Genomic DNA, 72,089 nt, shown 5'->3' with positions numbered 1-72,089 from the left:
TGCATAATCTGATAAAGTTGGGCTGCATATTCTGATAATAATACACACATGAAATTGCTCACTTTTGGAGAAGAAACTCAGGTTAAATTTTCAAAATAAACTGTCTTTTTCCAACAGTTGTTTCATTTATTTCCTCTGTATTTGACATATACTCTACCACAACAAATATTTCTACTAGATTAGATCTCCAAAGTATTTTGCTGCTTCTCATCCTAATACCCTCACTTTCCATATTTCTCCCATTTTCTCTACTCCATTTTTATGTACACAATAATTATCTAGTGAAATGTTTCCCTGATAACATACTATTATATCAATAAAGCTGGTCAGTCATTTATCTTTAATTGATGTAAAGGGATGCCCAGGGAAAGGATGAGGAAGCCATGAACCTTAGTTTTCTAAACTTTTTTCCCTCCACTCAAGATAAGTATCACAACAATAGTTAATCTTCAGGGTATGCTTTCTACATAATAATGCATCACGATTAATCTCAATCTTCACAATAACCATATTAATGTCTTGGAAATTAGAAGGAAGAGGTGGAAGGAAACCAAAAGTGAAGTTCCCTTACCTGCTCTCAATTTTTTTGTGAAACTTGAGTAAAAAGGGTCAAGAAAAGACTTTCCTTTCATAGTGCTGGAGATAGTTTTCTTTTAAGCGGATAATTCAGAAACAGAGCAATGCAAGATGCAAACAAGGATAATGGACATAATGGGACATCAGATATGAATCCTCTCTCCAATTCTTATTCAAAGAATACAATTAATTGGTAAACACTTTCATCCTCAGGTATCACTCTTAAAATGCTATAAATACAATTAAATAATCTAAAAAAATAAAAGTTTCAAACATTTCTCAGAAATAAAGACCTTAGCCAGGCGCGGTGGCTCAAGCCTGTAATCCCAGCACTTTGGGAGGCTGAGGCAGGTGGATCACAAGGTCAGGAAATCGAGACCACCCTGACTAACACGGTAAAACTCCGTCTCTACTAAAAATACAAAAAATTAGCCGGGCAAGGTGGCGGGCGCCTGTAGTCCCAGTTACTTGGGAGGCTGAGGCAGGAGAATGGTGTGAAACTGGGAGGCAGAGCTTGCAGTGAGCCGAGATCGCGCCACTGCACTCTGGCCTGGGCGACAGAGCAAGACTCCGTCAAATAAAGACCTTATTCTTGAAGTAAAAAGAAGATGCTGAGAAACTTTCTGCATTGGGGAACTTGATATCCAGTCAGCAAATGACCAGACCTGTATATCTAAGAGTTAAAGCCTAAAGAGTGATTCATCTCCTTCCAAGTTGAGTTTTCCATTGCTTTCTCTCCTTGCAAAAGTCAAATAAATAATTGCAGTTAGTAAAACCTAAACGATCAAATATATTTTGCCATCTCTTTAAATTAGTTTCAGAAATTAATTTCCAGCTATGATCCATGAATTCTCTATGAATTTTTTTAGCTTAGGTCCTTCGGTTAATATTTTTTCAAATTTATTTGTCTTACAGTTGAGATTCCAAGTAAGATTCACACATAAAAGCAATTCTTAATTTCTCAAATTAGCCTACAAGTTCAGCGCATTTCTGAATAAAACCCCACCAAGATTTTCCATAGGATTTTAAAAGACATTACAAATTTTAGAACAGAAATTCTAAAATTCATGTGAAAGAGCAAATATAAAAGGACAGCCAAAGACTTAACGAGAAAAGAACAAATAAACATTTACACATGTATAGATCATAAACAGGTGATACATATGCCACTTTAAATAAGTGAGGAAGGATGGTCTATTCAATACATCATGTAGACAATATTCGGTGAACTACTTGGAAAAATTAAAATTGGAAAGATACCCAATTTATACTGTCATGTAAAATGAAAAAAGGTTTCATTATTGCCAAAACAGAAGCACTATAATAGAGGAGGATTTGTCTAGGAGGTTAGAGTTGGAAAGATCTTTTCAAAATAAATTTCCAAAAGAAACATGGGTGTATGGATGGATAGAAAGACAGATTTACCTACATTAATATTTATGACTTTTGTACAATAAAAACTACATTAAGGGAAGTTAAAATATAAGTAAACAATAGGAGAATATATTGCAATGTATGTGATAGGCAATAATTTAGTAACTAGAATTTATTTATGAAAGATATTTTAAAAATAAAATTCCAGACTAACTGGGCAAAAGTTTTGAAGAAGAAATTAACAGAAGAGAAAGTGCAAACACCCAACATAAACATGAAAAATATTTAAATTTACTATTAATCAAGTTAAATCAACAGCAAGTCACAATATTTCATCTATCTGGTAGTATATTAGGCATGCATCAAATTCCTTCTACTATTTTATTCTTATTGTCTGATAAACCAATGGCTATTGAGAATTTACACAAAGAAGCTTTCACCATTCAACCACTGGGATCCACAACTACAGACATGCCTGTTGTTTTCTTTCTTCATTGCTTAGCTACAGGTCTTTCCTCTTCCAGATCCACATTAAATGCTCCACTCTATGGCATAGGATGCTGCTTTCTCAGTGGCCACAAAAGAGCCAGATGACCGACCTCTAAGTACAAGAGAATTGCATTGCTGTGGGGTGAATCTTGATGAGTTAAAAATAAAAGGAATTAAGAGAGAAACTTGTAGGTAAATTTTCCCTCCTTTGTCGCATTTGATATGCTATTTAAATCCACATGATATTTAAAAGAGTACGCCTAGATTAGAGTAAGGAAATACCACAATACCTAAAGAGCTGAAACCAACAGCCCTAGGTTTTCACAGTAAGCACAGGCATACATCTCATCCAAAAAATAAATTGTCAAAACTCAAGCTGATTAGACCTTGAGAGACTCTAATTGTAATAGCGTAATAGCGGAGGATAGTGTTCAAATTATTTCCAGAGCATCCTCATAAAAGACCCAGGCCGGGGATTGTAAACACAAACACAAACATACAAAACTGAACATCAATTGCTTTGCTTCATTGCCATGCTTTTCTTCTAAACTTCTCTCACAATGTTACTGAAAGTACTCTTTGATGTTTTAAGTGATCGATTTCAGTGATTTCAACATTTTGTGACACATCTCAGCAGGATTAATAAATAATCCTAATGAAGGCAGAAGTTCTTTTCTTATAACAATCTGCATTGGAAATAAAATACAATGTTTGTTCATCCAAAGTTATTCTTCTTCCTATGAACAATTTCTAGCTATGGCTCAGATTATTTTAATTTATACCAAGAGTGGTGCACCTATGCATTATCTGATAGTTTTACCCATCTTTCTGTTAAATACACATTTTTTTCAACAGGAATTATCTCAAGATCTTTTCTAATTTTTCAGCAGTCAAAAAGCTATAAAAATTCATAATTATATATAAGATACATAATTATATATGTGTATGTACACACATATCAAATATATATAATTATATGTATATATAAGTATATACACACATATATAAATCAGTTTATCATATATATAAACTTGTGATTGTTTGATTTTGGTTCTCACCCTATGACAAATTCCTGGTTAAAAATAAAATGTTCAGAGTTGTAAGCATTTGAAAGGTTTTCTGTTACTGCAAGTCAAGTTCGTGTTTATCGTAAAGCTGTTAATTGGAATAAAGATTTCATCCCTATATCCCTTAGCAAACATTTTCATTTACTAACACTTTCATTAAATTCTGAATAAATACTCTTAAGAACAGAAGTTATTATTAGAATATGGCCAATTTACTTGGCTATTATGGATATAACACTAATTTGTACTTTCATCCCCAAAAAGTTTATGAAAGATTCTTGTAATTGCATTGTTGCAACAGGGATTAAAGGAATTTGCAGCTTATCTGGGGACCAGGGCACTGGAGTACAGGGAGCACAGCAAAGCAATAAGAGATAATGATTGACTCAGGTAAGGAGTGTGTGTGTGTGTCCTTATCCAATGACTAAGATGCTTTCATGAATATTTGCTAGACTACTTTTATATAAAATTTAATGTAAACTAAATCTACTTGGCAAACAGTATCAAGGTTTTTATTTCCACATGTATCTTACCACTCATGGTAGTCTAATGCTCCTTCATGGAAGAAATGGTCAAAATAAGATCATTTTATCAAGTGTAAAATGCTCAAATTTCTTTAGAATTTCCTTAGAACAAATGCAACCACATTTCCAGATAAAGACATAGATGATGATTTTCTCTTTGCATTACATTTTTCTCAGAAAGTTTTTTTCAGGATTTAGGGGCATGCAAATTAGGGAAAAAAACAACTTCATGTTGTAATCATATACTAAAACAATCCATCTCTAGCTCTAATCCAGATGTAAGTTTCAGTAATTATTAAATATTTAGTCTCCTAGCATTTGTATGTATATAATGTTGTAATATGTGAGACAGTTATGCATAACTAAAGTCACCTGTTGAATATCATTAAATTCATTTTCATATAATTATTATTCCAATTTTATCACTGAATTTAGCTAGAGAGTGAATACTATGAATTAATAGTAATTAGATCATTTTAATTTATATGTTAATATTAATATTTCTATTGTTGCTATTAAGAATGAAAACAAATTAAACCACCTAACACTGCCATAACATTTGTTAGCCTGCAAGCCTGCAGAGTTTGCTGATTACATTTTGCTTTTATAAAAATGTCATAAATATAATTAATAACAAGAGCACTCCATTGATACATTTCATTATCAAGTGATATTGCTACAATGAAAATTCCATGCTAGATGTCTACATGGTGTTGAGTTATATAAATTGCCCCTACTTACCATCTTCACTGTTAAACTAGTTATTGACATAAGAGGGAGACATTGAGTGATTTCACACTGAGTGAATGAAGCTTTTATTTGTTATCTTAAAACAGCTCAACTACCTTGGACATAATTGGAGGTTTATGACTTGATGACAAAATTATCAAATCCATTACAAAAACTGCCAAGGAAATGCACAATTTATACTGTTTTCCTTAGGTTTTTTTTTCTTTCATGTAAGAATTCATTTTTATAACACTATTAGATACCTCAGGCAAAGCATTTGAAGACAGTCATTGGGCCTCTCTGGCTGCTATATAAGTACTTAACCTTTGGTCTTCTAATTTACTTTACCTCTAGAGGTATATTGGAAGTCCAAAAAGTGAGACAATTTGAAATATCTGAATGTTAATGTGAGCAGATTTGTAAAATGAGAAAGAGAATAAAATATTGCCTATGTAGAGAGATTAGGATGCATGAAATCACCATTATAAATGCAGAACAACTTAAATATCTTCTCACATGTGTCAGCATGGAGACCCACAAGTTTTAAATAATACATGTCTAATATCCAGAGGGATTTGTAAGACATTTTATGTACTCATCTGTGAGCAAGTTTGCAAGCAGACTTTGTTTACAAACAAACTTTTCATTTCACTGTCTCGCTGAGAATATAAAGTTCCCAAGGAAAAAGTAAAAGCCCCCAGGCCAGGTATTTCAGTGTCTAGTAAGAATAAAACAAAATATACAATTCAATTTTAAACCGTCAAACAAAATACATATTATATTTATGTATCACAGTGTCTTACAAATAAAAACTGGAAATAGTAGTTCGGTAAGACTAGAGTTCAGGTTACGTGTGTATGCATTGGGGAGGAAGGAGGGAGGTGGCAGAATAAGCAGAGAGATGCGAAACTTAGGTTCTGGACTTAACACTTTTTACACTGACATTTGAAAAACAGATTAAGAAATGATAAGTGATTCCTAACGGGTCACTAAGTTAACTGGTATCAGGTCTCTGTTGTTTTCATCAATTTCTCTTTATATTTTCCTACATGTAAATTTAAAGTTTTAATAATTGGCATGGATTTGTTTTGCTTTTTGGTAACGATTAATAATGTTATTATTTAGTGGATTTTATTTCAATAGCCATTGATAAGTAGATAATATAATTTGGGATGAAATACAGAAATGCTAATATGCTATTATTTTCCTTAAGTTAAAATAAGGATTTAGAACGTCACAAGAGAATATCATTCATATGCTGACATCAAAATAATCTACAAAACTATAACTTTTCTTGAGCCCATCAAGGATATGAGGTCTGGGGTCAACCAGATGAAATGAATTCCAAAGGCAGTAAACCCCTCCAAGGAGTGAGTAGGCACATGAACTATTTCACCTTTGGCATTGCACAAGAAGAGGTGAGAGACATAAAAGCAGGTAAGAGGAAAACAGATAAAATTAAAATATATTCTTTAAAAACAAGTGTGGGCTAATGTGACTGTTTAGAATCACTGAGAGCTCTAGGCACATGGGGAGTTCAAATGTGGCTTGGAAACTGTTTTCAGACAACAGAAGAACCATAGATGACTTAATTACTGGGCATATCACAGTTGACCTTTAGAATACCTGTGATTTCTATATTCAAATAAATAGACAGCAAGATGGAGAATTTTATTAGAGAATTGAAACCTCTTTGAAAGGAATCAAAAGGAATATCTAGAATTCAAAATTGCAAATTGCAAATATTGAAATTAAGATGTCAATAGGTTGATTTAATGGGCAGAATAGGCAGAGCAAAAAAGATTAGAGAATTAGAAGGCAGATAAATAGAAAATGCCCAATCAGAATCATGGAAAGCTAAGAGAATGAAATATGCAGAAAAGATTGTAAAATATAGTTGATATATGTGATAAAATCATGTGTGTGCGTGCGCACACGCACATGTACCTCAGAGGGGTTAGGGACAGAATGAAAAAGTTTGGGCAACTATCAGGCTGTAATTTTCAACACTGAAATAAGATATGGACCACAGATAAAACAGATTTATCTTGCTTGGAACTAAGGCAGAAAAAATGTACTCTCTTCCTTTTGCACTTCAGAGTAAAACTAAGGCATATAAACAACAGAGAAAACACAAGCAGCCAAAGAAAGCATATTATCCTTAAGGGAATAACAGAGTTGTGACTGATTTTATATTATAAGATATAGAAGCCTCAGGAAAATGGAATAACATCTTCAAAATATTGAAAGAAAACACTGTTGACATACATCCCTATTTGTTTCAAAATATTCTTCCAGTTTAAGATGAAATAAAAAAAAAATTTCAGGCAATCAACAATGAAATAATGCATTAGTTTTTTTTTTTTTTTCCTGAAGTAAACTAATACTAAAGAGCGTTCTTCAGGTTAAAATAAAAGTACTATAGATAAATTATGGCAATGTAGAAAGAAAAGAAGAAAGGACAATAGGAAAGTCATCTATGTAGGTAAGTATAAGTAAACGTTGACTACACAAAAGCCATAATATTAAATCTAGTAGAGTTTAAATATAAGTAAATCTAATATGCAAGGCAATAATAATACAAAATTTGGGAAAGTAGGAAAAAGCATTAAAAAGGCTCTGACACAGTGACTTTCTTTTTTGAGACAGAGTCTCACCCTGTCACCCAGGCTGGAGTGCAGTGGTGCAATCTCGGCTCACTGCAACCTCCGCCTCCTGGGTTCAAGCGATTCTCCTGCCTTAGCCTCCTGAGTAGCTGAGAATACAGGCACACACCACCACGACCAGCTAATTTTCTTATCTTTAGTAGAGACGGGGTTTCACTATGTTGGTCAGGCTGTTCTCGAACTCCTGACCTCATGATCCACCCGCCTTGGCCTCCCAAAGTGCTGGGATTACAGACGTGAGCCACTGCACCCGACACAGTGACTTTCAATAGAATTGTCAGCATTATGTAAATATTCTATTGTGTCTTGTCCAATACGGTAGACATTAGCCATTTGTGCCTAATGAGCACTAGGATAATGACTAAAAATAGAAAAGAATTAATAACTAACAAACTAATAGAAGATAAGTAAATACCAAAAGGTATTTAGTCCAAAGATGCAATAAATGATAGAAAAGGAAACAGCAAACTTAATAATATATAAAATAAATTGCAATAGTCATAAACCTTAATAGGTCAATAATTATGTTAAATTTAAAATCACTAATTCCTCCCTTTAGGAGATCAAATTGTAGACTCTCTTATTTGGCCTAATACTAAAATGGCTTATATACATGTAATTTTTCTGAATTTTGTTTAACTTACAAAACCAGCCTTGGGATTTCAATAATATTGACAATCACAGTAATTATCTTTTCCTTTAAACACAAATGCTGTATTTTCTGCCATATTTTTTATCACTTTATTATTTATATTTCACTCTCTTTATATATACATATATACTATATATATACACGTGTTTTTTGCATATCCATAGACACATATATGCATCTATATATATGCTTTTATTCTCGATTATGAAGCAGTGTTTCTATGACCAGATTTTGACTTTTTGCATGTTGCTTTACTACTACTTTACACATAATATTTGTAGAATGACTAAATAGATTCCAAAAATGCAACTGGCATCAATGTTTACAGATAATAATAAAGCAAAATACAGCTATTTACACAATTCAGAATATTAGAAGTCACAAGCAATTTTGTTGCTGTTATTTAGAGACATTATAACATTAGTCACATACTTTTCAATTTAATAGATCTAGATAAAACTGGTTTCTGATTTTTTTAAGTACATAAAACTCATTATACTGTATTTTTTCTTAATATAATTTCTGGCATTATTAAAGTGCTTTACAAGCTTCAAAGAGCCTACAAGTATAATGTCTTATGTATTTGCCACCCAGCCTCTGTAAGTAAAGAGATACAAATCTCTCCATTTGCTCAACGTCAAAGAGACAATGACATGAAGGCCTAAAATTCTGATCACCTAATTATTAATATATTTATTCCTCCCTTTCTCTAATCAAATTCAGAGCTAGAAAATGGTAATTAAAAATTAAATAAGCAGGGATGGGTGCAGTGGCTCACGCCGTAATCCCAGCACATTGGAGGGCAGAAGCAGTCAGATTGATTGAGCCCAGGAGTTCGAGACCAGCCTGGATCTACATGATGAAATCCCATCTCTACAAAAAACACAAAAGTTATCTGGGCTTGGTGGCAGGTGCCTGTAGTCCCAGTACTCGAGAGGCTGAGGTGGGGGGATTACCTGAGCCCTGGAGGTCGAGGTTGCAGTGAGCCATGATTACACCACTGTACTCCAGTCCAGGTGACAGAGTGAGACTTTATCTCAAATAAGTAAATAAGAAGAAGCAGAAAATGGTTCTACTGGAAAATCAAATAATCTGTTGAATTTTCAGTTAGAATATTCGCTTTCGAGCTGGAGATTTATATGAAAGAGCTGAATGACTGGGTGATGATTCTCTGTCAAAGAAAATTTCTAAATTCAAAGAGTACATTTTACTGATTTAATTTGTTGCATTTTAAAAAATAAAGTTGTCAAGATTTATATCTGATTAAGTCTGTAAGGAATCCATTGGAATAATTCTCTGGCCCCCAGTAGTTTTAGCATTTGGTTCATCTTTCCTCGTGACTATACTAGTCAAGATTAACATTTGTGATTAACATTTCTATAAATTGATATCCAGGTGGTATAGATATAATAAATAAATGAATACATTTCTATATAATAAACAAAAATACAAAGTAAATTATAATGGTCTGTGGTCAGCCACCACAAAGATATCTTTTAATTTATTCACAATCCAATAAACCACAAGGTATTTTAAGAACACAACTGTGAACAAAGTTTTTACAGTTTACTAATTAAGTTATTAATAAACAGTAGTGTATATCTAACAAATCCATAATTTCCAACTCATCAAAATAAATTATTATACAATATACAATTGGGAAGCTGAGGCAGGAGAATCGCTTGAACCCAGGAGGCAGAGGTTGCAGTGAGCTGAGATCAGGCAACTGCACTCCAGCCTGGGCAACAGAGCGACAAGAGCTACAGAGTGAGACTTTGTCACCACAAAAATAAAAATAAAAAAAAAAAAAAGACAAAACAAACAAACATATATATATATATACACAATCCTTAGGATCTTTTTGGTCATTGAAGGGAAGAAAGAAGAAAGATGAAGGAAAAAGGAAGGGAGGGAGGGAGGAAATTATGGTAGCCCGCATAAAATAAGAATGCTTCTAAATTCACTGTTATTCCTGGTACTTGAATTAACTGTTCGTGCTCGCTAAATCTCCAGGCCCAGGTGCAGACCCAGACTTATTTTGATGACCAACATATTGTTCCTGGAACTTTTTAAAATAGAGGCTTTGCCACTACAGCAGGGCCAAGCAAATCACACCTATTGAGTTCACAGAAAGGAAGGAAAAATGGAGCTTTGCCCCTTCATGTCCCAGATGAAGCTGGTTTTTACAGTCACATTCCCTCTGATGCTTCACATTAAGGATAACTACTTTTGCCATTATTACTTTTAAAATAATTTTTAATCACACCTCTGTTCCTTTTGTTCTCTCAAAGAAATAAGCCCAAGATTTTAAAATTTTAACTTCTAAAGTTCTAAAGTGGTTAAAGTTAATTAATTTAATGGGAACATAGTAGTGATTATATTTTCTATTCCATATTGAAGCCAGATAGTTAATAGGTCAAGCCTTTTAAAGTTCTAAAAAGGCCAGTTTTTGTTAAAGGTAAGATGATATAATTACCATTTTAACGCTACAGAAATATAGGAAAAGATTCCTCCACCATCATCAAATTTATATCTCCATTAAAGATGCTAACTTTTCATTTTGTCTTCACATTTGCAAAATAATTAGGCTTCGCCTTGAGGAGTCAGCAATCCAAAGTCTTTAAGAATGGTTCAGACTTCTGTTTATGTACGTCTTCTGAGCACTTGTCTGATGGAAAGATACAATACTGTGAAGAACTTAAAAAGATAAATGTAAATAATTTATAACAAGGAAATTTTAACAATTAATTTAAACCTAAACAATCTAAGTTTTGAATCCTGACTGGAGGATTGTATGCACGCAAAGACAAACTGTCACTGGTTTAGTATACTCATCTTTAAAATTAAGGAAGATTGCATAAGAAGTGTAACTTTATTTTGTAACCTTTTAAAATTATTAGAGCAACCTAAATTCCTACAAATCACCACTTCATGATGCATTTGATTTCATGTTGATCCCTCCCTGCCCCCACTATTTAAGTAGATTTAAACACATATAAAACACATACACACACACACACACACACTCTCACACACACGGACTTGAAAAAATTAGTTGAACTGTTGCATGTCACATAATTAACATGGTGGCCAAGTCTAATCTCGAATCAATATCACCATGTCTTCTAATTTCCTTATATTTCCATCATTCCATAATTTCTTCTCAAAATAATTTTCTCTTAGTGAAAACTTATAAGAAAAAATACAGTAATTTCTACTTTCTTTTGATTCAGTAATTCACAAACCATGTCCCCACTTAACTTGTATATATAAAGGAGAGTCATATACTTTCTGAGAATAAGTTGGTGTTTTCAAAGATATTGACTCAGATCTAATGTTTTCTCTTCAATTTGTGTGTTTTATCCACAATACTATACCATACACTTTTAATAGTAATGAATAATAAATTAGCAAATAAGCTAAAGAACTTTATGAGGCAAAAACATATTTTTCCTTTGTCAATTATTTGAGAAGTTGTCCAAATTTCTGGTATTAGAGTATCACAAGAAAGAGCAATAAATAAGAAAAAAAAAGTATATATCATCAATTAGCCAATCTTTTGAAATAGGTGCAAAGCCTTTTCTTTTTTTCTTTTTCCTTTTTTTTTTTTTTTTTCTTTTTCTTTTTTAATTGAAATAGGTACAGGGTCTTGCTCTGTTACCCAGGCTGGAGTACAATGGTGTGATCATAGTCTCTGCAGCCTCAACCTCCAGGGCTTAAGCAAGCGATCCTCCCACCTCAGCCCCCACAGTAGCTGGGACTACAGGCGCACGCCACCATGCCAAGCTAATATTTTTCTATTTTTTGTAGAGACGAGGTTTTGCCATATTGCCTAGGCTGGTCTCAAACTCCTGGACTCAAGTGATCCGCCCACCTCCACCTCTCAAAGTGCTGGGATTACAGGCGTGAACCACCACATCCGGCTTCAAGTGCATTTTTGATGCATTATAATTATCTTATAATCGATATTGAAACTGATAATTTCTAAATGTGTATTTGATTTATTTGATAATAGCAACAATGAATATACTGCATGTTAAAAATATCCTAGTAATATAATAAAATTAGTTCTGATGTAGCCAACTTCCTGCAACCTGTCCAAAAGTAAAATGTAAGTTTGTTCCAGAAGATAGGACAATAAAACCCAAAACATAGGAGGAATTTCATTTGCTTTGGTTACAATATCTGAATATGAATTTATGAAATGTTGTAAGACAATAGCAAATTTTACTCAGTTTTCATGGACTTATTTTCTTGTTCTCATAGGCTAAAAAATGATCCCCCAAAATATATCCAGATCTGAATCCCCAGACCCTGCAAATGTTACCTTCTACGGCCTTCTAGGGCAAAGAGGACTTGCAGGTGTGATGAATTATCAGTCAAAAAGCAGAAGGGTTCATGAGCATGCTAACCAGAGATCTAGTGGAAAAAGAATAAACTACACAGGACCTCATGAACTACTAACAACCACAGTTGTGTTTGGAATGTTATTGGTATTATTGTAACAATCTATTTTCTAGATATATAAGAAAGCCCTTTCTCTTCAGTCTTACGCTGTCTATAACTCACAACAATTTGGAATACTTTGATTTTTGTAAACTGAAAGTAAGTATTTGCAAATGATATCTTATTCTGCCTACCTGACCACACTGATTCTTCTGCTTCCCAGAATTCAGATATTAAAATTTAGTATTTTTTTCCTTTTCATCGCAATTTACAAATATTCAATAAAAACATTTTTTTTTCTTTTTTGTGGTAATATAATTGGAAAAATTAGTGAAGCAATAAAAGCCTTGCATGGATGGTGTATTTGAGAATGGTGCTCAGTTTATCAGACATCATCAACCACTCTTAAGGAACTAAGATTAACTTTATGAAGTGAAAGTGCAAAACACTGTCCCTGGAAAACTGGCCTGGCACCTGTCTTACAAGATCTGACCTTACAGATAGCAAAGGAAGGTCACTTTCTAGCAGGTCAGAGCCTTTGGGCTATTTCAGCAACCTCAAGAAGACAGAAATTTGCATAAATTGATAGGTACTGCAGGTGAAATCTGGTCAAGCAAGTTTGTTTCTTTTTTTAAACTTTGTGGATGGATAGTTGATATACAAAAATTTACACATATTTAATGTATACATTTTGTTGCATTTATATTCATGCATACATCCACCACCACAATCAAGGCTCTAAACATATCCATAATCTCCAAGATTTTCTTTATATTCATTTGTGTTTTGTTTTGCTTGTGATGGGAAAACTTAACATGAAATCTACCCTCAACATATTTTAAAGTACTAAATACAATACAGCCATCCCACAGTATCCTGATGGGATTGGTTCCAGGACCACCATAGACACCAAAATACAAGAATGTTTAAGCCCCTTATATAAATAAGCATCATATTTGCATATAACCTATGTACATTCTCCTGTACACAGTCATATGTCGCATAATGACATTTCTACTGACCACATATATAACAGTGGTCCCATAAGATTATAATACTGTATTTTTATTATAACTTTTCTATGTTTAAATATGTTTAGATACACAAATACCATTGTGCCTACAGTATTCACTACATTAACATGCTGCACAGGTTTATAGCCTAGTAGCAACAGGCTATACTATCTAGTCTAGGAATGTAGTACACTGTGCCATCTAGGTTTGTGTAACTACACTGTGTTTTCACAGTGATGAAATCACCTAACAACGCAGTTCTCAGAATGTATCCTTATCATTAAGTAATGCATGGCTGTATTTCAAATCACCTCTAGATTACTTACAATACCTGATGCAGTGTAAATTCTATGTAAATAGTTGTTGTACTGTAATGTTCAGGGAATAATAACAAGAAAAATGTTTGCACATGCACAGTATAGATGCAATTTTTAAAAAATATTTTCTGTCAGAGGTTGGTTCAAACAATGGATGTAGAACACATGGATACAGGGGCTGACTGTACTTAAATCACGTCTAGATTCCTTACAATACCTAACACAATATAAACACTGTGTAAATTATTGTTATACTGTATTATTTTTATTACATTATTTTTAATTGTTGTATTATTTTAATTTTAAAAATATTTTAAATCCATAGTTGATTGAATCTGTGGATACAGGACCCACAGATGGGGAGGGCTGACTGTATTGTTAATTATAGGTACTATGTTGTACAACAGATATCTAGATTTTATTCGTTTTGTATAACTAAAACTTTATATCCATTAAGCAATGATTCCCCATTTCCCCTTGATATGGTTTGGCTATGTCCCTACCCAAATCTCCTTTTGAATCATAGCTCCCATAATCTCCACATGTCTTGGGAGAGACCCAGTGGGAGGTAATCACACCATGAAGGTGGGTTTTCCCATGCTGTTCTCATGATAGTGAATAAGTCTCACCAGATCTGATGGTTTTATAAAGGGCAGTTCCCCTGCACACACTCTATTCCCTCTTGCCATGTGAGACGTGCCTTTACTTCTCCTTCATCGTCCATCACAATTGTGAGGCCTCCCCAGCCGTGTGGAACTGTGAGTCCATTAATCCTCTTTTTCTTTATAAATTGTCCAGTCTCGAGAGAATGTCTTTATTAGCAGCGTGAAAATGGACCAATACATTCCTTCCCCACAGCCCCTGACCACCATTCTATTCTCTGCTTCTATGAATTTGATACTTTAGAAACTTCAGCAAGTGGAATAACTGGTTCTGTCACAAGTTACATAAAATCTTTAACTTTGTATCTGTATAGAAGTCATGATTTTATCTTTTTCTGAAAACAATTTATAGCAAATGCATTAATACCCCTGTTGTGCTCAGACATGGAATGAGAGCAGCTCACAGAGTGCTTGGCTTCAGCAGGAGCACAGTGAAGGAACCAGAGTGACAGCAGCGGAGACCATCAATCCATTATGCCTCTAGCAGTAAGAGATCTGAGTAGCATATTTTCATGGCCACTAAGCTATATAAATACATTTATGTAAATGAGTTTCTTCCATTATAAAATGCATAAAATGTGTTATATTTCAGAAACCAAGTTAAAATCCTAATAGCCTGTTATTAACCTAAAATAAATGAGAAGTATAACAGAATTTGTAAGTATTATATACAAAATATCTATTGAGGTATTACTAAACATATGTTATACAAACTGAATAAATGTTATTTCCTTTTAAATAAGCTAGGAGAATGTAAAAACAATGTACATTTTCTGTCTATATCCAGCTTTAAAGTAATTAACTGTATTTCCTCAAAAATATAGAGATTACAATTATTTCTACAATGGCGGTGTTCCTGTTGACTGTACTATAGACAGTCTGTAACACTATTTTCACAGTTATTATCAGCATGACAATTAATTTTATACAATATTTTGCCTATTGCTGCCCCACATAACCAATTTCTTACAGCTGAAATCCAAAATGAATTTTTTCTTTACTGATAAAGTGGCTGAAACTTTTTAAGAAAAATTAGAGTATGTTTTTACTTTTTAGAAGTGTAGGAGAATGTATTGCCTCTCCTGAGATTCAGTTTTAATTCATGGACCAAGATAATATTAACATAATAATGTTAACATAGAAATATCATTTTCATTTTAAGTCCTTTGTATATATCCGAAATGTGCCTCTGAAACAGACATTTTATCAGTAAAATATCAACTTTTAAAGGAACTATTGTATTTTTTGGAGATTGAGAAAAGTAACGATATAGAAATATACAAAATGGTACATAGCTAGACAAATCATTTTGTTTTAATAGTGGATTCAGCCTGATCATTACATCATTTAAACAGAGAGAAATATAAGCAGTTTACAATGGGAATTCCACTTAAGCCTATGTCATGCCTTAAGCCTATGGCGTGGCTTCCAGATATTTTCTCCCATTAGGAATAAGTATGAAAGCCAAATAAAACAGCAGAAAAAAAACTTTCTGTAAGCATTAAAAATTGTACTTAGCTATGCTGAAAACAATAACCTAAATCCCTACCATATAGTATATACAAAAATCTATTCCAAATAAATTATAGAACTCAATGGAAAAGACTTAAAAAGCTTCTGGAAACTTTCATAGTTGAATATCCTCATGAGTTTGTGGTATGCAAAGATTTCCTAGTATATAAAAAGCAATAATTATAAAATAAATAACCCATAAATTGGATTTTGCTAAAATTAAAGACTTCTGTTTATTATAACCATTGAAAGAGTAAAAGGCAAGTCACAAGCAGAAGAAGAATTTGCTTTAACCATATCTGACTAAGGATTCATATCCTATATATGTAAAGGATTTTTACAAATCAGTAAGAAAAAGACAAAAAATACAATTTTTAATCCAATAAATAATCTATAAATTGGATTTTGCTAAAATTAAAGACTTCTGTTTCTTACAACTATTGAAAGAGTAAAAGGCAAGCCACAAGTGGAAGAATAAATTTGCTTTAACTGTATCTAAGGATTCATATCCTATATATGTAAAGGATTCTTAAAATTAGAAAAAGACAAAGAATACAATTTTTTTAAGTGATCAAAGGACTGGAATGGGCACTTTATAAAAGAGGATGCTCTATGCATAATAGACATAGGAAGGAAAACGTGCAAATCTTCAGTAGTCTTTAGCAAAATGCAAGTTAAAATTATGTATAACCTTCAATTACAAATTCAGAAAAACACCTATATTTAAAACACTGGTAAAACCAAGCATTGTCAAGGATGTGCAACTATCATGTATTGTTGGTGGGAGTGTAAATTTCTGCAGCTTTGGAAAATTCTTTTGATGTCTACTATGTACTAAATATGTGAACAGAATTGTTCTTAGCAGTACCTTTTTGGAATAGTTACCAACTGGAGAGCCCAAATATTCATCAGCTATAGAATGTTGTCATATTTTGCATACAATGAATACTGCAATGAGAGGGAATTAATTATTGCTACAGTCAAAAAACATGGATAAGTCTCTAAGACATAATTTAGAAAAATAGATATAAAAATCAAAACAATTGAACTCACGGAGATATAGAGTAGAAGAATGGTTACCAGAGGCTGGAAGGGTAATAGGAAGGTGGGGAGGAGGTGGGCATGGTTAATGGGTACAAAAAAACATACAAAGAATGAGTAAGACCTAGTATTTGATATCACAACAAGGTGACTATAGTCACAATTAAATTGTACATTTTATAGTCCCAATTTAATTATACATTTTAAATTAACTAAAATAGCATGATTGGATTGTTTGTAACACAAAGGATAAATAGCATGGTTGGATTGTTTGTAACACAAAGGATAAATAGTTGAGGGGATGGATACCCCATTTTACATGATGTGATTATTATGTACCCTGTAAATAGATACACCTACTATGTACCCACAAAAATTAAAATTAAAAAAAAGTGAAGATATACACAAAAGGTTGTCTGGAATATGATTCCAATTCATATAATTTTCCAACAGGCAAAGCTAAGTTATGATGGTAGAAGTCAGAATAGTGGCTACAACTGGAGAAGTAATGACTAGAGAAAGGTATAAAAGAGACTTTGTGGGTGTTATAATTTTTATGTCTTGAACTGGGTTTTAGCTATTCTGCTGATTTCATAGGACTTTATACTTAACATGTATGTGCTTTAATGTACATATATTTACATTTTTAAAGATTTCAAAAATAAGATTGTAAGTATGAATTTAGTGTTTCTATTGGTGAAGTAAATGAGTCTTTACTGTAAAAGCTGAAAGTATTTTTTTCTTTAGTAGTCATCCCATTAACATAAACATACAAATTAACAGATTGCCTTATCTTGAATCTACTTCCTTAAAATAATGGTTAATATTTTAATTTAAGACATTAAGATTCAAAAAAATCTGTAGAAAAATGAGCTAAGTAGAATCTAGACTAAATCTAGAAACTAATAAATATGCAGCTCTTTTTATTTCAATTTAAAGAATAACTGCTTATGACTCTTTTAATATTTAATAATAATTTCACATTTCTTCAATAAAAATAAACAGATTTCAATATATCCTATAATTGAAGGAATATAATATCTCTGAGTTCCTGTTACAAAAGCGTATATAAACTACAGATTTCAAGACTATTTTCTTTTATTTTCATCCCATAGATCTTTTAGTAAGGCAATTGCCTATGATATGCATATTTACCAGTTAGAAAGCACATTAAATAAGAGTAGGTCCAGTCTCTCGATTGTTTACCTTAGATAAAAGATATTGTCACAAGAACAGTCTGTATTTACTCACTGTAATGGTTAATTTTATGAGTCAAATTGACTGGAACTTGCAGTGCCCAAATATTTGGTTCAATGTTATTCTGAATGTGTCTGAGAGGATGATTTTGCATGAGGTTAACATTTGAGTACTAGACTGAGTAGCAGATTGCCCTTCCTAATAAAAGTGTCCTCATCCAATCGATTGAAGACCTAAATAGAAGAAAAAAAACCTGAGGAAGAGGGACCTCCTGTCTGACTACTTGATTTGAGACATTGGTCTTTTTCTGCTTTCTCAAATTGAAAAATTGGCTCTTCTTGGATCTCCAGAGAAACATTGTTGTCAGGATCCTTTAAGATAAATAGACAAACTTTTATAATTTTATATATTCTCATGTAATAAAAGGCTACCTGGTTTTATCATTCATATATATATATATATATATATATATAGAGAGAGAGAGAGAGAGAGAGAGAGAGAGAGAGAGAGAGTTATGTACTTTGACTTGAATACCATTCTAATAATTGAAGACTTGTTAGGTAATAACTATTATCTATGCAATTCTCCTAGTGTTTTGTCATTGGTCTAAAATGGGATTTATTCCTAAAATATTAACAATCTCATTGCTTCTCTCCTTATCAAATAACACTGTATTTAATAGTTTGATTTCTACTAGTGAATGTCGCCGTAAAGTCTCTCCAAAATTTTTCAAAACTCTTTGGAAAATCACCAATACTTTTTCCATGTTTCTCATACATTATGTGTGGTAAATTCTTACCTAACGTCATTAATAAGTCCTGAAAAGTATAACTTGGAGTGAAACAACATGTAACAAATCTAATTTTATGTACAGTAAATTCTTACCTAACATCATTAATAAGTCCTGAAAAGTATAACTTGGAGTGAAACAACATGTAACAAATCTAATTTTAGCCTAGGCTAATTGATATAAACAAGAGTTAAGTTCCCATAGTGTATTTCACAAACTATCACCAAAATTATAAATAAAGATTGAAAACACTTATAATATTAAACACTGAAATAAATGTATGCTATACATAGATTTAAGAAAGATTAATGAAAACATGTAAGATAACTTTTAGCCAATTTTTGGTGAATGAGTGTGTGACGGTAGTCATAGCAGTGGCAGGTTAAATTAAGGAATGAATGTCTGCAGACTGAAAATTGTAATGAGCACCTCTTACCATCAAGCAGCTCAAAAACAAACAGTAACAAATATAGTGGGCTCACTGAGTACTTCAATACTGCAACACTTATTGTCATGCATTTGTATGATTACTGTAGACCTTACAAATTTTTATTTGATAATCATTTGTATCCATTTATTCACTTGATTTCAACCCACTTATTCCAATTCAGGGTTGCTGGTCGCAAAAGACTATCCTGGCAGCTCCGTGTGTCCATCTGAGGACACACTCACACATACACTCACACGCACTCAGACTGGGACAATATAGATACACCAATTAACATGCATAGCTTTGGGAACTGGGAGGAAACTGAAGTATCCAGAGAAAGCCCACTCAGACATGGGAGAATGTGAAAACCACACAAACAGTGGTCATGGCCACTGTATTAATCCATTTTCACATTGCTATGAAGAAATACCCAGCCGAGTGCGGTGGCTCGTGTCTGTAATTTCAGCTCTTTGGGAGGCTGAGGCGGGTGGATCAGCGGAGGTCAGGAGTTCGAGAACAGCCTGGCCAACATGGTGAAATCCCATCTCTACTAAAAATACATTTAAAAAAAAAAAAAAAAAAGCCCAGCATAGTGGTGGATGACTGTAATCCCAGCTACTCAGAAGGGATTAGCTGGGGCAGGAAGATTGAGGCAGGAGAATCACTTGAACCCGGGAGGTGGAGGTTGCAATGAGTCGAGATTGTGCCATGGCACTCCAACCTGGGCAACAAGAGTGAAACTCTGTCTAAAAAAAATGAACGAAAGAAATACCCAAGACTGGGTAACTTATAAAGGAAAGGGTTTAATTGAGTCATCATTCCATATAGCTGGGGAGGCCTCAGGAAACTTACAATCATGGCAGAAAGCAAAGGCGAAGCAGGCACCTTCTTCACAAGGTGCCAGGATGGAAATGAGAAGAGGGTAGGAGAAACTGCCATTTATAAAACCATCAGATCTTGTGAGAATTCACTTACTATCACCAGAACAGCATGGGGGAAACCACTCCCCATGATCCAATCACTTCTCTCTCTCGACACGTGAGGATTACAATTCAAGGTGAGATTTGGCTGGGGATACAGAGTCAAACCATATTAGCCACTGTTGATTTTTTTCTCACCAATATTGTAACAAAACAAATGAAAGTATGTTATTTGAGGACATGCTGTAACTTATTAATGCAACTTATAATGTTTCAGACTGTTTTCATTTTCTTGAGAAAGGACCATATACAAAGAAGGACTTTAAAATTTTGTTTAAAAAAAGCTTTGTGTTACCAGTTTGAAATAAGACCCAAAATGTGGCTGTCAGCAATGTAGATATTTTCTTCTACGAGAAAAACTCATAAGCCATTATTTTTTACTAGTACCCCATCCACAAATGGGCACTATATTAGTTACTATCACCTTTAATAGTAAGGTGCGATAAAAGGGCATGACAGCATAGGACCAAAGTACGAAACTCCACATGGCAAAAAGTCACGGGATACCTAATGGTCTAATGGAAAAGAAGATGGAAAACAACCAAAATCAAACTTCCACTGCTTTACATCTGTCTTACGAGTAGAAGGACGTGGTATTTAGTATATCATATCCTTGACACGTACTAAACAATTATAATAAGAATAACAATGACATACTGGATAAAGGCATGATTATCAATGGTTTCTAATGTTCAGAGATGATGTTATAACACTACTGATAAAGTATTACTGAAAAAAATTAATCAACCCTGAAACTAAATTTTAAATTTAACCACCAATTTGCAGGAAATACAAACAACATTATGTGACATAAAAGGGATCCAATCAAGCAAATTCAAAAAACACTCCAACATTCAATGCAGCATTCATTATTCACAATAGCCAAGACATGAGATCAACCTAAGTGCCCATCAAAACATAAATGGGTAAAGAAAACATAGTATATATGCACGATGGAATACTATTCAGCCATGAAAAGAATGAAACCCTGTCATTTGTGCAACATGCATGACACGGAGAACATTATATTAAGTGAAATAAGGCAGGCAAATACTGCATGATCTCACTCATATGTGGAAACAAAACAAAATAAAGTTGATCTCATAGAAGTAGAGAGTAGAATGGTAGTTACCAAAGGCTTGTTCTGGGGAGAGGTTGGACAAAGGATACAAAAATTCAGTTAGACAGGAAGAATAAGTTCAAGAGACCTATTGAACAACATGGCAACTGTAGTATATAATGTATTGTATTCTTAAAAAATGCTAAGAAAGTGGATGTAAAGTGTTCTCACCATAAAATTATATATGAGGTAATGCATATGTGAATAAGCTAGATTTAGTTATTTCACAATGTATACGTACTTCAAAACATCATGTTGTACACCGTAAATATACACAATTTATGTCAATACAAAAATTAAATGTATTTAAAAAAAAACAGTGGCACAAGAGATTTTCTGGGAAATAGCCTCTGAAATGGTATTTAGTGGGCTGAATGTATATTACAGAATTCCCTTGAGATCCATACCTATGGAAGAGAGGGAAGGGAAGCAAGGTTGGTCATAATGGTAAGTTATGTGCTATGAGGCATGCCAGATAACCCTAAAGAGAGCTCCTAAGCTGAAGCTGCTTGGCAGAGTAGTCCTTGTTGAGCCAAAGTTGCTTGTCAGAGTAGTCCTTGTTAAGCCAAAATGGTAGGCCACTCTAACCTCCCTTCACTCACTGGAGGTGGGTTGCTCTGAGAAGGTGATCTTGGCTGAAACAGCTCTCGACAGTGGAGCAATCCCTGCAGAACAAGACAGTTAAAGGCTGTCTACTGACAGCACTCCCAGCAGCTGGGGCAAGTCTTTCCTGGAGGGTGAACCTGGAAGACACATGACAATGTCCACAAGGAAAAAAAAATAGGCTCAAACAAGATACTATTTATAATATTGGTTATATGTCCCAAGAAATTATGATACTTTGTTCTAAATAAATATTTTTAAAATTATTTTTATTGTCAATATATCAGGTTGTGGTAAGTATCGGAGTTGTTTTGGGGTTTTTACATGTTTGGTCCTGAAAGAGGAAGATTTGCTTTTGTTTGTTTTTGTTTTTCCCCTAATACAAACCCCTTTCCTATACATACCAAGGTGAGGTTAATATAATTGCATTCTGGGACCATAAAATTTTCACATCAAAGCAATTAAATACTCTTAAAATATTCTGGCATTATTTTTAACTGAATTTTAATGATTTAGGAATGAATACATATAAATGAATTGTCTCGAATGTGCTATATTATTTCACCATCTTATTAAAATCTGTCTGCAAATTTTATATTGGAAATACACTTTTATGTTGTCAATGAATGCTGTAAATTGGCCTAAGGCAATTTGATCATTCACAAGTAAGACTATTTTTTGGCAAATATCTTTTTCTTCCAATAGAGAAGATTGGGACTATCTGCCTTTAGAATCAGCCAAACAGAAAAACAAACACTGCACGCTCTCATTTACAAGTGGGAGCAAAATGATGAGAATACATGAACACATAGAGGGGAACAACACACCCTGGGGCCTATAGGAGGGTGGAGGGTGGGAGGGAGAGAATCAGGATAAATAATGGGCACTAGGCTTAATACCTAGGTGATGAAATACTCTGTACAACAAACCCCCATGACACATTTACCTATGTAACAAACCTATACATATACCCTTGAACTTAAAATAAAAGTTAAAAAATAAATCAGTAACCAAAATCTGTGGCCATCCCAGATTTGGAGTTGTTACCAGGTAAACTGTTTCAACAGCTGCAAGTCCCAGATGGATTTTTAACACAACTGTAATTCTGTTTGCAGAATTTATTAGGTTGGTGCAAAAGTAATTGTGGTTTTATGGCAAACCTGCAATGACTTTCGCACCAACATAACACCTTTAACTATGACCAGAAACAGTGATTTTTAGGTCAATTAATGTCTTTGAAAGTAATTTAAAAATTTATAATATTTAACGGCAGTGAAATACTAATTTTTCTTACAAAATTCAATATTCTAAAAATACTAGTATAAAAGCAGTAGTAATGTGAGAAAATCTAGAAGATTCTATTGAAGATACATTTATTGCAAAGAATGGAATTCTACGTTATAATTGGATCCCAGGTACATCAAAGTGTGTATAATTAATGAGTAGACTATTTGTTAAGAAATCTGAAAAGATTAATGTGAAAAAGTGACGATAATTGATATTCACAACATAACACACTGTAAATGCTGAATTCCAGATAACATGAATAAAAAGAGAAAAATATTTTTAAATGATGAGAAAGCTATTATGAGGAAAGACAACTCTTTATATGGCAACATCAGAAATGTCAACAAGATGAAATAGAATGTTGCGTCAAGCCATTCAGAAAATAGACATAGGCCAGGGATAATGAAGTACGGGGTACATATTGTTAGGAAGAGTTTTCTAAATGGTGATTTCCCTGCCACCATTTTAACTCAAAAAATGCCACTTAGCATCCTCCTTGTGTTGGCCTCCTATTTAGGGGTCTCAAACAGGACTCACTCAAATATGTATAACCACATACAAGACTTTTCAAGGCTTCTACTTGAACAAACAACTAAACCATCATTTACAAGGCAGGAGAATTCCTCTCCCATTTTCTTTGATCCCTGATTGTTTAGAGATGCAGCTTCAGTTAGGTTTCAGCACTAGAAAAATATTTTGCCTTCATCTGGGACTTTGATTCTACTTAAAAACAGGCAGTTGCCCTCATGTTGTCACCCCTGCCCTACATGCACAGTCTACCCCTTCAAGTGTGAAGAATGATCTATTTAAGAGAGAGCGAGAAAAGAAAAATAGATGTTGTGCAGTTCTGCCTGCAATTTTAATCTAAAGTAGACTCAAGAAATCTAAGGAACAAACTGGTAATTTTGAAAAATGCTAAAAGCAACAAAATGTGCTTTGCAGATATAGAAGTAATAAGATGAAAAAAAAGGAAGAACGGGGCAAATGGTTGGGGAACATATTGGATATTATATTTTTCGGAATCTACTATTTGTTTCTGAGACTTCCCGAGGCTATCGTTGGAGATACACAAAATTATAAAATATTTATCAACATTTATATATCCCTCTTTGTAAAATTTGAACATTTTCTTTCACCGTTTGAGTTTTAACAAAATTGATGTCTAGACTAGCACAATATCTTATGACTCTCTTTTACTCTATCTCTTTTAATTTTTCACAAGTACAGTTTGTATTATACTTTATAAACTCTTTATTCTCTAAAAAAAAAAAAAAAGCCCAACATAATCTTTATCCCTGTCACTTTATAGGTAAGCTGTTTTCCCTACCCCCTCTGCTTTCTTTCAAAATTTTCTGCCTTGTTTTGTTTTGTTTTTGTTTTTTGTTTTTTGTTTTTTTGGCGGGAGGGAGGTTTTTTTGTTTTTGAGACGGAGTCTCGCTCTGTCGCCCAGGCTGGTGTGCAGTAGCGCGATCTTGGCTCACTGCAAGCTCCGCCTCCCAGGTTCACGCCATTCTCCTGCCTCAGCCTCCCGAGTAGCTGGGACTACAGGCGTCCACCACCACGCCCGGCTAATTTTTCGTATTTTTAGTAGAAACGGGGTTTCACCGTGTTAGCCAGGATGGTCTCGATCTTCTAACCTCGTGATCCGACTGCCTCAGCCTCCCAAAGTGCTGGAATTACAGGCATGAGCCACCACGCCTGGCTTAGGTTTTGTTTTATATGTATTACTTGATTATCTCTAAGCTTCCTGGATCTGTTGTTTAGTGTCTCATTAATTTTGGAAAATTCTTAGCCATTATAACCTCAAATATTTCTTCTGTTCCTTCCTCATTTTCTCCCTATGTTACATCTTTCTAATTGTCACATCCACCCAGTTCTTAAAATAATCTGTTTAGTGGGTGTTTTCTCCATTATTTTTTTTCTTTGCTTTTAAGTTTAGAAAGTTTCTATTGACATATCTTCAAGCTCACTTATTCTTTCCTTGGCTGTATACAGTCCACTGCTGAGCCCAGCAAAGGCATTCCTCGTTTTTGTTACAATGTTTTTGATTTCTAGCATTTTCTTTGATTCTTCTTAGCGTTTCCATCTCTCTGTTTACATTACCTGTTTGTTCTTGCATGTTGTCCACCAAGATTTTCAGTATCCTTCTCTTGCTCCAGTTTGCAGTGAATTGTTTTGTTTGGTAATGTAAATTCTCTCCCTCAATTCTCTCCTGAATCAAGAGAAGTTGTTGGTTTTCAGGGGTTTTTTTTAGCTTTTTTCTTGCTGTAAGGATAGGAGTGACAAGACTGGCTCAAGACCAGATTTTTAATTGCATTAATTAATGCAATTAATGAGCATTAATTGCAACAGATACTGCATGATCACCCTTTTTACACTGCTATGGTTTGAATGTTTGTGTCCTCTCCAAAATTCATGTTGAAACTTAATTCTCAGTGCAACAGTGTTAAGAAGTGGTACCTTCAGGAAGTGATTAGGCCATAAGGGTTCTGGCCTCATAGATGGATTAAAGTCATTATACAAGGGCTGAGGGAACTAACTGGCTCTTTCGCCCTTCCATTTCTTTCACCATGTGAAGACATGCTGTTTGAGCATCCTCTGGAGAGTGCAGCACTCAGGTGCCATCTTAGAAGCAGAAATGGGGCCCTCACCAAACAACAAACACCAAACCTGCTGGCACCTTGATCTTGAACTTCCTAGCCTTCGTAACTGTCAGAAATAAATTTCCGTTCTTTATAATTACCCAGTCTCCAGTATTTTATTTTATGGCACAAACCAAGGCAGGCATTTAATTCACATATAATCCTATGTTATACATGAATATATTCTGTCTGAGGTCTGATACCTCAAGGACAGTAACCATTTCTCATATGTTTTTGTGCTCCTTCAAGCTCTAACATGTGGACGTGCATATGTTAGCTGCTCAGTTAGCATTGTTGCTGAATTATTTCATAAAATAGGACACAAATCCTCAAATCTAAAATATATTATGCCTCAGTAATGTGACCTTGAGTTTAGTTAGTGTTCTCCACTCATAAAATACTCCCAATGTTTTGATCACCTGAGGTCACATTATTTCTATATTTTCTTGAAGAACAGTAATCTGTTATATTCACGGATACATTTTTTTTTTCCATTTCTCTTTTTAGATGGAGTCTTGCTCTGTCACCTTGGCTGGAGTACAGTGGTGCTAACTTGGCTCACTGCCTCCCGGGTTCAAGTGATTCTCCTGCCTCAGCCTCCTGAGTAGCTGGGATTACAGGTACGCGCCACCATGCCCAGCTAATTTTTGTATTTTTAGTATAGACAGGGTTTCACCGTGTTGACCTGGCTAGTCTCAAACTCCTGACCTCAAGTGCTCTGCCTGCCTTGGCCTCCCAAAGTGTTGGGATTACAGGCATGAGCCATGGTGCCCAGCTGACATTTTTCTACTATATAGAGAAAAACTGCTAATATTTATTAGTCACTGATTATTTGTCAGCCCCTCTTCTAAGTGTTTCATATATATTTGCTCATTAATTGTCACAACAACCCTGTGAGGTAGGTATTGCTATAATTATTACGGATTGAGAAACTCAGTAACTTGCCAAATATCAAGTTGCATACCCAGAGATCTGGCTTCAGAGCCTAATATCTTGACTACTTTATTATGCTGCCTTCTGATTCAATGTATCCTGATACATTTGACTATATCAAATATACATATAGTATGGTCCTCTCAAAAAGAAATCCTCTTTTCCACTGCTAAAATATCCTGAATGAGATCTTGCTGCATACTGTCCCACAGCAGCAGTCTCTTCTAATAACAACCTGAAAACCCTACCAGTAGGTCAATCCTGTTCTTTTGTAACTGTGTTCTGCTGCTTCCACATAGGATCCTAAATCCTGCAGCTGAGGTCATGCCAATGTCACTAAATGAAAAACCACTGACTACTTAGAGGAAGTAATTTGTTATCATGACTGTAAGTTCATGTTTCTCCCACTCATATTCAATCAAACTCCATATTCCCTAAACTAAAGGATGTTTAACTATCAGCAAGGCCTGGAATCATGGCTGCCACAGATTGCCTGTGCAGTGAGACATCAGAGAGGGAAACAGTCACTCCAGATTTCTCTATGTACTCTACAGCCATGACACTCAAAGTGGGCTCTGGACACCAGTAGCATAAGAGTTACCTGGAGTCTTACTATAAATGAAGAACTTCAGACTCCCTAAGACCTACTGAATCTTCATTTTACCAATGTCTCAAGTAATCTAAACGCTTTGAGAAGCACTGTTCTACTAACTGTACCTGAAGGAGATCTTCAGTGGTCCCTTGCAGCATGAAACACATCCAGCATTCACTCCAAGTAAATGGGTAAGTTATATGAGTTGGCACCAACATTTTTGACCATGGATCACAATTAGCATAATTTTTTAGCATAAATGACTGGTTTCTGAAGATTTCTCATGAATTAGATATATATGTCATTATAATATTTTATACATTATAAAAATATGCACTAAGTAGAAATGGAAAAGAATGAGATAAAGATAAAATAATAAATAATATTTTAATATTTTAAATAGTTAACTTTAATGGTACTAAAACATTTTGCTTTCACTAAAATAATGAATCATTATATTTAAATATGTGTATATATGCATTTATACTTATAGGATAATATGTGTGATAAATATAAGTAAATATTCAGAACTTTTTAAATTACTTGTTTAAAATTGTGATGCAGCCATTGAAAAGTATGATTCTAAATTCAGGTTATTTCTACACTTAATTTAATGACTATTATATCTGAGAAATGTAAGTTAAAAATATACAACAAATACAATATACAAGACATATTTGTGGAAAGAATAATGTATAATGATAATAGGTATAAATCTCTATTTCAAAGCATCTTAACCACTTATGTTGAACGGCTATTGTAAAATTTATTAGGGCCAGGTGCAGTGGCTCATGCCTGTAACCCCAGCACTTTAGGGTGACTGACTTGAGGCCAGGAGTTCGAAACCAGCCTGGCAAACATGGCATAACCCCTGTCTCTACTATAAATACAAAAATCAGCTGGTGGCACATGCCTGTAATCCCAGCTACCCGGGAGGCTGAGGCACAAGAATCACCTGAACTCAGGAGGTGGAGGGTGCAGTGAGCCGAGATCACGCCACTGCACTCCAGCTTGTGTGACAGAGTGAGACTCTGTCTCAAAATAAATACATAAATAAAAAATTGATTATTAGTATTTTTAGATTACACCCTGGGTAATGAAAACATTGCTTGGAAGAGAAGTGTGCCATCTGCATTTTTGTTTTTATTTATTTGTTTTTGCATTATTAGTACTACCCTCAATGTGAGGTCTTTTTATATGAAATCTTTGAAATCACTTGTTGATTTTATATATCCACATATCCATCGACTAGAACACCTGTAAACTGTAATATATGCAAGATACTAAAATCAAGTGAACAAATGTGGGTTTTACCCCAGTCTCCAGGCTGGGGAGCTCCTGCCCTTTTATTTCAACTTACCTCATAGTGTGAGATATGTAATCACCTGTAATATGCATGCAGTGGGCTTGACAGTGTCCCTTCATACATTTTATAGTAGTGAGATTTAGTTTAATTCTTAAGTACTTATAAATAAATATAAATGGAAGCTCTGATAGATTATTTTACCTTTCAATACCCATCCCATTTTTAAGACACTGGGATGACTCCTCCAAATGCTAGAAGGAAAGAAAGGCAAAGAGAACTGAGCCAAACCAATGTTGCATGGGCTAATGGATCTTCATAAAGCAGCAGGAATGTGGAGCATGTGAAGTGAAGAAATACAGCAAGGAACATAGCCAGGGGTCAAAACTCAAGGTCAACAAGTCTACAGAAAGTCCTATTCTATTTCAACTGTGAAGAAATCCCCTCGGAAAGATGATTGGTAAGAATGAGAAGTAAAGCAGGAGTTGGACAAGAGTTGGAAGTACAGACAGGAGGAATGAAAAAATACCCAGGACCTAAGAAATACATGAAGAAGTCCAGCAGCTTGGGCTCCTCATAAGTGCAAATGGAGGAGATGTCACGTGATATTATCAGTGAAATATATCTGTAACTCCACAGGCAAGAGGCAAATAAATAAATGCTTTCTATTTCTGTATTGGCAGCAAGACTCAAACCCATTGACAGATAATGAGAGTTCACGGGATATGTAGGGAATAAGACTACTGTGTCCTATTACCCTTCTAGAAGCCTCAAACTTCATTAAGGAGAACAGACAAACATATAGGGAAAGGGAAATAACAAACATGTTGCTATACCATAATACTTATAATTCATCAACCATCTACCACATACTACACAACAGGAAGAGTATTAGCTGCTTTACAACACAGTCAAATATGGAGCAACTCAATGGGATATATGTTATTATCCTTATATTATAGATAAGCAGAACCCAGAGAGGTTAAGCAATCTGCTCAAGGCCATATCCACACAGCCAAATTGGCAAACCTGACACATAAATCTAATATGCAAATCATGTCCTTGTTCATAAACATCAAGTAGCTACATGAGTGACTGACAACAAAATTTCCCACCAGAAAAAAAACGAGTATGGAAAGAAAATGCTATAGGAATTGTGATGTGTGAGAGCACTTTTTTGTATTATTGAAAAATGTGATTATTATGTGTTAACTAAGAAGAAACACCCTTATCTATATGTGCAGGATCTTCACTGGTCTTTTCTGATCTTGCTTTTTGTGGGACACATATTGCCAGCACAGATGATGTATTGAACAGACAGAAGCTAGTGGTCAATTTTCGGTTTACTACGAACCCCTGGATTCAATGGCTCTACATTTCTTTATCTCCCAGTATGTACAGGGATAAAATTAATGGTGTAGGACTAATGCTAGCATAAATTTCTAGTCACTACTTGGCTACTTGCAAGCTGGTCATCACTATATATTGGGTTTGCTCACCCCAACTCCTTTCTTATTATCCACCAGCAACTATTTCTTTATGACTTTGTGCTTCATGAGAGAAACACAGCAAACTGTTAACAAATTCATGGAGTTTTCTTCTACACTCCAGATGGTGTCTGCCAAGTTTGAGAAATTCGGTAAATCAATGGATGCATACTGCTAAATAATATCTCCTCAATCTTTCCCCTACACAATGACCTTGAGGTTTTTATGTAAAAACTGGTCATAATTTACAATGTACTTAATCAAAGAGAAAGAAGTTTTTATCCTACCAATGAAAGAGTTTATGCTTTTGAAACTGTAAAATAAACAAAACTAAATAATGAGAGAAATATCTCTAGAATTAAAAACAAAACAAAAACAAAAAAAAAAACCTGTAGCTAGGTGCTTGTCCCTGGTGTAGTAGTGGTGCTTTAGTGCAATAGTATCACCCAGCTAGATTTTTTAAAAACTAGTTTCAATAGTATTGATACAGGGCCGGGTGCGGTGGCTTACGCCTGTAATCCCAGCACTTTGGGAGGCCGAGGTGGGCGGATCACAAGGTCAGGAGATCGAGACCATCCTGGCTAACACGGTGAAACTCCGTCTCTACTAAAAATACTAAAAATTAGCTGGGCGTGGTGGCGGGCACCTGTAGTCACAGCTATTTGGCAGGCTGAGAGAATGGCGTGAACCCAGGAGGCAGAGCATGCAGTGAGCTGAGATCGGGCCACTGCACTCTAGCCTGGGTGACAGAGCGAGGCTGCATCTCTCTCTCTCTCTCTCTCTCATATATATATATATGAGAGAGAGAGAGAGAATATTGATATGGAAGGGAAGTGCTGGGAAGGGAAGGGCATGTTCTTTTTAAATACTACAGAAGGGAGGAAGGAAAGTGTGGGATAGAGGATGGCATGGTCCCTGGGTAGGGCTCCACCCCCGGGTCTGTGCCCATGGACCTAGGTGAGGACAGGGATTTTTGTTTTCCTGCCCAAATGTTGCATTTCCCAAGACCTCCCCTGGCCTGCCACACCCCAATCCTGTGCCTGTAAAAACCCCAAGACCCTTGCAGGCAGACACACAAACTGCTGGACGTCAAGACGAACACACAGCAGCCATACGTCCAGAGGAGCACACCAGCATAGGAGCACACCTGCAAGCTGGCAGGCCATTGACTGGCAGACCAACACACAGTTTGACTGGGGCAGTCAGAGGAGAGCCTGGGCCGCTCAGCGGCCCAACTCCAGGGGGAAAACCTTCCTACTCCATCCCCTTCTGGCTTCCCCTATCTGCTGAGAGCTACCTCCATTCAACAAAACCTTGCACACATTCTCCAAGCCCAGGTCTGATCTCATTCTTCTGGTACACCAAGGCAAGAACCTGGGATACAGAAAGTCCTCTGTCCTTGTGACAAGATGGAAGTTCTGATTGACCTGACTAACACAAGCTGCCTATAAATGGCAACACTAAAAGACAACACGGGAACATATGCCCACGGGGACTTCAGGAGCTGTAAACATTCACCCCTAGACACTGCCGTGGGGTCGGAGCCCCACAGCCTGCCCATCTGTATGTTCCTCTAGTGGTCTGAGCAGCGGGACACTGAAGAAGCAAGCCACACCCGCAACACACGTCCTGCAATGGGGACAAGGGAACTTTGCCTGTTTCAGTATCATTTTCAAAGACATATTTGAAGGCATTCTAGATCTGTGAGCTATTTACTCTAGTTTTAAAACTGCACTTTAGGCAAATGAGAGTACTTTTAGGAGAAGTAAAGAAAAAAATCTGAAAATGAATTATAATAAATAATATTTTTTATATTTGTTTCTTCAACTTATTTTAAGTTCTGAGGTACAAGTGCAGGATGTGCAGGTTTGTTACATAGTTAAACATGTGCCATGGTGGTTTGCTGTACAGCTCAACCCATCACCTAGGTATTACGCCCAGCATCCATTAGCTATTGTCCCTGATATTCTCCCTGCCCCTGCCCTGCCCTTGTCCCTGCCCCTGTCCCTGCCCCTGTCCCTGCCCCTGCCTTGCCCTGACAGGCCCTAGCGTGTATTGTTCCCCATCATGTGTCACATGTGTTTGCATCGTTCAGCTCCAATTTATAAGTGAGAACATTCAGTGTTTGATTTTCTGTTCCTGCAATAGTTTGCTGATGATAATGGCTTCCAGCTCCATCCACGTCCCTGAAAATAACATGATCTCATTCCTTTTTATGACTCCATAGTATTCCATAGTATATATGTACCACATTTTCTTTATCCAATCTATCACTGATGCACATTTGGGTTGATTCTAAATGTCTAAATATCTAAATGTCTAAATGTAGGGAGTCCATTAAAAAGTCAAAGTAAGTCTCAGAGACATCACTGTTTTGTTTTTGTTTTTTTGTTTTTTCATTTAAAGGAGTCATTTCTGAAATAAAATTTTTATAAGGAACAGTAAGAAGTAAGAAGGGACTACACAGACCTTCCAGAATATACACCTTATTTTTATAGAATGTATATAATATGATCCCTGAATAATAATGCTCTTTAAAAAGACATGGTCTTGACTGTACTCCATCCTTCTTTAGACTCCTCATACCACAACCTTAGGGCAGCGGATAACACTCCAGTTAGTAGGTCTAAACATGAAAATATTTCATTATGTGACAGGTGGTCACTGCTATCTACTGACCTTTTGGAAACGGCCTGATAGCTGTATGTTTTATGAACAACATTTACAATACAAGTTGCTCCTTTAATCTCTGAGACCATGGTGTGATGCAGTTTCAGCAATTCGGGACTTTTCCTGGACCATTATAAACATCAGGCCGGGCGCAGTGCCTCGTGCCTGTAATCCCAGCACTTTGGGAGGCCGAGGTGGGCGATTCACTTGAGGTGAGGAGTTCAAGGCTAGCCTGACCAACATGGTGAAACCCCACCTCGACTACAAACACAAAAAAGAATTAGCAGGGTGTGGTGGCACATGCCTATAATCCCAGCTACTCAGGAGGCTGAGGCAAGAGAATCACTTGAACCCAGGGGTGGAGGTTGCAGTGAGCCGAGATCACGCCACTGCACTTTAGCCTGGGTGACAAAGCAAGACTCCATTTAAAAAAAATTAAAAAACAAAAAGAACGTTAAAATTGATACATTCAATAGGCACATTTATATATTTTTATTGTAAAAACTCCCTAAAAACAAATTCAGGAAACTGTCATTTAAGAAACCACCAAAATTACAATGTTGAATCAGGTGTCACTCTTCTATAATTGAACAATGACCTGAAATTTAAAATTCTGAATAATGGTTCATCCTGTATTATATTTTCCCAAAGCCATCGAATCTTTTTTATCTAAGGTGAAGTAAAAATAGAGCAAGATAACTTTATGTCATTTTTTAATATTTATTTTCAAACAGTAAGTAACCAAGTACATCTCTAGTCAGGATCTCTTATGGTAATTTTCTCTGTTTTAATTACAAATACTGGGAAGCACAGGCACTAGCATCAAGCTTCTCATTATATTCTCAAATTTCTGGGTAAAGGCCATATTCAATTAACTATTAAGGGGTTTTTAAAGTAAATTTATAATTCACAACAGCATAATATTTTAAGATTCCAAAAGAAACAAAATCAATAATATTTACACGCAGTGAATAAGAAAAATAAGGTAATCCTGGTCTTAAGGAGTTTACAGGATAGTGAGAAAGTAAGATTAAAAACTTGTTATACTACCATGTGAGCAGTATGGGGTATATAAAAGGAGTAGTAGGAGTATAAAAGCTCACTAGTTCAAAAGGAAACATAGTCAAAAGCAAATATGATATAACGTGCCAGTAGCTCAATATAAGGAACCTCAGATCTGTAACTTTATAGAAACACACATAATCTTTATTTTTCCAAGAGTCAAATCAATGTTTCTCTTTTTGTTAGGTTATACTTTCTTGTTTTTTTTTTTTTTTTTTTTTTTTTTTTTGAGACAGAGTCTGGCTCTGTCGCCCAGGCTGGAGTGCAGTGGCACTATCTCGGCTCACTGCAAGCTCTGCCTCCCGGGTTCACGCCATTCTCCTGCCTCAGCCTCCCGAGTAGCTGGGACTACAGGCGCCCGCCACCTCGACCGGCTAGTTTTTTGTATTTTTTAGTAGAGACGGGGTTTCACAGTGTTAGCCAGGATGGTGTTAGGTTATACTTTCTATAACTGCATTTACTTATTCACACATTCATTCAGCAAAAATATATGGAACACTTACTGTATATAGGAAAATAAAGAAAAGCTTGTGACAGTCTTTTTAGTACCTACCCAGATGTTGCTTTGCTTATTGGTAAGGCTTGCAACAGTTTGCTTTTTCACATTTAAAAAAAGCTCTATCAGTTTTTATTTCAGGTAGAAATGAATACCAACCTATTTTATGAAAATACTTTTAATGACTCTACCCCATATCCATAAGTTAAATAATTATCTCCAGAAAAGGCATCTTGAAATAGAAGCCACTTGCCCACTCAATTAGCACAGAACCAAAGCCAATGTTCAGAAGGTAAGAAAACACAGAAGTTAGTTGTATGTGTCTGATCAAATTATCCGAATGAAGCAAAAACACAATACAGAAAAATCTGTAAGATGTTATTTTAGTAGGGAGGCTGTGACAAGAATGTCATAATTCTACGACAAAAAGTCTGGCCCTTCTTTCGATTTTTTTTTTTTTCTTAAGAGGTACCATCTTATATTTTGCCCAGGCTAGATTGGAACTCCTGGGCCCTAGTGATCCTCCTGCCTCAGCCTCCCAAGTAGCTGGGAATACAGGCATATATATTTTTTTCTTTTTTGAGACAGTCATGCTCTGTCACCAAGGCTGGAGTTCAATGGTACAATTTTTGCTCACTGCAAGCTCTGCATCCCAGGCTCAAACGATCCTCCTGCCTCAGCCTCCCAAGTAGCTGGGACTACAGGCATGAGCCACCATACAGGCATATTTCTTAATGTTTTTGTAAAAATCTCTTTATGCAAAAAATTAGTAGAATTAGACATTAATAAGCTTTTTTAAGTGACGGAATTTGATGTAAGGGTAAAAGATTATTCACAGGACCTGTGCCTAAGAAATGTGACAAGTTCTCAGGACAGACAGGATCCAGAAACTGGTAAGTCCTAAAGAGGCTGAGAGCTTCCTCCTTCCCTCCATGCTTGTCTCTGCATAACTGCTTCATTTGTTTTACTTCTACTTGCTCTTAGCAGAAGATGGCCCATTTTCAGCTTCACTGGCATCATTTAAGTTCTAGAACACAGCTGAGTCCAATCACTGGCAGCAGGTAGATTATATGGTGTATAGGTAGCTGACAGTAGAGCATTAATAGAGGAAGTGGGGGAGGTGGTTCAGATTTTAGAGGAAAACAGTCATCGTAGACCCGCCAGATACTAAAAAAGATGACTAATATGCTTATCAACATAATATCTTTAGATATTTAAAGTCATTCTTAGCATATACAAGTATTAAGAAATGTCTCTTTTCTGTTCTAATTAGAAGCAGAAAATAGTGAAAAAAACATTTAAACCAACACCACCTAAGTGCAAGTGATTTTATAATAGGAAACACAAAAATTCCTTTCAAATGGTCCTAAAATTCCACAAAATATAATGGAAAACTATTAATGAAATTACTGATAATAAAAACTCAAAGAATCAAAACATAGGAATGAGTTTTTTGTAGCAAAGTAATGGTGACCTATGTTATTTAAGCAGGTTAAAAAATACATTGACTTCAATATGTAAATAAGCCAGTGACATGAAAAGATAATGGACGTAAAAGGAAAGACAATGAACAAACAAACATGAAAAATGTTTTTCCTGCACCAGAAATAAAAACTGAAACAGGAAGATAATATTATCTACCTACCAAACAAGCAAAATTATATAATTATACTGTGAAATTCTAAAAAGCTTATGGTGAAAATGGTATATTCAAACATCCCTGATGGCACTTTAAGCTGATGAAACTCTTTTAAAAAGCAAATATAATGGGAAAAAATTGACATATAGTATTATTTCTGGGATTTTCTTCCAAGGAAACAAATAGCTGCATAAATCTAAAATATTTATAAGCATAAAATTATCATTAGGATATTTTTATTATACTATAAATGTAGAAGCATATTAGAGACTATCTACTAATAGAAAATAGCTAAGGAAATAAGGAAATATCTAACAGATAAAAGTGGTAATTAAAATTTAAGTGATAATAATTAAGACTGAATACTAGGATAGAATATTGGATATAATCCTAAAAGAAAAGCAAATTGTACAAAAGTACAGGGTTGTAACCACAAATTGTATATATGTATTGATAAGGATTATATGAAAAGAAAGCAATTCATTTTGGGGTAGCAGTATAATTATGTGTAAATTTATTTTTCATTTTGTTTTTTACTAATGTCAGCAATTTTATGGCAAAAAAAAGTTTACCTAGGCAGATTTATTTGTGTACTGTGACATGCACAATATCCCTTCTGCAAATTTCAAAGCCTTCTATTGTTTTTGCCATAACCAAATTTTCCTTTCCCTGAATATTCCTAACCAAACTTCTTGATTGCTAGATAAATCTACCAGCTGTTGCCAAAATAATAATCTCTTATAACTTTCAGTTATTTCATTAAATTCAACCTTAGACAATTTTAAAGCAGTACAAAAATGCTTCTTATAGAGAGTCTTCTCTGTTAACTCATCTAAAACTTCCACCACATTTTCCCAAACAATTTTCAGTCTGATGAATGGAATGTCAAGGACTTGTTTTTATTTGGTAATAAAAGCAAAATAGGATTAGCGATCCAATGCTTCCCCTTAAAGTGGAGCCCATTATCATGGCTATAAGGCCCTAGGGGTCACCAAGGGCATTTTTGTTTCACAGCCCCAGTCAATAAATGACACATAATGGAAGTACTAATGCACAAAAATGCATCATCTACCTTGTTTAAGGGAACAAGGGAGTGTCTGTCTACTTCAGATATATTTCTGTTGTAATAGTAAAATGCAATCCAAATGTTTGAATAGAGGCAACAGAACTGAGTTCTATTTTGTGTTAATTCCTCTAAACATAAATTATACTTTCATTACATAGCTTGTATAATAATAAAATAACATTGGCTTCATAGTCATCTTACACATATGGGATCAATTTTATAAAAATGGCATTTTCGAGCATTAAGCAAAGCAACTGCTTAGATTATTTGTATTACGTGCACACTTGAGCACTGGATTTTGTTCTATCTCATATGCACTTAGATTTGTTTTTGACAGGACATAGAGAAAGAGTAGAAAGGAATATCCTTTCCTTAATAGGTCCCTAGACACTTTAAATATTAATTATTTGCTATCTCAAAAATCTGTAACTACTGCATATAGTCTATCTTTACTATACCCACTCATTGGAGTATTTTTCATTCCTTCCTAAATGTGAGCTTATTCAAGGACAGGATTATGCCTTGCCAAAAATATAAACAATACTGATTATCTGGAGTTTATACCTGATGTTATTTTTAAATACTGAGGGCTTTTATGAACAGAGCTCTAGGCCAGTCACTGGGAATATGATGATGATGAAAACTCTACCCACAAAGATATTAAAACGTATTGAGGAGAAGACAGACAAGAAAATAGACAACAACAAGAGACTGAATCTTGGTAGGGGCCGTATTTGCATAATACAATTATAATTAACAATTTTAAATCTTTTAGATTTTGATTTATTAATTATTTTTATTGTATATATTTGGAAGCACAATATTCTGCTGCAAACATCAGCTATGTTTAAAGAATAATAATCTGTCAATGGCAGTCTAAATTCAGAAAAGAAGTCCTGTAGGTTCACCCCAAGTCTTAGACCTAATATACATCCTGATAAATGATCAGTTTTAATCAATAGCACCATTTAGAGAATATAAACGTCATTTTAAAAAATCGTAATACATGAACTAGCTGCACTGGCCATAGCCACCCAAAGTTCAAGGATCGGTCAGTATTAAACACTAGCAGAACAATAATCAGAGGGAAAATATACCACATAAAAATTTCTCCATAACCGCACATATTGCAAATTTTCTTGTGGAAGTATTTTAATTACAAAGTTTTTATTAAATAAATTTTTTTTTGTAAATAATATAAGATATTAAACTCTAGTTTATCAAAAATTAAAATACTGGAGAAGCACATCTTACATCTGTATCATTAAAAGAGTAAAAACCAATTTGTAGGGTGTCATTTATGATCCTCTCAGTGAGTGCCTGCAATTTCTTCCTTACTCTATTTTTCAGGTTGTTTTTTTTTTCTTTTCAGTTTGACTACTTGGAACACAGCCTCAGAGCTGAAGCAGGAAAAGCTTAAACTATATACTTGACAATCACATGTAAAATGATGCAGCAGATTAAAAGCAACAAACGCACTAAATGCAGCAAAGGTATGAGAGGGGGAGAAGATGAAAACATAATGACTGCATTCCAAAAGAACCATAAAGTAGAGCCCATTATCGTGGCTATAAGGCCCTAGGGGTCACCAGGGGCTTGTTTCACAGCCCCAGTCAATAAATGACACACAATGGAAGTACTAATGTACAAAAATACATCATCTACTTTATTTAAGGGAACAAGGGAGTATCTGTCTACTTCAGATATGTTTCTATTGTAATAGAAAAATGCATTAAAAGTGTTTGAAATACAAAGGAAAATTAGTCATGTGGAAAATTTATTTTAGTGTCCCATCTAATGTTATAACAATTTCAGAAATATAAATTCTATAAAATGATATCTTCATTTCCTAAGGCTTAGTATTTTAGCAAGCTATCACGTATGCTTTAGAATTCAGATCTTTTATAAAGATCCTTTGAACTAAAAATTACTATCCTGTCAGATGTTTTCTGCATTCACACATAGGTATGCTATGAATCTATAATTAAATATACCTATTAGATAAGATACAAAAGTTACTGGCTGGCTCCATAACACTCAACAGTCAACATAATATTAGTATAACATGAGTTTCCTAGGCCTACAATGTCATATTTTTTAAGAAAACTTACTTTAGTGTAATTAAACTAATAAAGTGGTCACTGTATTTATTTGTACCCGTTGTCTTTTAGGTATCATTTTTTTCCTCCTATTTCTTTTCATAATAAATGTCTCTTTCAAAAAAATTATTATCTGTTAATACGGAATAGAAATCAAAATGAAATAGTTTATCTGTAAAGCATTTTGTTTATTAAAGAACAGAATAATTAGAAAGATAACCTGCAAATGGTAATCCTGCCCTCCATTCACAAAAGTGACTTTATGTTATTGATATCTTGTCTTAACTTGACACTATATGCTGAATGATTTTACTAAAAGACCACCTCATGTGTGCCCTCACTTTAAATAAATCCCTTTGGCTCATAGTATTCAGCAATCAAGATTCTTTGCATAACACCCTCTGAAATTCATTATGATTAAACATACTCAAGATAAAATGGAAATAGCAATCATGCTCAGAAGGTTTGGGGGCATGCCAAGTATCTACGATGATCCCAACTTTTTCCCTAATATCATTTATCAGAAGCATTTCTTCTTTTTAATATTTAAAGAATGCACACTTACTAAAAATAGGCCTCGCAGGTAGCCACTACCATGTGACTCAGCATTCTGACACCCATGATATTATTAGATATGCCATTATTATATATGCCATCAGAATTTAACGATCATTGAAGTTTCAGGTGAATTTAATTAAGCACTGAGTTGTTCTTTAATTAGAGACCTCAATATCTATGTATTGTATGAGAACATCACTTTTATATTCATACACTCAGTTATTCCAGTGACCAGGGTTTTTAGTTGATGCTTATTAGATGACTGTCATATTGTAAATCAATATTTTATCATGAGGAGGACTGAAGATTAACTATGATAACTATTTTGTTCACAAGGTGGACATTTTTAATTGTGAAAAATTATGTCAGAATTGTGAAAAATTATGTCAGAATACTCAAAATTAACCAAGTTATGACAACTTTGTTTAAGAACACATCAGTTTGTAACGTACATTCTTATTTGTAAGCCGTCTTCAGAGGAAATTTAATGTTTTTAATTCAGGTACCCATTCCCAACTGGTAAATCAAAAGAGTCAATTATTGGAGTCCAAGAAAAAATTATATCTTATGATGGCTTTATAATTTTCAACGTTTGCACTCTATTTTAAAATACAACTTTTCAGAAGATCTCAGAACTCTTTGATAATTCTTAACCACAAAAGTATTCCAAGGCCTTCCAGCATCTGGGGTAAATATTGTGTTTCAGCTCTTTATACCACCACAGTTAAATCCTTGCATAATATGCCCACTAGCTTTAGTAAGAGGGCAAAGGGAAAATAAATGTGGATAAAGGCAGTGTTAAAATAAAATATTCCACGGTACTATCCAGAGAATATTTAGGATAATATATAGTGTATTAGTCCATTTTCACACTTCTATAAAGATACTACCAGCGACTGGGTAATTCATTAAAAAAAAGAGGTTTAATTGACTCACAGTTCCACATGGCTGGGCATTCCTTGGGAAATGTACAATCATGGCAGAAGGTGAAGGGGAGGCAGGTAGCTTCTTCACAATGCAGCAGGAGAGCATAGGGGAAGTAGCCACTTTTAAAACCATCAGATCTCATGAGAACTCCCTCACTATCACGAGAACAGCACAGGGGAAACCGTCCTCATGATCTAATCACCTCCTACCAGGTCCCTCCCTCGGTACGTGGGGATTACAATTCAAAATGAGATTTGGGTGAGGACACAGAGCCAAACATATCATATAGTCTACAAGGAAATTATCTTGTTTATCTATACTCTTGTATTCCCTGATTCTCATTATGCTTTTCCATACATCACCCTGGAAGACTTCCTCTCTTACACTTCATACAAAAGACAAAATGGATGGATTCATGGATCAATAGCTTGATAGATAAATTGATGGATAAATGAGCATGTATACATACATATACATAAGTGGTATTTATTGTTATTTTGTATTAAGTAAATGAAATGTTATATTTTCTGGCAAAGTGAATTAACTCCAAATGCCTTTTAATTTTCTGTTAAAAACCTAAACATTTGCACAAATAATTCACAAAATTCAGCTGTGTAAACTAGATATAGAGAATATTTAGTTAACGAATTTAAAAGCCTGTCTAACAAATACAACACCTGAAATGATCATGATACATCATTCAACTAATTAGGGGAAAAGCTCCCATTGTTGAAGCTTGTAGAATGAATTCCTTTTCTCAGCGATTCAAATGACAAGTGGTGCATACTTACAGGCAAGCCCATAGAAGACTTACAGGTGAAAAGATGAACTTTCCCTTTACATCCTCAAAACCAAATAAATGAAAGTCTGTTTCTTTTGCAATTACAAGTACAAATCTGTATTTAATATCCACCTCTAACATGTGCATATTTTTATCTTAAGTACCTAAATATTTAAAAATATATTGCATTTTAATAGATTCTGTCTGAGCTGGTTATTAAATACAGTTCACTATGAGATTTAGTAATCTAGAAATAAATTTAATATAAAGACTACATCCTAAGGAGAAAATACGACAACTAGAAGATTTATTTGGAAAGCAAATAAATTGAACTGATATTATTAAAACCTAATTTCGAAAACACCAACGTTTCATTAACACATGTCATCCATATTAAGACAATTTTAAAAGATAAAGAACTGCATATATTTTAGCTCTGTTTACAAAACACAAATATTTCATTCAAGAGAAAACAAATCCTGATTGAGAACTGTAAAATATCTTAAAATCTCTGCAAAGGGTGTTTGTTTTTAAAAAATATAAATGAATTTCAGTCTTGTTGAATATTAACTTTTAAATATATTATAAATCTGAAAGAAGAGATTGTTTTTTATTACTGGAGATATTGAGACTTCTAGAAACCAAATTTTATAATGTTATTTGCAACAAAGTATTATAAATTTTCTACTCACTCTAAAGTGTTGATTGATATGCCAGAAATCCTTAATATGGGGATTTTTTAAAATCTGTGTTAAATATCCATAGGATTATTGGACAAAATTTGGTTAATTATGTATAGTTGGAATTTTTTAAGCTTGTTAAAATTATTTTTGTGTACATTTCAAAATCAAAATTTTCTTGACTTCTACAAAGTTTGTTAAATGAATACATGTGATTAACCAAACATTTAAGTGTAAAACACAATATCTGATGAATTATATATGCACAGAAATTGCAAATAAGGTCCATTGACTTTTGGTCAATCAAGGCAGAATCTCTTTCTGCAACGTAAATATTAGCAATGGAAATGACGAAAGCAAAATTTATGCTTGGCTAACTGTTCTTTCTGCTGTGCATATTATTATATATAATTTATATATATACATATTTAGTGAGTTTAAAAATAGATGGATGACAGATAGACATTTAACTCATCACAAACAAGATAAAGTATGTTTCCATTATCCTAAAAAGTTTCCTCTTTCCATTTTGTAGGCAATCAACTCAGCCATACCTTTAGCCTCTTTCGAGTATTGATGTTTTTTCTGTCCCGATGGCATTACCTTTATAAGCATGTCATATAAATGAATTTATACAGTATGAAACCATTTATGGCTGTCCTTTTTTACTTAGCTAATTTACTTTTTCTTTCCTTAGGCTTTGAGATTTACTTGTGTTTTTGAATATGTGGGAAGGGTGTTCCTTTATGTTATTTACTAGTGTTCCACTGTACAGATGGACTATATATTGTTTGTCTATTCACCAGTTGATGGATATTTGGGTTGCTTCTAAGTTCTGGCTATTTTGATTCAAGGTAATAATAAGATTCACATATAGGTTCTGTGTGGACATACGTTTTCACTGATCTTAGTTTTCTGTTTCTGCATAACAAGTTAGTACTTGGAACACACATTTATTATTTCAAATTAATGCCATGATTCTGTGGGTCAAGAGTCTGGTACATTTTAATAAAATCTTCTGTGCAGCATCCCACTAAGCTACAATCAAGACGTAGGCAGGTCAAGGCTGTAACATCATCTGACACTTGGGGTCCTCTTCCTGTCTCATTGGTTGTTGGCAGAATCTAGTTCCTTGAATTGTAGGATTGAAGACCTCACTTGCTGGATGTCACCAGGGGCCCCTGTCCACTCCTAGAGGTCACTCACACCTTTTTGCCACATGACCCCTTTCAGGATACAGCTGTTTGCTTTTTCGTGGCAGCAAGAGAATGTTCCTCTCATGTGGAATTTCTAACTTTAAAGCAAGTCTTATATAATACAGTGTAGTCAGGGAAACTACTATCCCATTACTCTGGCCACAGAGTGTAACCTAATTAAGGGAGGGAATATGTCACTATATTCACTGGTCTCCCCACAGTCAAGCTGTAGCATTCTGAAGAAAACAAACAAACAAAAAACTCATACATGCATTATTTTCCCCAGAAGTAACGGATGCTAACTGGCATTGGAGCTTCATTAAAGAGATCAGGGACACAATAGCTATCCTTCTCAGATTCTTTCTCACCAACTACTTGTTTATGTATTTGGAAAATGAAACTTTTAAAAATACATAATGTAAACTATAGGAAGTAAAGCTCAAAGACATTTTATTTTATGGTAGTAGAGACCAAAGGTAGACTAGTTTCTACATTTTAGAGATTCTTGGGGTGGGGAAATATCAGAGATGTCACTAAGAAGAATGTATTCAAAACTGAATTACCAAAGAAATTAGGTTTGCATATTTATCCAAAGCAGACATGGCTCAAATGCAAACGACTGATCAACACTGACCTAAAATCAACAAGTAAACCTTATGATGCTCTAAGTAGGCCTCATATGCTAGAGAATAATTAAAAGGGCAAGATAACATTTAAAATAACACATTAGAAAGGACTACAGTCTCTCAGACATTAAATTTCCTCAAGTTTTTCTTTAAATGTACCAAGTTTTCAAGATTTTCTTGAAAACTAAAATGAGATTGGATTTTATGTGAATTGGTATTAATTTTTAAGTGATATTTTGCGGGTGCATATAAATTTCAGAATATTTTAGTCACTTGTACTCATCTAAAACAATAGAGTAATTGGTAATATATTCCTTGTAGATGTGGGATTTGAGGAGGACAGCTGAATATAGTTAACTCATGATTAAAGTGAATTTAAAGAAAAATATTTAAAACAAAAGGATGTATTTAAAAGTAAAAACCTATAACCTGAGAATTTTGGAAGTGTCGGAATTTGAAAATAAATGTAGGACATCTTATTAAATTGTGTTTTTTAGCATCTTAGTGACTGGTCCAAAATCCTAGTTTTTTGCCTGTCACCGTTTAAAGGCTCTCATCTATTCTCAAAAACTGTAGGAATCCCCTAATTCCTAAGAATATGTTATATGATTAGTCACTTTACCTGGTGCTGACCTCAAGTAATAAAGTGTGATGCAATATTTAATGTCTATGTAACCCAGATCAGTTGAGACTTACCTTCCATTTGGAAACTTAAGAACATGTAATTTAGGACTACAGATATATTACCTTGAGCAAATCTGGCAGTCTCGGAACAAGTTCTACCAATCTCCAAACTTACTTCTAGCAAGTTTTAAGATTGTCTGTCTGTCCTGTCTCTGCTCTCGTGTTAAAATTAAGATCTTGATTCACCTCCTTGAAAGGCACCATGTTAGCCCTTTTGCTGATTTCATTAAAAGAGCTGGTCATATGAATCCACTTGGGCCCAGGCACAGTGGTTCACACCTGGAATCTCAACACTTAGGGAGACTGAGGCAGGAGGATTGCTTGAGCCCAGGAGTTCAATATGAGCCTGGGCAACATGGTAAGACCCCGCATCTCTACAAAAAACTTTTAAAACAGCCAGGCATGGTGGTGTGCACCTGTGGTTCCATCTACTCGGGAGGCTGAGACAGGAGAATTGATTGAGCCAAGGAGATCGAGGCTGCAATGAGACATGTTTGTACCACAGCATTCCAGTCTGAGTGACAGAGCAAAATACTGTCTCAAAAAGAAAAAAGAAAAAAAAAAAAAAAGTATCAGTTCATTTAGTAATTTCACGGAAGTATGAATGTTTCACAGGAAAATTAGGTTCCAGACTGTAGAGCCCTCTGCCATCTCATTGGTTTCAATAACACACTCTGCTGCCGTCGGAAGAAACCTCATCCTCCCTGTACTGTGCCCAACCCCCAGGAGATGTAGCCGCCTTCCTTCTTCTCTCTCTCGTACACACACACACACACAGAATGTGCTGTGCTCCTCTGCCTGCCTTCCTTCCCCATGCATTCCTCACCTTGTCAGTGATTCTACCATATGAGATCATTACCTATTCGCAAAAGTCAGAACCATTTTCACAGATGAACATCTAATCTGCTTTTTAAAAGGCTCTGTGGGAAATAAAGTCTTCAATATTCAACTTTACACTTTAAATGGTTTTTGCTAGCAACTTTTCCTCTCTTAATAAGTTACAATAAATGTTGATTCTGGTTTGTGACAGATGGTTCATCTCTAAGAGCCCACAACAGTGAGTTAGATGTTTAAAATAAACTTGTAAAAAACAGGCATCAGGAGAAATGCATCCAGACCTTGTTCCACAAAGTCTTTTCCTAGATTGTCATATAAGTATGCATTTGTATGTGAATGAAGCAAAAATAATTTTGATCTATCATAAATGAGACTCTCTGCAGGAGTCCCCACCAGAGAATATGTCTGTCCCTGCATGAAATCTCAATTGCTACTGAATCTAATTCAGGACTCATTTGTGATATTTTATTACATAGCTAGACATTTTGTACCTGCTAAAATTGGCATATCCTTTTCAGAGCACTCCTTAAATTGTTATTAAATGAAAAGAATAGGTATTACGTTAATTAATAAATTTTCAGAAGAATACCTGATGTTTTCCACAATGTTAATGCTACTTGTTATCTCTGCTTACTGTTGTAGTCCACCTACATCTCATTTGGTTTTTAACCCATCTCAGCTCTAATATAGGTCACTTGGGGAAAAGTTGACTAAAGAGAGGTAGTTTACAGTAAATCGCTGGAGAAGTCAAAAAGGTACAGGAACTATCGTATGTTTTTTATCCTATACAATAAGTTCTCAATCAGAAATTAAATTTACATTACAAAAACAATGACTTGTTTCATGTGGGTTTTGATATATTTATTTTCTTTAGGCAGAGTTACCTTAGAGCTCTCAGCACACTGAATCAATCGTCTTTGGCACATTGAGTAATCCACATATAACTTATGAGCTGGAGACTGTTAAAAGGAAGAAGAGCAGTACGTGCAGCATAAAAATCGGGTGGACATTGAATTAAGAGTCTAAATATGATATCATCTTACATGTTACATGCACTGTGTCCTTGGAATAAAAAGAAAAGGGCAGAGTTTATTTAATGTTTCACTTGGTTTCATTAAAATTTCTCTTGCTCAAGTAACACAAGATGAAAAAACCAAACACCGCATGTTCTCACTCCTAAGTGGGAGTGGAACAATGAGAACACATGGACACAGGGAGGGGAACATCACACACTGGGGCCTGTTAATGGGTGGGGGGCTAGGGTAGGGATAGCATTAAGAGAAATACCTAAATGACGAGTTGATGGGTGCAGCAAACCAACACGGCACATGTATACCTATGTAACAAACCTGCATGTTGCGCACATGCACCCCAAACTTAAAGTATAATAATAAATTTAAAAACAATTTCTCTTGCTCAACAAATATATTCCTGGAATATAGTATGCCAATGAGTCAGCCCACTGATTATTTCATGTGCTCTCTTACACTTGCGAATCTTTTTGCATGTAGGTGAGGTCATGTGACTAGTTCTGGCCAATGAAATCACATGTCTTCTCCAGAAGACTGGTCATTAAATACTTCCAGATAAAAGTACTTAATTACCAATGCAAGACCCTCTTATGTCTCTTCACCTATTGCATGAATGGGAAAGGCCACATCTTCCAGATAGTTCACATAGAAGGTGATGGAGCCTTTGTCAACCAGGGTCCCTGACTGTGGACCCAACCCCCCACCAAATCCCAGCTACCAATTTTCATTGTATATGTTTCATGGGCCAAAAAAAAAAAAGAGCTTGTTAAGTTAAGCCACTAAGGTTTTAGAATTAATTAATTACTTCAACATATGGTAACACTGCAAGAATAATGAAATAATTATAAGAACAATACAAAGAAAGGGGATTATTGTCCTTATTCATCCCTCCCCAATAGAAACATAGCTTAGAAAGAAGAGCAAGCAGACATTGTTTTGTTTACATGGCCTATGAACACAACATTGGTGATGAAGGTCAGAAATAACAGCTATAAAGGATATTTACATACATACGCATTCTCACAACTACACATATATTTAAACATATCCTAAGTTATCTATATTCTGTTGGATTTAAGAAAGAATTGTTGAAAATTAATATATACCACATTTTCAAGCCTCTTTTTCTGAGTAAATGAAATCCTTAGTCACTAAAGCCAAATTGTCCTTGAAGAGATTCCATTTAGCTGCCTATCTTCAACATCATTTGACAGATGTGATTAATTAAAAGATGTCGAGAATTGTTATTAAACTCAGAATATACAGATAAACATCCAGAGAACACTTTCCAGATGGTCCTCTGGGAATCTAACATAAATTTTTCATGAAAAAAAAATTTGCTCTGTCATCAATCAACTATTCCTGACTACAATAAGTGCATTCTTCCCCGTCTCAATTGTTTTATTAATTATTTGCTGCCATGTCCCAAAATTATTTTAGTAGATGTTATTTTTCAAAGTTGACATGATTTGTGATTGAAAAAGGCAGTTTATAATATTCTATAGCCAGTGGATTAAAACACCTATTGCCTTTGGGGGCATGCAAGGTCCCCAAATCCATATATCAGAAGAATAAATGAAGACTGTAGGAAAGTAGAAATAACGTATCTAAAAATGATGATGCTCTAAAAACAGAATCCTTCACCAAGCATGGTGGCTCACAGCTGTAAATTCCAGCATTTTGGGATACTGAAGCAGGAAAATTGCTTGGGCCGGGGGTTCAGGATCAGCCTGAACAACATAGTGGGATCTCATCTCTAAAAAATAATAATAAAATTAGCCAGGTGTGGTGGCACACACCTATAATCCCAGCTACTCATGAAGGCTGAGGTGGGAGGATCACTTGGGCCCAGGGGGTCAAGGCTGCAGTGAGCCATGATCACACCACTGTACTCTAGCCTTAGTGATGGAGTAAGACCATCTCAAAAATTAATTAATTAATTAAAATAAACATCCTCATACTAGTCTATAATGCAAAGCATACAATGGTACAGTTGTCTGGTAGAGAGGAGGTCATTTGAAGTGATCTGGGTCAAGCATAAGCCTGCCTTTACCTTGTATTTTGTCATTAGGAACTCAGCAAGTTTAACCACTCCTTTCAGGAGCTGTTAGAAGCAGAGTTTTCTAAAGTGTGGAGAAAGCACTTCTTCAATGAGATGAGTAAAAACTAAAGTACCCAGAGAAACCAAGAGGAGTGAGCCATTGAGGAAACTCTTCTAGAATTTAGAGTTTCTCATTCCACTATTACTGAGGCCTTGAATTTCAGTATCGTTGTGCAACTGACATTTTAATGGGATCATCCACCACTTAAGACCTAATGGCTAGAAATTTTCAAAGATATCTAGCTAATGGGCTTAAACCTTAATTCCACTATTTGTGAACAATTCAAAAACCTCCCAAGATTTCCATTAATCACTCAAGATTCAAAAGATGGAGGGCAGGACATCAAAGTGGCTTCAAATTATTTTCATGTTCTTCTCTGGTGCCTTAATCCTGTTGATAAATCTATTTTATTTTTATTATATATATATATTTTTTTTTTTTTTTTTGAGATGGAGTCTCGCTCTGTTGCCAGGCTGGAGTGCAGTGGCACAATCTCGGCCCACTGCAACCTCTGCCTTCCAGGTTCAAGCGATTCCCCTGCCTCAGCCTGCTCACCACACCCGGTTAATTTTTTGTATTTTAGTAGAGACGGGGTTTCACATGTTAGCCAGGTTGGTCTCAATCTCCTGACCTCGTGATCTGACTGCCTTGGCCTCCCAAAGTGCTGGGATTACAGGCGTGAGCCACCACGCCAGGCCAATATTTCTAACTAATGATGTCCTTCTCTGATTTGTATCAGTCCAATCATGGAATTCAGCTTCAATCTCTTTCCATAATTATTTCAAACAATTAAGCAAATCAACTATAAGAAAATACTCTGACTCTAAAACTAGGTATTTGTGTGTATGACAGATTCTACTGGAGATTTAAAGGAGTCACAATAGGATTTGCAATAAAGAAATAGAAACAACATAATTTTTTATCATTAAACTTCTGGTAACCCCATTCCAGGATTTTTTCACTGACCCTGTGGCCCCCACTTAGAATTGTATCTTCCCCCATACTGCTGACTCCTTATCTTCCCCTATCCCATCTCCCTCTTTCACCTTATTTCCAAGAGAACTATAAATTATCCTCAGAGCACTGCTTTGAAATTCAGCTCAAAGCCCAGATTTGCATTTTCAAATCCATCAAAGAACTCTGCAGAAAAGAAATTAATTTAGCAGTGTTCACTCTTTTAGACAACAGTTATTTTAAATAGCAATTTTTTCCACCATCACTTCTATAATAAATTTGTCTTTTTGTTTATGCTAGGTCAACCTTGAGAGTTTCAAACACACAAATAAAGGCATAGTGGATTGAAAAAGACCAATGTGGATTAGTAAAATATATTATTTACATAAATTTTAAGTGAAAATATTTTCAAGTATATGTTGCACACCTGGTGGGGGGAGCAAATTGGTAGTAACATGACTATTCTATACAATATTTTCATTAAATATTTTTATCTTCAAGAATATAGGGCACTTTCAGTCAGAAGAACACATGGTTGGCAAGCAGAAGTCTTGGGGGAAATGCTTTAATTAACAAGGATAATAAATGTTGAAGTAAATGGAAGTGATATAATTAAATGCTGCGCTTCTAGAAACCTTTAAGAGTTAGATTTTCTGCAATATTATTGACTACTCATTTAGTGAGTGTTTTAGTCTGTTCTCATACTGCTATAATGAACTATCTGAGACTGGATAATTTATGAAGAAAAAAGGTTTAATTCACTCACAGTTCTGTACAGTAAGCAGGCTGTACAGTAAGCATGGCTAGAAGGCCTCAGGAAACTTACAGTCATGGAGGAAGGCACAGAGGAAGCAAGCATATCTTACCATGGCATTGCAGAAGAGAGAGAGATAGAGAGCAAAGGAGGAAGTATACACACTTTCAAACAACTAGATCTTGTGAGAACTCACTCACTATCATGAGAACAGCAATGGAAAATTTCACCCCCATAATTCAATCGCCTCTCAACGGGCCCCTCTCCTGACACATGAAGATTACAATTCGAGATGAGATTTAATAGGTACGCAGAGCCAAATCATATCAGGGGGTAAATCTATTTTTTCATAAAGGGTAAATTAAAAAGTGAAATTTAACAGTCCAGTCCTAAATTACCACATTGCCTGAACTACAGTAATGTGGACAGGCATCTGTCTGTCTACATATTAGGTATCTAATTATGAGTATTTCTCCAAGGAGACTTCCTCAAATAAGTAATGTTTTTCTCATTTGAAATGTCTATTGTGTTTTTATTTAAAAATACTTAAAATGCTTAATTAATATCTCCTATGTAAGATGTGTTGACATCATTCAATCCTTTTATTTGAAACTCTGCATTCTCCCTGAAATCAAGGATTAAGTGCATGAAAAGGCAAATAAGAGGCTAGAGGAGAACACACACACTTAAAATCAGTAAGATAATGACTTAATCAGTACAAATGAATGCATTTTCTTTTAAGGCGCTTTCTCTTGCAGTGTAGCATTGCCAGGTAACTGCCATATGTATCTGTCTTTACCTAGGAGAGGTGAAGAGCACTTTCAGCAAGGGCAACATTTGAAGCTTCCAGTTCTAGATTTACTGTCACAATCAGAAACAGATTCAAAAATCAGCATAAAGAGTAATACTTTATAGGAACTTTGGCAGAAATGATGATGTGGCCTACAGATCCTCTTTTTAGAAGCGACTCACTGCTCAGCTGTGAAGAAGTGTGGTTAGCTGATAACCTCAGCTGTTAGTTCCTTCAAGGTCTGACTTAGCTCCTGAGTCAAGTTTAATCACTTACTTTGGCTCCCAGCCAAAGACTGATTAAAGCTAAGCAAAATGGACAGTAACCAACTCAGCTTTTCTCTAACATAAATCTTTGCTCCAGAGCTCCCTACCAGGCTGGCAGAGGCATTCTTAGTGTTGGATGCTACTTTGCTTGCCTCTTTCTTACTTCCTTTTTCTTTCATGGGTTTACCCTCTGGGATACTTTTTGCATTCCTAACTTTGTTGCAGTATCTGATCAGATAACTTAGGGGGCACAAGTTTACCAGGAATGGTGCAGGAAGACAGACATTAAGATGGGATATGGGACTGTCACTCACTCCTCACCTAGCAATAGACTCCAACCTGAGTGGCAAGTGGAGTATGTACAACCAGTTGTTAAAACGTACACCAGTGGCCACCTGGGAGACTATGCTTGGGGAGGGCTGTTCCCTGAATACAGTGAGGATTCAGGCATTTGAACTGTACAGGGGAATTGGTAAATAGGACCATAATGGAATTAAATTATTTTTACTAAGTTCATTGCTTCCCTAAAGATGGATATAAAAGGCTGAGAGAAATTAACAAACAATTAAAAGATAAGTTTGAGAGCAAGAGAGTTTGTTTCGTAGCTAACAAGAAGTTCCCTTCTCATAAAATGGGCAAGCAGAAAAAAATGAAGTTCAAGATCAGTATTTAGTAGTCAGAGATACTAAACTTCAAAGGCAGTTAAATGTTCAAGGCAGGGCTCTCATGCCAAAGTCAGGACCATAGTCAAGTAATACTGGGATACTGTCACGTGGTAGAGGGACATGGGTAACCCAGAAGATACTGACTCCCCACCATCCTTTGAATTCTCTCAACGTACAGAATGTTCTCACTCTTCCCCACTAAGACCTAGCACTCATCCTATGTGTAAAGACTATACAGAAATTTCTCCCATTCTTCCACACAAAACAACATACTTTCTCAGGAGCTTCCCCCATCTCCTCACCTGGCCATCAGACCCATAGCCAAGGTTAGTGCATCTAAGAAGTGTGGGGGCTAATGAAGTAGGACATAAACTATACCCACAAAGGAGATAAGGCATGCAGCAGGCAAACACAGAGGAGCCCAGGAAGTGCTTGTGAAACTGGATTTTGAATGTACTCAAAGAGGTGGGACCATAAACTGAATAAAGAGGAATTGATTGACTTGGAGGCACCCTCTCTAAATATAGGATTGGATATCCTCACAAAAAAAGGAGATGATATTAATACAAATTTGTTGCTTGGATTTCTATTAGAAACCTGGAAAAAGTCATGACCCAGGGTGAGTGAGATTGAAGTGCCTGAGTTGCTGTGACAGATGCTAAATGAAGGGATTAAAAGACTCTGGGATTTAGGACTCCTTGAGTAATTATTGATACGATTTGGCTCTGTGTCCCCACCCAAATCTCATCTTGTAGCTCCCATAATTCCCACGTGTTGTGGAAAGGACCCAGTGGGAGATGATTGAATTATGTGAGCGGGTCTTTCCCATGCTGTTCCCATGACAGTGAATGGGTCTCACGAGATCTGTGGTTTTAAAAATGGGAGTTCCCCTGCACAAGCTCTCTTTTTGCCTGCTGCCACCCCACCCACATAAGACATGACTTGCTCCTCCTTGCCTTCTGCCATGATTGTGAGGCCTTCCCAGTCATGTGGAACTGTAAGTTCAAAAACATCTTTCTTTTATAAATTACCCAGTCTCAGCTACGTCTTTATCAGCAGCATGAAAATGTTATGTGAGGCCACAAGATTCTCCAAAAATGTATCTTTCTTAAGAAGGCCTAGAAGACACACTGTTTACCAGGATCATAAGAAATGTGCAGGCCTGGGCATCATTAGCATCACTAAAATGGTCAGGGATAGCTCTCTTATATGGAGCAAGGCTGATGGTAGAGGCTATCACAGAAACTGACTTGCTGATAGCAAAGGTAGGAGGCAACAAAAGCAAGATGGTGTGGCTAAACTAGCAGATGTCAGGGTTTTATAATTATTTTAACAAGCAACAAAATCAGAGAGACATAGAGCATTATGAAAATGGTAAACAGAATATGGCACCTCAAAGGACAAAATAGGCAGGCAGTCATCAAGGTGCTGCTTAATGTAATATCAAAAGTGAGCAAGACAGAAAGTAGAATAGTGATTACCAGTGGCTTCAGGGAGGAAAGGGAATGGGCAGTTATTGTTTCATACGTACAGAGTTTCAGTTTGTGATGATGAAAATGTTCTGGAGATGGATATGATGTTGGTTGCAAAACAGTGTGAAGGTACTTAATGCCAGTTAATTGTACACTTAAAAATGATTAAAATAGTAAATTTTATGTTATTTATATTTTGCTACAATAAGTAACATAAAAACAAGTGAGCAAGAATGAATGAGCAAAAGGCTAACAGTGATCACCTCAATAAAATGTCATAATCACTTGCCAGTTTCTTTGTCTGAGTCAGGTTTCAGGACCAGAACCTATTGACTAAAGGTCAATAGATTCACCAAGGAGGTGAACACATCTCCAGAGGAAGATCCTGCAACGTGATGACAAATACACAGTGTAATGATCCTCTATCTCCCTCAAACAGACCTGTGGCTATTTACCCAAGACACTATGCACCTGGAACTGCCCAGATGTTTTGAAAATACAGGGTTCATGATGTTGTTGATACCTGAAGACATAAGTGTCATCGTAACCTCCACATTAGAGTGGGAGCATGTGAGAAAAAAGGTAACAAATAGAGTCCTAAGCTAATTCTGGCTTACTTTATATTAACCAGGTCCGTACACTCACCCAGTGGTAATACCCTTAGTCTCTAAATGTATAATTGAGATTGGCATACTTGGCAATTAAAGAAACACCAGCACTAGGTACTTGATCTATGGAGTAAGAGCAATAATAGTGGGGGCATAATGTGTATGTTTTTGAATACATATATATGTATCAAAACATCAAACTATTCCCCATAAGCATGTACAATTGCAAAATAGTAATTTTAAAAATAAATTTAATAAAAGAGCCCATGTACAGAGAAGCTTGATAGGTCTGCTAAAAGCTTTCACCTCTGCAAATTGGGTCTCATGTACCTGAATAACCAGTTATTGGGGAAAAAGACAGTGGGGACAGCCAAGTGGAAGCCTATGGTACAGGCTCCAACTCTCTGCAAAGATAAGAAATCAAAAACAATATCATATTCTGGGATGAATTATGGAGACTAGTGCCACTTTTAAAAGTTTAACGAATGTAGATGTGGTGGTTCATACAATATACTATTTAATTCACCAGTATGGCCCCCTCAATAGCTAGACAGATCCTCGGGGATCACTATAGGCTATCTCAAGTCCAAATAGCATCCTTATCACAGCTGTCTTGCCAGGTGTGAAGTTCCACTGGAACGGATTAATTTTGATTCGGGTATATGATATGTAGGCATTGATTTTGCAAATTTTGTTCTTTCCTATCCAGTCAGAAAAGAGGACCAGAAACCAAATTCACATGCAACAGACGACAATACACACATACCGTTTTGGCTCAGGACTAAGCTAACTCTCCTACATTTCATCATAATCTAATCTCAAGAGATCCAGACTATCTGAACATCCCATGTAATATCGCTTTGATTATTTCAACATAAAATGACTGGGTAAGGTGAGCAACTGTTGGTTAGAACACTGGAAGATGTGACGAAATGCACGTGCTACAGAGACTGGAAAAATGAAAGCTTTGAAGATTTAGGGAACTGCCTCTTCTTTAAACGGGTCCAGCGGTCATAGGCAGAGACACTGGGTCTCCAAAGTACAGGACAGATTGGTGCATTCTGCATACCTTACTACAAAGAAGGATTCATAGTTCCTGGTTCTTTGGGTTTTGGAGGGAACATATTCATTCCATACCTAAGAATAGTTTTGGGACCATATGTTAGATGACAAACAACAGTATCAGTTTGGAGTGAGACCTAGAACACCTCCGGAATTATTTGCTCAGTATTCCCCTCTCTGGTACTCTGTCTTCCAAAGTTTAGCCACCTTGGCTTCCCACACTCTCTGCTCCATCTTCTCAACTGGTGTCCGCCAGGCTTTGCCTGGGTTGACCCTTGCTTTACTATAGTTTGAAAACTCCCTCAAGGCCATAAGCCTGGGTAATTATGATTCATCTTGATTGCTGCTGTTACTCTAGGATCACTGTCCTTGTGTGTGTGTGTGTGATGGTACAATGGCACAACTGCAGCTCACTGAAACCTCCACTTCCTGCGCTCAGGCCATCCTCCTGCCTCAGCCTCCCTAGTAACTGGGACTACAAGCACAAGCCACCACACCCAGCTTATTTTTTTTTAGAGAAACGAGGGTCTCATTATGTTGCCCAGGCTGGTCTTGAACTCCTGGGCTCAAGCAATCATCCCACCTTGGCCTTCCAGAGTGCTGGGATTACAGGTGTGAATCACTGTGCGAAGTCATTTTATACTTTGTTATTTTTGGTGATCCGGTAAATCCAGCCCATGTTAGTTCATCTTGATCAGAAGCAGATGTCTTCTCATGTCTTTAGAAATACTAATTTCTCATTGAGATGGAAATCGTAGATTTTCTGTTATCTCTTTGTTAAAGTATCTCTCTAAATATTACTTCTTGTTTGCACTGTCAAATTAAAATCTCTCCAAGCATAGAGAGATAGTTTCATGATTCCCTACATTCAGACTGTCCTCTTTAAATACTAACTGGATTTTGAGGCTTTACTGCCCAATGCCCATGGGTGGCACAGGAAAGGTTACTTGCGTTATTTGCGGTGGGTCTGTATTATTTTAAAGAGAGGAAAGGTATTTCCCCAAAAGAATATTTATAAATATGTTCTCTAAGCCTGAGTAGTAATAATTCCAAAGGCTCTGGCTCAGTGTATAAATCAAATATGAAAATCCATGAGAACCTTTGAGACCTTTCCTGTAGGACTTAATTTAAGCTTTTTAATAAATCTAGATTTAACCAACTACCACTTAATTCAATTAAATAACTGTATATGTATACTTTATTATGTATAAAGACCCACAGTGCCATGAGAAAGAGTGGGCAGAACCAACCCTTGACGTGCTGACATCATTACTATAGGGTAACTTAAGACAACTTCCATACAACACAGCATGGTAAATCCATAAATGATGATTCCAATAAACTGTCACTGAGGATTAAATTAGCTCTTATGAAGGGTTGTAAAATTCTAAACGTGCCTTGTAGACTTTCAGTTAGAGATAACAGAACAAAGCTGTCAAGAAAGTGGAACCAAAATTAACAAAGATTCAAATGTGAGAATATGTTTGAGAAATTCAGAGGAAGCTGAAGATAATTCAAGCTGGCTAGAGTGTAGCCTAAATGCATGGAAGTAAACTGGAAAAATGGAAGACAAATACTCTTTGTTGAAGGCTTTTATTATCAAGCAGAGGAGTTTCTACCTAATCACAAGAAGGAAATTCTGAAAGATTTTGAACTCGAGAATGATTACCAGCAAAATTTTTAAAACCTACAGAGGGGTGAGCATAAAATGATTGATTAGAGAATTGAGATATTAAACGATATGTGAGAGACATAAAAAGCAGAAAAATGAGGACAAAGCACTTTTTTTATAGAACATTTTACATAATACGCTGCTTTTAAAAAGTAAATAAAATTCTAAGGTACAAGAAAGAGCCTCATTATAGGAAAAAGATGTGAAGGAAGGGTAAGAGTGGTAGCTGATCTCTGAGAGCTCTCAGTTACAGAAAAAAAAAAAAAAAGGGAAATCTTTAGAATACAAAATACAAATGTTTAATACTCTTAAAATTGTTCAACTTCAGAAACAAGTTAAAATAATAAATAGGAGAACTTTCAAATGTCAAAATATGACAAGACTGAAAATTTTCAGTGATGCACGTGGGCAATATATACCAAAAGGATTAAATTGTTCAAATCCATTGTCCTAGTAATTTCCCTTCAAAGAATCTCTTCTAATGAAATAAAAACTCAGAAAAATGTCTATGTGAAGGCAATAAATGTTTTATTATTTGAATGCTTAAAGCACTAACAACAGTTTTAATTGCTCAAGCATATGAAAAGGTTACTTTAAACCATGAATAAACTCATTCTTAACCTTTACCCCTAAGCCCCAGGGAATTCATCCTCACTGTCCCACGCATGTAACCATATTTCAATAAGTTTTGTAATCTATACCACTCACATGCTACAATGGGAGGATAGTCCCTTTCCAGCAGATTACATGATATGAAACATAAAGACTCTAGCACCACAGAGATCTCAACACAAATATATATATGAGACATAGAGAAGAGAAAATCACATAGAAGAAAAAAGGGATGAATACAAAAGTATGATTAGAAGGAAGGTTTCTTTGGTAATAAGTGAAAAAAACCTGCAAATTAAGATCTGCCCATGTGATTTCAACAGGCTTCTGCTTTAAGAAAGGTGACGACAATACAAAAATAAACTAAATGTGATCTTTACCCCCAAAAAGGGTGCTAACAAAAGCACAAAAAAAGTGTTTGTGAAAATATATTGATTATATACACTAATTGCTAGTACATATTTAATGTACTAACAACTAGTACATGTACTCAACAACTAGCAAGTTCCACTGAATAGGTCAACGTCACTACACTCTACTCATAACCTCTCATCCACAAACAAATCATATGGCATCTGTTTAAAAAAATCAAATAGTAATGTTTTAAGCAATTTTTTGCCATTACTTTAAAGATTCTTTCATATTATAGTTTGCCTAGTAATACTACATGAATCAACTTTAAATGAATTGCCATATGTTATAAAGTCACTGACTGACAGTTTATAATTACATTTGGCATGCAATTCAAATATATGTTTATATATGGGAAAATAAACTTCTTTACAAACTATTTTTTGAGGTATAGGTGCTGAATAAAATTTGGTAGAAAAAAGTGTTCTTTTCTTTCTTTTAGAATAACAGATAGAATTTTGAGTTTATTTAGTATTTGTAGTATCAAAGATCGCCATAAGCCTATCTACAATTTAAGTTGCAGTCTCTATAATGTTACTTAAGTTAGTTAAGAAGAAAAATCAATATTTACTGTTGAATTTACTACTAGAAGCATTATTTGGATTAATATTCCATATGTAATACTGTTTGTATTAGGAAAAAATAAACATAAATATGTGTGTGTGTGTGTGTGTGTGTATGTATGTATAGAAATTTTAAAACGCTGCTCTCTAATTATAGATCTAAAACTAGAAGGATCTTTAGGAAAGTATCTTAGTTCAGGATTTGCTTTCAGGCCAGGAGACAAGTGACTGTTTCAGAGCCACAAAGCTAGAAAGTACACAGGAAAATCTGAGGTTGTTTCTTTTTCCCTAACGCAACATTATTTCTACTACATCATGATATCTCCCAGAAGTAAGAAGCGACTTAATATTAGCTTGTTTAGTTTCATTGAATATATATTTTACATTTTTTGAATAGAAATTCAACGAATTGGTTCTAGAAAAAGAGAAGATAATGATAATACCTTAATATATATTATTTTTATTATAATTTCTTCTATTATAAAAACATGTTCATGCTCTCAAAATACATTTGTGGCAATACATAATATATTTATTTTAAAGAGAGCACATGGAAATGTATTCAGTGGAAACTACAGGTAAACACTATGCTAAACATTGACTATATTTACTAGCAGTTAGTGTACATAGTTAACATTAGTACAGCTCAGAGGAGATATTCTCCAAAACTGCATTATCAATAATGCCAGCTAATGCTAATAATAATTAGGCACCAGAGAAGACGGTTGGATTAAACAACTAAATTTACAGATACCATGTACCAATGCTGTTTTTTTCTATTAGTAGTTCGGAAACCGAACTTCAAATGTTACATCCAGAAAACAGTAAGAGTAGATATATAAGGATCTTTTTCATCAAGGCATTATCTTAGTTGGTGTACAATGAATATAGCCTATTTCTATATATTTAACACATTTTCATTTATATTATTTTTAATGTGTCAAAAACAACCCAATATAATTTTTGAATTTTAGATGCCCATCATATTAATAAGTTTGAAGCTTTCATTGTGCTTTTTTTTATTTAGCCACTTGGGGATATTTATTTTGCTGTGCCTTATTTATTTTTATATGCCTTAATATTCTATTCTGAACTAATCATAACAGTGTGTATATATTCATGTATACATACAGTTTGTTATTAGTAAAGCTTGTATAAAACTTTATCATGTCTTCCGAAGTATTTTTCCTATTACATTGTTGATAAACAAGCATCGTTAACTATTTTAAACTATTTCAAGAAATTATCTAAATCTAAAAAACCTTGTCAACTAATTTTAAAAATTACAAACACACTTAATGTGCATCACCATTGATGTTGCTTTTTAAACTGAAGTTGCTAATTTGGAATCATGTTTAATCTAATGAATTTTAGATTATCCCAAACACTTACTTTTCCTTCTTACAAAATAGCAATATAATTCAATAGAGAGCAGCATAGAACAATGGGTCCTTTCATAGACCCCTGTGGGAGAAATACTTTTTCCCAAATTAATAATTCCCAGAAATTGCTGATCTCAAGTAGTGCATCCGTTTATGCAGATGTTTAACAGTAGAGATATCCCTCTTCAAATGCATATATAAAAAGATAAAAAGCCAGCATTGATCTCCAGTACTTTCCAAAGTTTAGTGTAGACATGAGTCGCCTGGGTGTCCAGTTAAACTGCAGATTCTGACTCAGTAGGCTGGGGTAAGTGTGAAAGTCTAACGAATGAGCTCCCAGGTGATGGTGATGCTGCCGCTCCATGGGCCATGCTTCGAGTAACAAGAAGTAAAACACATTTCCCTCCCTCTTTTCTTCAGGCGTTCCCCAACTCAAGTGAGTTTCAGAAGCCCTAGAAATGCATTTCTAACATTATTCAGATAGAAATCAGAATGCAGTTTATTAGGGAAAATTAACAGTCATTCATTCTAGTGTTATTTTATTTTAAATAAATTTGAAATCATACCATTATACCACATTTCATGTTAGGACAGGTTAAATAGGCTCTGCTTGCCTACCTTGCAATTTAATCACCATTTACAGCCTTACCTCTATAAATTCTAAAATCAAAACAACTGATTTAATAATGCACACTTGAAACAATGTTCATTTACAAATTTGAATTTTACTGTATTTTATAAACTCAAATAAGCAATAACACCCCAAATGAACCAAGGAAACAGTATGATAGGCCAGGTAAAATACTATGATATATAGTATTTAAATATATAGTCCATCAATGTACTAAACATAATTTATTCATATAATACAGAGCAATTATGGAAAATAATAAAAAAGGGAACTAAGTTATAAAGGGCAATATTGTCAGAGTTTACAAAATACAATTTATATAGCAACTGGAATATATCACATTTCTAATGCATATTCTTAAAATGTTTATCTTAGTCAAATATACGTATTAATCCAATATTTATTGAATACCTCCAATCTAGATAATACAAATATTAAAATAAAAATAAGTAAGACACATTCCAAGATCTCTAGAATAAGTCTAAAATTTTAACAAACAATATCAATGCAATGTGAATGGTGTCAATTAGATCAGAATAACCAACATAGATGTGAGGAATTCTGCTTCCTAAAATCAGAGAGGGCTTTATTGTGGAGGTAGAACTGCCAGAATCTAGAAGGACAAGTGGTTTCTTTAATTAAAGATGGAAACAATATTTTCAAGAGCACAGAGAGTGAAAATAGCTTTTCATATTTAGGAATTAGCAACTAGGTCAGTGAGATCTCATCTCTGGGCATCTGGAGTAGGCTGTGCTGGAGGACAGAGGTGGGAAGGTAGATAATTGCCACAACCAGAAAGAATCTATGCCAGGTTAAGGAGTCTAAACTTACTCCTATAGTCCGAACTATTGGTTTTGACATTGGATATTTTATCCCCTGGAGTAGACAAAGACTTTCAAAGGACACCCAGGCAAAATAGTTAAAGCCATATTTACACTTTTCTAAAACTGAGCTGAGAAACAACCTGTATTAGTCAGGGTTCTCTAGAGGGTCAGAACTAATAAGATAGATGTATATGTAAATGGGAGTTTATTAAGGATTATTGACTCACACAATCACAAGGTGAGGTACCACAATAATCTGTCTACAAGCTGCGGAACAAGGAAGCCAGTCCGAGCCCCAAAGCTGAAGAACTTGGAGTCCAAAGTTCAAGGGCAGGAAGCACCCAGCACGGGAGAAAGATGGGAGACTAAACCAGTCTAGTCTTTCCATGTTCTTCTGCCTGCTTTTATTCTGGCGGCACTGGCAGCTGATTAGATTGTGCCCACACAGATGGAGGGTGGGTCTGCCTTTCCCAGTCCACTAACTCAAATGTTAATCTCCTTTGGCAACACCCTCACAGACACACCCAGGATCAATACTTTGCATCTTTAAATCCAATCAAATTAACACTCAGTATTAACCACCACAGAACCCATGCTAGTTTTCTTGCTCTCCTCCTTTTTAAAAAAGAAAGACAACTACCGAGATCTTTGCCTGAATCAAAGACAACGGTTGATATAATTCTTTCAATGTTGAGAAACTGACTAGTAATTCTGATAGCTGCATAAGCTGCATAACAAAACTGCTAACAAATTATATGCTTTTCATTTCCTGGATTTTAATGATATTAAAAGAGAATCTAGTTGAGTGGTGTATGGTAGATGCACCTGACGGCAATAACTCGACTTGCACATACCCTGAGAATGACCCCCTGTGTGGCAGATTCACCTGAAAGTGTGTCCAGAGTTCTTTACTAAGGAATCCAGGAGTGGTCAATTTGAGATTCATTCCTTATCTATGAGGAACATCTGAGCCCCTGGCCCTTCCCAAAGAACTTGGGCCATACAGCGGATCAGGCCCTTTGTTTTGGGTTAAATGAAGGTTGCCAGGTAAATGTTGTTACAGGGAGGGTGTTAAATGAAAATGTCATAGGAACTGCATGCCTTTTACAAGCAGTTGCAGTTCTGCTTGGCTTGCCACCACTGGGTCAGCAAGTCTCCTATCCAGCCCACTGCTACTGGGCTTTCTTCCCTGTACGTAAGCCCTCAATATATCTCCATGGCTCGTTTGCTGGCTCTGGGTATCTTGGTCTGCCTCTTGAATCTGGTGCCATCCCCATCGGAGTTGATAGGGGTTCAGCACAACAAGCTGTCAGGTGATAGATTAACAACAGAGTTGATAGTAGAGTGCCATGTGATTTTTGGAATGTGACTTTAGGACTCTATGTGGCCCACAATTAAATGATACAGCTCAGAAAATAGAAACAAAATACTTCTTCAATTTCCATCTAGTTACACATTTGAACAAGTTATCCCAGTATTTCCATGCATAAAAAAATATAGAAAAGGAATTATACTAGGCCCTGTCTCCTAGCAGCTAGTAATATTTACCTGTAACTATATTAAATAATTGATAAAGCTGAACAAATGTCATTAAAAGACATACTGCCAAAAATCAAATAAATATTAATGACTTTTTTTAAAATCTGAAGATTTTTGCCCTGGTAATAAAGAGCACTGAATGTTTACATGATCATACTAATTTCAAAAATGCAAGTCTGGAGACAATATTAGAATTAAATGGAGAAGTCGAAAACATACAGGCTACAATATTCTTGCAATAATTTCGATCAATTCTACACCGAACTTAATTTTACAAAATGAGATAATAGTTAATTAACTTAAATAACCTGTTTGATTATCTTATGCATCCTAGTAATATGACTTTCTTTGTTCCTGGATCTAATCAACCTTGCGACAGAAATGGCAGCTTGAGGCTGTTTTTGCAAATAGTTAGATGAAAACATGTTAGTAGAAAAACTACTTAAGAGTTTCAAAATATTTCTGTTAAATAGGAAGAAAGTCCAATTGATTTGACCTCTTTTCTCCTTGACTTCGCTTGGCCTGGCTCCCTAATTGAATGGCATTCAAATTGCTGCAACGTACACAAAGTTTTTCTTTCTTGAGCTTGACTCAAGAAAATGTCCTCACTTTCCCTCTGAGTTTTTGTGTGGAAAAGATTTCATCAAGTTACTGGTATAGTAATTTGTCTCTGTAACTTAATATCTACCAATTTACATTTAAATTATCTGACAAATTATTGGCTTTATGATGCCTATAAAACAGTACTAAGTCATAGTATAAAACTAATGCTAATGCAAAGCTGAGATACAGTAAATAAAGTACTACTAGTCTATAAGTAATGAGTAGCTAGATTGCAAGAAAATATAGGTTTGCCATCAATTTCCATGTGTAACTAATTTACAAAATACTGACTTGAAGCAATTGGCTATATGTCAGATATGCCTATCAGAGTCAATGACAATTTTTTTAATGGTGTTTGTTCTACATATCTGCTTTATTACTCTACGGTTTGTGAGGAAAGTTTTCAAAACAGGTTATCTGTCTATATAAATTCAGCTTCATTTGAGAAAAAAAAACGTTACCCTCAAATGATCATAAACTTGGAGACATGAATAAACTCAAATTCTGCAGCTAAAGTTTTCTTAACTGAGAATCTTATAAGCTCTATTGACATAAATTACAATTTTTAAGCATAACAGAAAGTGTAAACTAATTTGCATGAAAAAGATCATAAGCTTCACATATGAGGTAGTAATAACTGTTTCAATACACTCAGTATTGGTTTTCCTGCTAGACATTGTGCTCCTCAGGGCAGTTATCTTCTCAGTAACCTCAGGTGCTCAATAAATGTTGGTTGACTTGAATTGTCAGTTGTCAGAAAACAATGCACCAAAGTGAAGCCCCAGAAGCAGTCTCAGAAGCAAAAGTGTAGTTCTGACTTTCTCCTGCCCTTCTGTCTCTCAGGCCCACTCTCTCCTGAGTCTAGCCATAGAAACTAGAATCCTCTTCCCCAACTTGGGTCATAGAAATCAGACCCCTTTTTCCCAAAGCCAGCCATAAAACCTAAAAATATGACTCTTAACTGTTCCTCCACCTTTCTGTGTAAAAACTGGCCATACCCAGTAAGAAGAAATGCATGCTCAGAGAGGCCAAGAAAAATCTAGACAGATAGGCCTTCCTGGGTTTCACCACTCAGTCTATCGGCATTAAATCATAGCCTTTTTGTACAATTATATTTCTACATAGCTGTCTGTAGTTGGTTGAACCTAAGAAGAAAATGGATAATTTTCCTGGTATCTTTGGTTCTCCATGAAGTTTCATATCACATGAAACTATGATTACACAAATTTATATACCTTTTCTACTATCAATCTGCCTCTTGTCAGTGTTTTTTTCAGCAAAACTTTAGAGTGTGAAGGGGAAGCTTTTCCTTATCCTTGACGCAGAGAAGCTAAACACTACATGCAGCTGTTGAAAGACACTCACTCTTTTGACTGGTGCCAATGATGAATATCAAGACAATGTATAAAACAAGTTGGGGTTATTTACAGTCTAAGTCCATAGAAAGAATTCCTCCAACTCCCCACTGAAACTGACAAAAGGAAGAATGTCCAACTTCAAATTCATATGCCCCAGGTCCTAACCAATAAAACAGATTAATCTCACTAAAGCACCTAAATATCCATTAAATTGTAAATAAATCTGCTGTAAGAAAATAAGTACCTTAAGTATTTAAATTATACTCTTAACATTATTAAATGCTTTCACACCTTTAATTTTATATGCTCTTAGAGGATTTTAGACTCTCTTGTCTAATTATGCTTTCCATACAACATCAATACCTAAACTTCATCCAATCAATTTTCTCTTTTTACTCATAAATGATCGAAATCAATTAATAGTCATTGAGGACGTACTTTGTACTTCGTTTTATGTTAGGCACTAGGACTCAGTGGCAAAACATAATTTCTACCAGCTTAGCATGTACATCATAGCCCCCAGTGCAGATAATAATCAAATAATTCGTTGTTTTAATCACAGTTGTTATAACTGCTATAAAAGACCATTGTTAATATAAGAATGGACATATGATCTAATCTAGGAATTGTGGAAGACTTTCTTTGGTCATTCTTGGAACTGAAGTTTGAGTTGGTATTTGATGGATGAGAAACTGGCTAGGCAAAGGGTGAGGATAGAAGAGGGTGGTCTCTAAGCAGAGAATAAAATACCTTGTAATAAAATAGTCTCACATTATGGTTTCCAGAACCAAAAATTCGTTTCAAAATCATGTAATAGAACATGTAAGTTAAATGATATTTTAACCAACTTGAGAAATATCAAAGTTATGCTTGAAAAAACTTTAATAGTTTAAAATTTGATTTCACAATGAAAAAAATTATTTGCCAAAAATTATTTACCTTGTCATTAATGTGTATGCACTTATAGATACAAACCTGTCTTCGCTAACTATATGTACTAATTAAGCTTTGTACTCGAGTAGCTGCTATTCACACACAACTTTCACTACTTTCAATGAAGTCCTTTTTATAGAAATTTGTCATCATTAATCACCAATGAAAATGATGTCTACAGAAAGAATAAAGATAATCAGAAATTATTATTTTACTTTTCCAGGGTTTGAAAAGAAATATTTTTAATGGATGTAAGAATAACATAGTTATTGCCATTGAGAAAATTTAATCTCCTTTAAGGTCTGTTTTATATTAATGAAAAGGAGGCTTTCAGAGAATTTCTAAAACATAGGACTATAAAAATATTATAATCAGGAAATGTTTTAAGTAAAAAATTTTAACAGATAAATGGTCATATTAAACAAATTATTAATGGAATATTCTGAAATTCGTTTGTATGGTGTGTCAGTTTAATGAGAGTAAAATAAAATTGAAGGGAACAAAGAAAAACTGATCTTATTTATAGTCAGTTGTCTCTAGATACCTATGTATCATAAAATATATGATTGAGAATTTTGCAAGTTTTAAGATAATGCATTTATTGTTTTCACTTATTTATATGTACACTTTTATAAGCTCATACATATAATCACATTAAAAATATGTATACAATGTTAAAATATTTTTTACAAAGTATAAAATGTGTTGAATTAGATATTTTACTTTAATAACTCAAAAAAGATCGGTTTGATTTCTTTTTTAATTAAAATATATCTCTAAGATTTTCCAAAATTCCATAACTTTTCTTATTAACATGGGATAAACGAACCTCTACTTTGTCTTTTTATATTCTTCAGTGACTCTTGACAAACATGTACTGCTGAAATTGCAGGTGTCTGATAATCTTGCTCTTTACATTGTTCCATATAACCTTGTATTGACACTAGTATCAGTAAACATGAGATGATAAGTCTATGATGACTCAGCCTGCCCTCTCAAACTTCATGTTCACTCAAAAGGTCTGTATAAGCAGACACACAAAGAAAGATATATAAAATTATAAAAATGAGAATGTATTACCTTGTTTGATCAGGATTTTCTAATATTTTTACCAATTATCCCAAAAATATAATTAATAAAACACCTTTCATTCTCAAAAGTATGCTGGCTTGGATGATAAGTCATATGGTCATTCAATATATGAGCTGAGGTGCAGGGATAATTATGCAACTAAGTAATATGTCAACCACATCCAGCTTAAGAAAGGATAAAAGGAAGAAATTCCAAAGATCTATTTTGCAGATATATACCTTCAACATGATGTATCCTTTAATGAAACTGACCCCATCTATAATCACATTAAATGTAATTGGTCTAAATACCCCAATTAAAAGTCAGAGATTGTCATGTTGGATAAAAAAACAAACAAACAAACAAACCATATGTTGCTTATAAGAAACCCAATTCAAATACAAAAATAAAAATGGCTAAAAGTAAGAGTGTAAAAAATATATACTCTGCTACCAATAACTACAAATCTGGACTGGCTATATGGCTATATTAATATTAGAGAAAGTAAATTTTATAACAAAAATATTAAGAGGTTAATTTCATAATGACAAGCAGGTTATTAAAATGACATAATAATTCTAGACATTTATATACCTCATAACAGAGCTTCAAAATACATACAGCAAAAACTGATAGGCTGCAAGGATAAAACAGACAAATCATCCAATATAGTCAGAGATTTCAATAAGCTATATCAATAATTGACAGAACAAGGGAAACTCAGTAAGAATATAAATAATATGAACAATTCTAACAATCAATTTTATCTAATTTATGTTTATAAAATACTCTATCCAACAGAAGCAAACTATACATTCTTCGCAAGTATATGCAGAAAGATATTCTTTTCCATAAAACAAGTCACAATAATTGAAAAGGATTTAAGTCATACAATGTATAATTTCTGAACACAGTGGAATAAATTAGAAATAAATAAGAATAATATATCAGGAAAATCTCCAAACATTTAAAAACTGAAAAAACACAATTCTAAGTAACACATGGGTCAAAGAAGAAATTAAATGAAAAATTAAAAAGTATTTTGATCTTAATGAAAACGAAAATAAAATACATAACAATTTACGGGAAGTCACTAAAGTAGAAATTAGAAAAAAATGCACAACATTAGATATCTAGTGAGATATTTAGTGAGAAAAGAAGAAAAACTTTAAAATCACGGGCTCATCTCCTACCATAAGAATGCAATCACAATCAAAGATCCAGCAGGATTTGTTTTTTGTCTTGTTGGGGTTTTTCTTGGTAGATATTAAGAAGCTGATTCTGAAATTGGTATAGAAATGCAAATGATTTGGAATATACAAAATAACTTAGAAAAAGATAAAGTTGGAAAAATATACTATGTTATTTCAAGACATTACAAAAATACAGTAATTAACACAGTGTAACATTGACATCAAGATAGACAAACAGATCAACAGAACAAAGTAGGGCCCAGATATAGCCTCCAAATATATAAGCAAATAATTTTTTACAAAGGTGCAAAGGTGATTCAGCGAAGAAAGAAGAATTTTACCAACAAATGGTGCAGAAACAATTGGTTACTCATGCAAAAATATATGAACTGGGATCCAAAACTTAAACCATATAAAAAAGTAATTCAAACTGAGTAATATATATAAATATAAAACCTAAAACTCTACAATTTCTATATGAAAACATAGAACAAATTATTTTTCCTTTGGATTAGGCCAAGATTTCTTAGTCATTACACCAAAAGCACAATACATAAAAGAAAAAATTCATATTACAAACTTCAAAAATAAAAACTTCTGCTCTTTAAACCACTCTAAGGAGCATGAAAAGGTAAACCTCAGAATGGGAAAATATTTATAAATTATATAACTCATAAAGTATATCTACCTAGAACATATGTATTAAAAAAAAATCAAAGCTCAATAATAAGAAGCAAACTGTGGGGGCTTGGCCTCCTAAAGTTTTGCTGAAAAGTCACTGACATGAGGCATATTGATTCATAGGAGGAAAGGCACACACATTTATTTAATGTGTATACATGAGAGCCTTCAATATGATGACCCAACCCACCAGAAAGGTACAGAAATTTATATACCATTTTGAAGTTATAGAAAGAATGCAGGCTCAGAGCATGGCCCAAAACAGGTTATTTTGATAAATTAGGTTTAGTGGCAAGACAGGAAAGCAAGGAAATTCCTTGTGGGCCTCAAGATCTTTACCGTAAAATAGTTCTGCTGAATTTCACACTGGCAATGTAAATTGATCGCTTATCTTCACAGGTGCAGGACAAAGGACAGAACTCAAAGTCATTCCTCTGCTCACCTGAGACAAATGCATACCTGATTGATTCTTCTGCCTTATTGTTTAGGTAAAAATGCAGATTCACTAAGCCAGACTAAGCCATAAGAGACTGTTACCTTACCCCCTTCTCACATAAAAATTATGTATTCAGTGAAAGGCTGATCAAGGACTCAGAAGAATGCAACCATTTGTCTTTTATCTACCTATGACCTGGAAGCCCCCCCAACGCTTGTCCTCACTTCGAGTTGTCCCACCTTTCCAGACTGAACCAATGTACATCTTACACATATTGATTGATGTCTCATGTCTCCTTACAATGTATAAAAGCAACCTGTATCCCAGCCACCTTAGGCCTATGTTATCAGGCCCTCCTGAGGCTGTGTCATGGATTCATCCTTAAACTTGGCAAAATAAGCTTCATAAATTGATTGAGACTTGTCTCAGATACTTTTAGTTCATACTTACTAGATGTGAAAAGTCAAATTTCTTCATAAGGAAAAAAAAATGTATCCACTAACACTATGAGAATTACAAGTGATAAAGGAAATTAATAGCCACAGCAGTTCTCACATTATCATTATCCCCAACCTAAATTAGGTAGAGTTTGATCCCCATTGGTATCTATGCAGTTTATTATTTACAAATCTACTAACCTCTGAACTTTCCATACTTAAATATTTTTCCTTTTCTTCTTTTTTAGGCTAGACCATTTATTAAATTGCAAAATGAAACAGCTCATTTGGTTAAAGCATATATTATGCTCCTGACTTAAAACAAATTGAGCTTTTAATATAGACACTAATCTTAACACGCAGCATAAATAACTGAAGGGTAGAAAGTAGAATGAAACAAAATGTTTAATTTACACAATATTTCATAATGCATTGTTGAGGTAACCTTTGGCTTATAGAGTTACTTTCTGGAAGATAGAACAAAGTGCATTAGTGCCATCTCCTGGCTAGTATAATGATCCTGAAGATGTGTAAATTTCAAGGAAGTCCCTTAACTTAATACGTAGTTCATATTTACTAAAATGATAAAGAGAGGGACGAGAAGCTTATAGATTTCTCCTTTAATGGTAATGTTTCTTAAACAGAGTGAAGAATTATGAAGATTAAATATTTCTATAACAAGCTATTATTTTTTTCTTTTTACTTTTTAGTATCTTACCTCAACTTATAACATGAAATGTTGTAGTTTTAATATATTTATATAACGTATATTTATATAAATATTCATTATAATTATATAACATGTATTTACATATTTATATGCTATATATAACTTACAACATAGTTTATATTTAGTAAATAAGAATATATAATGAACTTATAGGGACATATATAAATTATATCATGTTATGACATTAACTTCCTAATTAAACAAGTAAGGATTCATGCTTCATGAAAACCTCTCTAATGTAATTTATAAAAGTAATTAAGTAGAATGTGAGGGAAAGCTATTAGAATCATGAGCTGAAGGTCTGCCATTCTCAGACCTGCATTTTCTGTTCTTGTTTAAGGAAATGTTTTCCAGTGGAAAAGTTTCAATGGCTTTATTTATTTATTTATTTATTTATTATGCCTGACTTTTATCAAAAAGATTATTGCTATAAGCTCCACAGTCCTACATGCTCAAATTTAGCCTATTTCTTCATATTTTTAATTCAATAGAGATGTTATGCAGAAGTGCATTTTATCATTTTTCCATTTAAAGTTGTGGATGCTTTTTACTGCTTTCCCATTAAATTACTAATAATTTACATACATTTCAAAAATGATAACAAACATATACTTGATAAAATATTGTTGCCTAAATTCCTAACTAGGTATTGCTAAAACTGAGTAAGTCAAAGGACTAGAAAATCTTCAGCGAATGTAATGTTCATGAATGTAAAAAGGTTTTTCTTTTTGTTCAAAGATGTACCCACAACACCTAAAACAATATCTGATATATAGTAAGTGTTCAGTGTATATTTATTGACTTCTTAATAAAAGAGATAATTGGACATGAAAATTTATCACTAAATAATAAAATTAAGATACAGTTAGTTCTGGAAGTTTTGTTGGAACTTTACTATTTCTTATGTCAGAATATTTTAAATAGAATGTACACATACAAACACATACTCACATAGAATTCCTAAGCTACATTAATTGACAAATATGCTCTTAATATAAAGTTCTATGTTTGGTCCTCTTCTTTGCTGTCTGCCCACTTCCTCTTAGCAATTTTGTTCATCCTGGACATTTTAAATAGCCCCTCTAGGTAGATGACTCCAAAATCTCCACCTACAGCCACATCCCCTCTTCTATGGTCTAGACCCAAATCACATTTTTCAAACATTCTACTAGATATGCCTGTATATATACCTAGTATATCTGCTAAGTGTACTTGTTCTACAAACACTTCAACCTGATTATAACATCAAGCCATCCTCCCAGCTAATAAAACTTGAAATTCTATTAAACTTCATATACATGCCTCCCACTTCAGACCCCATACATACAAAGACACACACACACACACACAAACACACAGAGACACAAACCACTTTCCATTCTTGCTGTCATATGCCCAGTTAAAATACTGATTAATTTTCACCATGCCACATTCAGTAATCAGCTGCATGGCTATGAAGACTTTGGTCTCTCCTCACTGCAATGCCTCCTAATTCCCACTGCCATTTTAATCATCCTAGAGCAGCATTGCCTCAAAATATCTTAAGCAAAATACTA

The sequence above is a fragment of the Macaca mulatta genome, chromosome 3 (genome assembly GCF_049350105.2).
Source record: "Macaca mulatta isolate MMU2019108-1 chromosome 3, T2T-MMU8v2.0, whole genome shotgun sequence".
In the NCBI taxonomy this organism is placed as follows: Eukaryota; Metazoa; Chordata; class Mammalia; order Primates; family Cercopithecidae; genus Macaca; species Macaca mulatta.
This window is presented reverse-complemented; position numbering follows the sequence as displayed.